The sequence below is a fragment of the Anolis carolinensis genome, chromosome 2, assembly GCF_035594765.1.
Source record: "Anolis carolinensis isolate JA03-04 chromosome 2, rAnoCar3.1.pri, whole genome shotgun sequence".
Classification (NCBI taxonomy): domain Eukaryota; kingdom Metazoa; phylum Chordata; class Lepidosauria; order Squamata; family Dactyloidae; genus Anolis; species Anolis carolinensis.
The window spans coordinates 70,927,351-70,988,298 of record NC_085842.1 but is presented as its reverse complement, the minus strand read 5'-3'; the positions used below and the strand labels follow the sequence as shown (position 1 = coordinate 70,988,298).

The window sequence follows — 60,948 nt, the reverse complement described above, 5'->3', positions numbered from 1 at the left end:
CTTAAGTACAGCTTGAAATAAGCCCACACTTTAGAATCCCCTATTATACGTTGAAAGGTATTTGAGGACATCAGGCCATGAATCAGGGAAGTTTATCACAGCAGAAAATTCTGAGCATTTATCTCTTTTGGGGTAGGGGGCAAACTCTGAAAACACAGGAGAGAATGTTCATTATTGCATTTCAAATAGATCTCCCATTCTTGCGGAAGTAGTTTAAATAGCAGGGTTATACATGCAGAGGACAAGGTACAACACTGTACACTGTGTTCCGTTGTATAGTATAGAGTGCCTTAGAGCATAAACTTGTTTTTCTTAGTGTTTTTGCTTATCTGCTACAATGAAGCCTTTCAAAAACATGCATTTCCATTCTGGCATTCAGAAAATCCTTCTAGCCAGGGTTTAAAGGCACATGAATGAACTGTGGGCTTGTGCATTCCTTTCTCCCACTGAAGACTCCTTCCTCTCCTGAATTCCTCCCTATTACCTATCTAACATTAACCAGGGCCAGTCCTACAAGTAGACAAAGTAAAATGGCATGCTCATTGCATCAGATTCATCAGCAAATTATTAGTTATTTATTTGGTTATTATTTATTATTTATTGTCAAACATAATTAGAAGTGCTTATGGGATTCTGTGTCACATGTACCAAAATAACTTCTGGTTCTACATATTTTGCTGGTGGGTGGACAGGGATGTGCCAATAGCTTATCTTCCTCAGGCAGTGAAGTGCCTTGAGCTAATCCTGTCAGCAATTATATATTTTTTTCCAACTGTATATAAGCAGGCAAGTTATAGCTACTGCTACAATACTTGTCCTTCTAACCAAGAATCTGAACGCCATTTCTGTTTGCGGGTGAAGTGGAGATGTCTGATGGCAGAACAAGACAGAAGGTGACTTTTAAGCTAATCTCCCCCCCCCCCCCGCCCCCATGTTCCAAATGATCAACGGTATTCCAAAAGCTCACACAATCCACTGGAATATGTTTTAGTGATAGAGTCAATTTACATGGCAGGAGTAAGAAGGAATAAATGAATTATCACTTATAACTAGGACAACTTTTAGTAAATTTGATTGTGTTTTCTACTCAATTGTTTCTAACTGGAGCCCAATATAGGGAGCGGTCAAGCCTCCTGTTTAAGGAGCTCCATTGGCTGCCGTTCATTTTCTGGACCCAATTCAAAGTGCAGGTGAATGGTTTGGGACCCTCCTACCTTTGTGATCGTCTCTCCGTTCATCAGGGGAGGCCCTCTTCTCGCTTCAGCCGCCATCACAAGCACGGTTGGTGGGGACGAGAGAGAGGGCCTTCTCTGTAGTGGCCCCCTGGCTCTGGAACTCGCTGCCTAGGGAGATCAGGCAAGCCCCCACCCTGATGGCGTTTCGGAAGAGCCTGAGAATCTGGCTTTTCACCCAGGCCTTTGGTTAAGATTGCCCATCCCCATCATAATCATAACTATATTCCTCGACCTTTCCTGCATTGGTCACACTTCTCCTGGTTTCTTGACATTACCTTAGGGCTCCTCTCATCCCAAATTGACCTCAAACGAATCTGTAGCACTTTTATCTATGTTTTGAGTTTACAACCTATAATGTGCACTTTGCTAATCTACTATTACAACCTCACTGTCTTTAAATTCTATGTTTTTAATAAGTGTGTTTTTATTCTTTTTGGTTAATGTGCAAATATTACAATTGGTGCATGTTATTGTTTATTGATGTATTGTATATTGTTATTGTTTTGTATTTGATATTTCTGTGAGCTGTCCCGAGTCCCCTCCGGGGGAGATGGTGGCAGGATATAAATAAACAACAACAACAACAACTTCTTCTTCTTCTTCTTCTTCTTCTTCTTCTTCTTCTTCTTCTTCTTCTTCTTCTTCTTCTTCTTCTTCTTCTTCTTCTCTCAATGAGGTAGTGGGAAAGGCATTAGTCCACCCATATCTTAAGTGTAAATCTGGTTGCAAACCATTTAAAGGCAAAATAGCTGTGCTTAGAACAAGAGCTATCAGCTCTATTTGGTAACTATGGCCTCATCTACACTGCCATATAATGCAGTTTAACTACATTATATGACAGTATAGAGAGGTCCAGAACTCTGCATATTAAGTGATAAGATGCATTCTTCAAAATGTATATTAATAACAGATATCTCAGCCATAAAAGTGTCCAAACCCCTATGTGAATGCAACCAAATACTTTAGTATCTGAGATTAGGGCTGTTGACGTTTCTTTTTAATTTCCTGCAGCAAAAAGAAACTGCAGTATCATACTAAATAACACTCATCCATATGAGGATAATCAATAGTGCTATTTAATAAATGCAGGATAATGAAAGATCGCTGGTTATCCTATCTGAAAATGTCCCTTCTAAAGGCAAACAATTTTCTTTATGGCTGTTTGATAGCTTGGATAATAGTTTGCATAGAATTATGCACTACCTGTATTACTTCTCCAGCCTGCTGTTATCTTTCTAGGATAGTTCTTTATTAGAAGAGAAAAGCTTATATGCAGACACACACACATACACACACACCCTGCAGCAGGAAAGACAAAAAAAGTCTTGCCAGCAGGAGAAACCATCTGGATGACAAGTCAGACTTGCTTGCCCACTGTGGATATTCAAATGTGTAAGAATGCTTTCTTTTTCATCATTCTTATATTTCAAAGGAAGAGTGATTAAATGCTTCACTATCTGAAATTGGAAGCTTGGAAAAGATCCTGGTTTTGGGCTAACACTCCCATCCATGGCAATACTCAACTAGGGGATTCTGGGAGCTGCAGTTTAGATGAATAACTTTGCTTTTTGTATCCTACCTTTCCTTCAACATGGAACATAAGGAAATATACAACATAAATGAAAACAAAGTATCATTTTAACAACTGGTGAAGCAAAACAAAACAAACTATCCTAAGAAGATACCACTAATTTGAAACATTATAAAAATAAGGCTGGAACCTGCTTACATTTTATTTGATATTAAGGGAAAGGAAGATGATGTCTGCAGATTTTGAACAGTAATTGGCTTTTGATTACATTTGAGAAAGAGATGGAGTATGAGGAAAGTATTTTTTCTTGCTTAAATTGTAAGTGTAAACATTCTAATGTGAGAATGTAAGATATGGCTATTGTGTATATGTATATGTCTATTGTGTATATGTCAAGAGGTTGAGGGGAGCTAAAGGTGATGACAGGCAGTAGTTGCTGATCACGCATTCCTAAGACTTTTTACTTGCATAGGACATTACTGAATCTATTTAAAGTGTTGACCACAGTTTATGGAATAACTTATCAGTTACTTTGAAAAACATTCAAGCATGAACATAATGTTTGGTACATTGTTGTAAAACAATCCTAATGTGTTTATTCCTTATGTTTTTGAATTATAAATAATAATCAGTTTGTAATTATTATTCTAGCCTGTATTACTAGTGAGTCTATAGTAACAGGACAACCTTGTTTTTACACTTAGGCAGTAGTTCTGTAACAGGGCTGGGGTGGGATTAGGTTTATGTTGGTTAGCACTTTTTTCTTTCTACTTATTTACATCTTACTGTGGTGTTATTAGATGTATTCTATATTTTCAGTTATGCATGTGTTTATGTATGTTATATAATAAAAAAAGAAACCGTATAAAAGCATTTTGTATATACATCGTAGAGGCACACAGGATATATACAGGAACTTCCGCTCTTAAGATCAGTAAAATGTTAAAAATCAGTTTAAAACATCAGAAGCTTATGTTTGAGTATTCCATGCAGAATCAATTGGGTTCAGTAATGATTTAGTGGCAAAGAGGAAAACATGGCTTCTTTCTTGGCAGCTGCATGTGTGTGTGCGCGTGTGTGCATATATGCACACACACATTTAGTAAACTGAAGGACCTTAGTTTCTAAAGAATGGCCTAAAGTGTGTCAGAGGCATATGGAAACATCAGGGGCAGCTCTGAAGCACTCATGAAAGGGAGGCCTGGAGTGAACGTGCCCTATTCCTAAGGGGTGAGCCAGCTGGCTAGGCTGAGTGTCTAGGAATTCTACCTTTTGTTATGGTGCCAACCAGGCTGCTCTGCCTTTCTGCACATGAAAGGGAACTGAATTGTATTGTATTATGGGGGGTGGCGGGGAAGTGGGGGAGAGAGGGCTCCTACTGTTGCTGACACAGGGAAACATCAAAGACAGAAGAGCACAGTGTTTTGTTTGTGTGTCCAGAATAAAGAGAAATTGGCACCGAAGCGCTAGGGTAAACATAGCCTCCTACAAGGGCTTCTTTTTTATTCATAGGGCTAGAATTTTTTAAAAACATCTTTCAACTATGTACAGCTGGTAGGAAATTGAAAATGAAGGTGATAGAGAGAAGACCAATTAATTCCTCTTGCCCACGGCTGGTTAAAGCTGAGGGCAATATTCTAAATTTTTCTGTACAGAGGGACAGGCATTAGAAGCAACAAGAGCAATAGACCAAACCTAAACAGGACATGCTGAAATGACAGGACTTTCAGTTTGTTTAAAGTTATTGTTATTATGAATATGTATTTCTTTTGCATACCCTCCACCTGCTTCAATTTGGATGAGACAGTCTTGGTTAATCCTCTGTCGCCCAACATTTCCAGCTACTTTCAAAAATGTTCAAGTTATCTTTCCACTACCCCATTTCCTCCTTTGTCTTTAGCTTATTTTGGTTGCTGTAAACTGAAATTGAATTGCAAAAGTAGTTTATACTCAATTAACTCAGAAATATGTTGATGAGCTTTGGTTAGCTCAGATGTCCAGTTTTGTGCCAAACAAAGATATGGATGTTAGGAAGCAGGATTGAAGGGACAAAGGTGCTGATCTTGGATAATCAATGGCTTGGCTCTCAATAAAAGAGTTAATAAATGCACATACTCTAAGCTTCAATTTCCATGAAGGAGCAGCAGACTCTCAACATCATGTGAATTGTATCAACATTTTGGGCTTGCCTGACTGGCAAACGAAGTCACCTATCTTTGCATACACACTATGAATCTCATGATTATGTGGCTTGGGAAATAGCCGGAGGGATTTGCCCAGCTTTTTCCATTCCCAGAAAATTATCTCAACTGAAGGATGGCTGTTACATTTTGATCCATTTATGAGAAGCAGTTTATATACATTTCATATATAAGGAATATATACAATATACAGTTGAAAGATACAAGTTACACAAAATCATAAAGCAATTTATTAAAGGGTTAAATACAATATAGTTTGTGGAGGTATAGCTGTTGCTGGGTTGATTCTTGATCTTCTTCTGGCCTTGAACTTGCACAACTTTGGATCTCCAGAAAATCATATATTTATTTGTGAGCCCTTATCGAACTATAAATTCTGGAGAGGGGGGTAGCCATGACTCGATAACATTGAGGCAAAAACTGAACCAGAAATCATGCTGATTATTATTTTCTTTTAAAAAATAATAATTAGGGGACAGATGGTGGGCTTAGGTGCAATATGGAGCCCATGATAGCACTGTGCCTACTCTGACTCAGAAGAAATTATTTGTAAGACTGAATCAATGAATATTATTTCAATTTTTAACACAGTACTTAAGTATTTTCATTATTCTCCATGTATTTTGTGTATTATGTATGTCATAACAAAGAGTTTCTGGATAAATGTGCAGCTTGTCAATTTTCTTACACATATATATGAAAAACATGATTATTTCTTGTTTCCACAGCAGGCTTATCCTCCCACAAAGCTGAGGAATCACTGGAGGTTGATTTCATTAATGCATAATACAAGGAGGCTTCTCAGACATTAATGAAGTCCATAAATTAATTACACACTTTGGCAGAGTTTCTCCTTTCATTGGTTTTAAATCTGATGTTCTTCAGTTTCACTAACTGCCCACATCTCTTATGTTGTGAACAAAGAAGTTACAGTATACTTCTTTCCTCATGTTCATCATGATTTTCTTCTCGAGTTTCCCTTCTGTACTAACAAATTTCACACTCAGATACTAGGCCTGTGTTTACTTAAATATACAACTTCAAATGTATGATCTTGTACACCTCACAAAATTCATCTGAATTATTCCTGAGAAAGTTTTGGAACCATTATCATTTTGATCTAGTTTTGGTATGGATTATCTTTTACAGTTTTATCACTGTCTGAATTGTTTCTACAAGCATTTTCTAAAATGTTTCTTACACAATCTTCAATCATCCCCAAGGACAGAACCTTTTCAGAAATATTGTCTTCTTCATTGTCCCACCTATGCAATGCCCTCCCCTTGGAGGTACACATAGCACACACACAACACCAGCACCAACTTGAAATGTTTTTTTGCCAAGGTATTTTAATTGAATAATCCTACTTCTTTGATTACACCTGCTGCTTTCCAATAATAATAATAATAATCATCCTCCTCCTCCTCCTCCTCCTCCTCCTCATCATCATCATCATCATCAGGACGGGTTCCAAACATAAAAGGCAAACATTAAATGCACGAACACAAAAATAATATACTCATAATAAGGTAAATTGACAATGTGTTGTTGATTCGTTCAGTCACTTCGGATTCTTCGTGATCTCATGGACCAGCTCACGCCAGAGCTCCCTGTCAGCTGTCACCACTCCAGCTCCTTCAGGGTCAAGCCAGTCACTTCAAGGATACCATCCATCCATCTTGCCCTTGGTCAGTCCCTCTTCCCTTTTCCTTCCATTTTCCCCAGCATCATTCTCTTCTCCAAGCTTTCCTGTCTTTTCATTATGTGGCCAAAGTACTTCATCTTTGCCTCTAAGATCCTTCCCTCCAGCGAGCAGTCAGGCACTATCTCCTGGAGTATGGACTGGTTGGATCTTCTTGTGGTCCATGGCACTCTCAGAATTTTCCTCCAACACCACATTTCAAAAGTTTTTATCTTCTTTCGCTCACCCTTCCTCATGGTCCAGCTCTTGCATCCATAGATTACTGTCACTGCCTCCACGTTTTCTCCCTCTATTTGCCAGTTATCAATCAGTCTGGCTGCCATAATCTTGGTTTTCTTGATGTTTAACTGCAACCCAGCTTTTGCTCTTTCTTCTTTCACCTTGATTATAAAGCTCCTCAGCTCCTTCTCGCTTTCAGCCATCAGGGTAGTACCATCTACATATCTAAGGTTGTTAATGTTTTTCCAGCAATTTTAACTTCAGGCTTGGATTCATCAAGCCCTGCACGTTTCATGATGTATTCTGCATACAAGTTGAATAGGTAGGTAAAGGCTTCCCCTGACATTAAGTCCAGTCATGTCTGACTCTGGGGGTTGGTGCTCATCTCCATTTCTAAGCCGAAGAGCCGGTGTTGTCCATAGACATCTCCAAGGTCATGTGGCTGGCATGACTGCATGGAGCACCGTTACCTTCCCGCCGGAGCGGTACCTATTGATCTACGCACATTGGCATGTTTTCGAACTGCTAGGTTGGCAGGAGCTGGAGCTAACAGCGGCCGCTCATGCTGCTCCTGGGGTTTGAACCTGGGACCTTTCGGTCTCCAGCTCAGTGCTTTAACGCACTTCGCCACTGGGGCTCACTTTTCAAGTATTTAGGTAATAAGAAATTCTGTTTGTATCTTCCAATGTATTCACATCTTCCCCACCCAGTTTTGTATGATCTGCTAACTTGATAAGGACTCCCTCCATGTCATCATCTAAATAATTAATAAAAATATTGAAGATCATCAGCGCAAGGACAGAACCCCGAGCCACTCCAGTTGAGGCCTCTTTCCCGTGAGAAGTACAGCACTGATGACTCTGGGCACAGTTTTCCACCAATTATGGATCCATCTGACAATGTCTTCACAAGATACTTGCAGAAAAACTCTTGTTCAATCCATTTTAATATTTCTCCTGGTATTGATGTCAGGCTGACGGGCAGTAGTTTCCTCAGTCTTTAATTCTTTTAAATGCTCTTTCACTCTTTTAGTGCTGAGTTTTTGTTGTATTTCCCAGATATAGATACTTCACTATTTTCCTACCTTAGTTATCTCTCACCCAAAATAGTACATGATATTTATTAATTGGTTCTTGTGGGAGAAAAAAGTATTCTGATTCAGAGACGCCTATACACATTCTCCTCCCATCATTCAAATTGCAAACAGGATTATTTGAGCCCATAACCAATGAAAGTTACCTTCTCAACTGGATATTTTCTAGAAATCCAGAAAGAAGTGTGGTATTTCCCTCCAGAGGGTTCATTTTAAAAGAGACAGTTTGAAAAGCTGTAATTTACTTTCCTTTATCTATATTTCTGCAGTTCCTTTTGTTCTGTTTGTGAGGTTAATTAACTAGTTTCTAAAGGGAGTTTATAATTTGAAACATTCTATCATTGATATAAAACATCTCTAGACATTTATTACATTTCTGAGGAATGGGAATCTTTTTCTAGACAAGTGAATTGGACGTATCCAGCAACCTCTATACTGTCCTTTGAAATTAAGTAGTATTTAGTTTTGTTGTGCTTAGAAAACAAATAACATAAATTCAATTTATCTGTGGATTTTATCACATAAAGCTGTTATTGCCATCCATAGCAGATACATTCAATAGTCAATAGCAGATACATACTGAGATGAACTTTTTTGTTATCACTTCTCTCTTCATAGATAAAATTTATCAGAAGCCTCAACCCTCAAATACCAGCAGAACATTCATCAACAGTCTGTGGTCATGACGATAGTCCAGCCAAGAGGCAAAACAGTAGCACAATAACACAACAGAGTGTCTGTTCCAGGGCCTTCAACCGAATACCAGAGAGTTCAGAGTACAAGGTTAAATCAGAATCTGTATGCCTAAATCCAGAGTTTATACCAGATTGCAAGAGTTTGGAGTTGTAACTTCTAGCACTGATGTTGCAGTCAGCAACAATGTTCTCAGGTATTACCTGTTGCTGGCTCATTTCTTAGCTAGTCTCAAGGACTTGCACAGTTGACATCTCTCTCTCCTTGCAGGTCTATGACAGTTGGAACAGTTAACTCTTCCTTAGCATGCTCAGAGGAACTTGCTTGCACTTGTTCTGCAGGCTGAGAAGTAGCAACTCTTTCCATGGCTTCTCCTTCAAAGCTTGATTGAGGGAGCTAATGGGCATTGTTGGCCTCCAGCTCTACCACTGAGCCTTCAACCAATATCTCCTCAGACTTGTTTTCAAAGCTATCCACAACACAATTGTTCCAAATCATCACTCCACGGTCCCAAGATCATACTTCTGCATACCCTCACAACTCCACCCTCCCACTCCTCTGATGCCCCTATTTCATTTTTAAAGCAATTTTGTTGTTCCAGCAACCTACTACTACATAACTTACTTTTTCACAATTTATTGAAATAAACAGCTTCCCTCAAGGACTATCTCCCAACATTCTTCACCATTACCTATGCTGGCTGGTGCAAGGTGCAATCCAAATACTTCAGGATGGCTTCCTAATTCCTGCCTCTGACTCTGTCATACTACAATACATAATTGTAGCACTATGATTTCACTCAAACTGCCCATGGTTCCAGCCTATGGAATTCTGGGGTTTGTAGTTTAGGAAAGGCTTTATTTAGAATACTTATCCAGAAAGCTGCTCTATTGTCTCTCCAAAATACAAACTACAGGATTCCATAGGATGATGATATGGCAGTTCCAGTGGCAATAATAATAATAATAATAATAATAATAATAATAATAAGAATAAGAAGAAGAAGAAGAAGAAGAAGAAGAAGAAGAAGAAGTTTATTTATATCCCACTTTTTTCTCCATATGGAGACTCCAAGTGACTCACAATTAAAAGCATTTCAATACAACATCAAATATACAAATATTAAAACAGTATTAAACAACATTAATATCACAACAATACAGGTTTAAATCATAAAGGTATATAAACTCACATCACAAAATCTCAGCAGCCCTTGATGGTACTATAATTGTACAGTGTAAATAGATTCCTGGCCTTCAGTATTCTACTTCAGTGGTGAAAGCTTTACAAAATTGTCAGGCTGGCTTTCCTATGCTGCATATATAGAAAGGTTTCACCAGTTTTCTTAATTGTCATTTACTTAATCTGCTCTTTTCTCATTAAGTAGTTTTGTAGACATGAAAAAGTATAGAAACAAAAGCACAGAAATAAAATGATGTGGGTGTGGCCCCTTAATGAGTATTTTGATTTGATAAGATTTGAGAAAAATATTGAATAGGTTTAAGCTAAAGATAGTATAGATGCAACTTATTACGGAAGAAACAGAATTTGCTGAGAGCAAGTGAAGCTCAGTATTTTTCAGATGCATATATACAGCCAGCAGCATGTACTCTCCTGTTCACTGAATATGAAAGTAGCTGGCCTATGATGACACTGAGAGCAAAAACCCTTCAAAACCCAATTACAACCCAATGTAAGCAAAACCACCCAGAAATTTCAAGAGAACCAATGTAACGGCAGCACGGATGCTAGTCTTCTTGGATGTGGAAGAGCTAGGCTCAAAGCATGGTTCACAACACCAACTTTGTGTGTGGCCTTGGCTCACCACCAGTTTCACGGACTTTCCAGATTTATTGGGGGAAGGGTAAGAAGAAGGAACATCATGTACACATTGTGGGCTGGAAAGATACACATATGGTAGGTAGATAAAAACCATCCATTGCACATGCATCTAACAGCTGCAGTTAAAAAGATTCTAGTCATGTCATACTCTATCATTGTCCGCATGCCTCTCCTAATTGCTTTTCAAAGTTTTTTTTTTGTAGTTTCCACCTCATTTTTGATAAGCCCATGACACATATGTTTGATTACAACTCCCAGAATTCTGCAGCCTCTCACTATGGTAGTTGCAGTCCCCAAAAGGAACTTTCCCCAAGCTCTGATTGTGGAAATAAATAATGCATTTTTTGAGGGGTATGAAATTAATTTTGTTTGTGTGTTGTTTACATGAAAGTTTTAAAAATTTAGAAGCTAGGTAAGTTGCTGAAAGGGAATTATAAAGGAGACTTATGATGCATAAAAAAAAACTAAAACAACTTTAAAAAATAATGTTGGACTTTTTTGAAGCAGATCCTGATGAGAACACTTCAGAAAACTTTACATATACTCCTGTTTGGACTACAGCCAGCAAAACCAGGTCTAACAATAACATACTACCACATTGAGCATGATGATCAAGCCTTCCATATCCATGGATTCAACATCCATAGGTTGAAAATATTGAAACAAAATACAAAAAGCAAATTTTATTTTGCCATTTTATATAATGGGTACCATTTTTGCAACACCATGATTTATAATGAGAATTGAGCATCTGTGGATTTGAAAAAAAAAATTTAATTCCAAAAAGCAAAATTTTACTGTCTTACATAAGTTCTACCATTTTACTATACATTTGTGGAGTTGATCTAAATTAGTTTCTTTGGCACTGGCTTTATCACATCTTCATTCAGATGCCTGCAACCAGGCCTGTAGCGAGGGGGCGGTTTTAGGGGTTCAACCCCCCCCCCCCCACGAAATTTTTCAGGTTATAAAAAAAAACCTGGTTTACTCATGAATTTTAACTGGTTAACCAAATCCCCATGCTAAGTCTATGAGACGCAAAACATTAAGAGTCCCTCCAGGCACTATTTCAAGCAGATATTGACAGGTTTGTAGCGGGGAGAGGTGTGTGCTAGGGGTTCACCCCCCCCCCCCCGAAATTTTCAAAACCCCTCCCGAAATTTTTTTCTGGCTACGGCCCTGCCTGCAACTATACCACATCTAAGGTAATTTTTATTACCCTTGAGGTCTGTGGTCAGGATCTTACTTTGAGCAAAGAATTATGATAAATTTGATTTAACACTTATGGTACTCACTCATTCAACCATCCACTGCCTCATTGAACAAACAGATGTCATGTCTTCATGATGTGTGATACATTCAGCAGGACATTCAACAGAACTATACCAATGGAGCTTTCCACTCCAATGGCAATCAATTAAATATAGTATACCATATATTCCAGTTCAGGCAGGTTTTCTTAAGATGAAAAGACAAGAATTCAAAGAGGATGTCAGCAGTCTGGCAAGCAGCAGGTCAACATCCTCAGGCTGTACAAGCTGAAAAGAAAACTATATATAAAAGAGGCTCATTGTTGATTTAAAGTTTGGATCATAATCCTTGAATGTAGAAAACCTAAACCAGGTGTGTCCTGCCCAACTGGACTGAACTAGATTTAATTTGAGACAGGCACATTATTTCCCTGACAATTATAATCTTAGAGCTGTCTCTAGGCCTTGTCATGAAGTCCCCACAGAGCTACATGCCACATCACCATTTTAGCTGATGTGGCTCCTATGTCAGTTGGGCAGTGAATCCTATGTCTGTTCACTTTTCAGATTCTTTTTAAAATGTCCAGGTTTCCCTCCGCCATTTATCCTCATCGTATTTCAATGATTACGGATTGAATTAAAAGAGCCAAAGCATTTTGCATCCTATTAACTCAGCTGAGTGGGAAGAAAAAGGAGCAGAATCTTACTTGGGCAAAGGCAAACTGCTGCAGCTTCTTCTAAGTTTTATGTTCTTTCTCATTAATAACTTTAGCTATCTTGAGGACACTTTGATGTTGCCTGATCACATATGTCTCAGGGGGGAGTAACTAAGGAGCTATGCAAGGTGGTGAATCTATTTTCAGGAGATGTTCAGTCTCTTAGTTTGCTCCAGACTAAACTAATAATGGAGCTCCCTATGGTGCAGTGTGTTAAAGCATTGAGCTGCTGAACTTGTAGACGGAAAGGTCCCAGGTTTGAATCCGGGGAGCGGAGTGAGTGTCCGCTGTTAGCTTCAGCTTCTGCCAACCTAGCAGTTTGAAAACATGCAAATGTGAGTAGATCAATAGGTATCGCTCCGACGGGAAGGTAATGGCACTCCATGCAGTCATGCCGGCCGCATGACCTTGGAGGTGTCTATGGACAACACCAGCTCTTCGGCTTAGAAATGGAGAGGAGCACCAACCCCCAGAGTCGGACACAATTGGACTTAACATCAGGGGAAACCTTTACCTTTACCTTAAAATAATAATAATAATAATAATAATAATAATAATAATAATAATAATAATAATAATAATAACTTTATTTCTACACTGCCCTATCTCCCAAAAGGGACTCAGGGCGGTGAACAACAAAAGATCGGCAAGCCGATCAAGATCAATGCCTGAAAAACATAACATAAAAACATTTCAAATAATAAACAATCAAGTAGACAACATCGGGATATACTTATAAAGCAACTCAAAATAACAGGTGAAAAATGTTAAATATACAAAATAAAATAATTGGGACACATTGCTCTAATGACTCTAATAATGGTCAGAAGTAATTATCACAATTAAAATATATCATACAGTTAACAATAGGCCATCCGGACAAAGGTTAGTCTCCATGAACTGGGTCAAAATTTAAACAAAGTGCTAATCTTCCTCCTCCCCATATGCTTGAGTACACAAGTAAGTTTTTAACAGCTTCTTAAAGGAGCTGAGGGAAGGAAACGAGGGTAGTTGTTAGGCAAAGGAATCCAGTGCAGTTTCTGTTCTTCAGCAACAAATACAGATACTCAGCAAACTATTAAACAAGTATCTAGTTAATTATGTGCATTCTTTATATGGGACCTCAGCAGGGGAACCTCAGTAACCCTCCATACTTTCCATAAATAGCAGAACTGAGTAAGAAGAAGAGCAATATAAAAATCTCCCAAACACGTACAGTAGATGTAAGAGATTGGCTGAAAATAATAAATTTGGTAATAATATAACTTTGTAATTGGGAGCCAGCATGTGAAAAAGACTTTACTTGATTTTTCCTTTATTCTTTTTGATGCTGTGGAACTGCTCCGCTTCCTCCTTCCACAACTCTGCCAAGAAATGTGCCATAACGCAATCATTGCTAAAGGTTAACAATCTGAAACCTGATGTCATTTTTCTAAATTACTGCAACAGTTGCTCTATTTGTATGTGATAAGAAGGCTCTATGTATCTGTATGTGTTAAGAAGACTGTTTGAATCAGCAAGGCCAAGTTAGTTAAATAAATTGAAAGATGAATTGTTGATTAGTCGCATTTCATTCCATACTACTTAATGAATGATTAATCTTAATAAGTAAGGATACAAAGGTCTGTTGGCAGCTTTTAAAGGAAGGTTTCATGATTCCGAGAGATCTCTAGTGTGAGAATTAATTCTCACACTGACAAAGGTCTTAAATTCAAATTGTAGCTGTGGTGGGATTGTGATAAGAATGTTTTTTGAACACATGAGTGATTTCCACTCATCAGCTTGGATAATATTTGAAAATGTTCTTTCTTAGACTCCATTTCACAGAACGCTCCAGCCACCGTTTCCACTTAAGAAGGTGTTTCATGGAATGCTATTTCTTGATAGTTAAATTTATTGTTTTAGTCCCATTGAGTCTAATACATTGGCATATTAAGATCCTGTTAAACTATGTCAAGACACCTCTGTCCCAGCAGATGATCTGGGTGCTGAAAATTTTCACAGAATCCTTCCTACTCTTGCCCTCTGTGGCTTACTTTACTAATCACTATTTAGGAAGTTATGGTCTATGGTTGGAAAGCATATTTCTTGAGTTCATATATTTTATTTGCTCTTTTCTTCTCCTTTACAAATGAAAGTTTTTTCAAATACTACTTCCCACGAACATGCTGAGAATAATCTTGAACATAGAATCATTGGGAAGGACAATGTAGTTTAATTTTTGCCGTAAAAGAATACACTACTAATGCACTCCTGGAAGATGGTCATTCAACCTCTGTTTAAAATAGAGACCACCACACTTCAAGGAAGTCTAGTGCATTGTTGAACAGTTCTTACTCTCATGAAATTCTTCCTAATGTTTAAATAAAATCTATTTCCTTCTAATGTGAATACTCTAGTCTCTGAAATGTCTGAAAACAGGCTTGCTCTATCATTCACATAACATCCCTTCTAGTATTTCAAGACAGCTGGCATATAACTTCTCAATCTTAGCTTTTCCAGGCTAAATATTACTAATTCTGAGCTTATTGATATAGTTAATATCGGTTTTTTCAATACATTCTAAAATACTATTATAAATCATAAAAAATTACAATTTACAGCATAAGGAAGGGAAGAAGGAAAAGCCAAAGGAAGAGAGAAGGAGCCCAAGAGGCAATGGGAAGAGAAGAAGGCAATTTATCAACACACGATTGGTTAATAAAGACTTAAAATAGTGTATAACAACTAAAATAATGTATAAATATTAAAATAAATAGAGCATCCCTACTTCGCACATTTTCATTTATTGCGGGTGGTCCTGGAACCTAACCCCTGCGATAAGTGAGGGAACACTGTAATTCCAGAGTGATGTTCTCTCAGGTTAAAAAACAGTATTTTTAATTTGCAGTTTTTCACTTTTGTGGGGTCCTGCACCATTCACCCCAGCAAAGGTGGAGCACTTACTTACTGCACACCAAACAATGTAGCCATTTGAACAGGCATGCTAGTGATAAAAATGCCACACCAAGACCAGTTCAGATCTCATTTTGCCAAGCTTATTGAAGTACTTGGGGCTAGTCACCGAACAAATGAACATGTTAGACTGTCGTGGCATAAAAGGCAAAATGGAATGGTGGGCAGAAGGAATCTTATTGTTATTTTTAATTACCCCCAAGTTAGTCGTCCCCATGAATGACAGGTCTCTAAGTCACCCTATCCTCAACAGCCCTGCTCAGGTTTTGCACACTCAGGGCCATGGCTTCCTTGATTGAGTCTATCCATAATATGATGATGATGATGATGATGATGATGATGATGATGATGACGACGACGACAACAACAACTTTATTTTTCTATCCCGCCACCATCTCCCCATAGGGACTTGGAGCGGCTTACACAAGACCTAGCCCAAAAACAAATAACAGGAAAAATAAAATACATATAAAACAGCAAACTTCACCCAGGTAAAATGCATTAAAAACAAATAACCCAATATAATAACAGTAAAACCAATATAAAAACATAGGATAATAACATAGACGGACCACTACTCAAGAAAACGGTATAAAATTGGAGGAAAGGTGTAAGCAAAAGTGCAAAGTTATGTATTATGGTGCCATTTGGGGCAAGAGTACAAGGTGCTCAACATTCTCAGCGAGAATTGGAGTGAGATCGGGCTTCAAGTTTCTACCAGGAGAGAAAAAATAAAGTGCAAAAGATAATGGAATTCAATCAAGTGGGGTTTTGGTCATGGGGCTAGATTATTCAAAGGCACACTGGAAGAGCAAGGTTTTTAACTTCTTTTAAAAAGATGATAGGGAGCAGAGCTGGCCCTAGGTTTTTTTGCTATGTAAGGGCCGCCTCCCCCCCCCCCCCCCCGAAATTACGTCCCTCCCAACATACTGGCGGCGGCGGCGCTCTCTCCAGCTGTGGAACTACGAAGGCCTCCAGGAAGGCCTCGCTTTCTCACGAGGTTTTGCAAAATCTTGCAGAAATCTTGTGATATTTCACAAAATCTCGCAGAAATCTCACGATATTGCGCGAGATCTTGCAGAAATCTCGTGATATTTCGCAAGATCTCTGTGAGATTTTGCAAAATCTCACGAGAAGAGCGAGGACTTCCTCATTCCGCGGCGAGCGACCCGATGGTTGCTGCCGCCGCCGCCTAGAGAGCGCCTCTCAAGGGCTGCGCCTGATGCGGCGGCTTCAACAGCCTCCATGATGAACTGGCCCTGATAGGGAGAGATGGAAATTGGAAGTATGTGGTTAATTACATAGTTTTAGATTCTTTTGAATCTTTTTAAAAAATCTAGATGTTGTCATTAGAATTAATGAAGTACTGTGCGCCCCGCATATCCATGGAAAATGCATTTCCAGTTTTTGTGTGGATACACAAACCTGCAGATAATAGTAAACCCTATAGGAATGAAATATCTCTTGCTGAACAATATCATAGATATTCATGTGTCAAACCCAAGGCCCATGCCCCAAATTTGACCTGCCATGTCATTTTATTTGGCCCTCCAGATACTGGACTACAACTCCTGTATTCTTCATCATTAGATATTAAGACTAGATCTGATGGGATTTGTGATACAGTAACACCCAGAAGGCTGAACTTTGTTGTATTTATGCAAAAGCCCTCCCGGCCACCGCCAATACCTAAGCATCAAGTGTCAGATGCATCCAAAAGGACCCCCAAACTGCGGACCTGTGTCTTCGGGGGAGTGCGACCCTATCGAGCACAGGTAGCCACCCTATACACTGATCTGACATACGACTGACCCAGAGGACCTCTGTCTTGTCAGAATTGAGCTTCAGTTTGTTCGCCCTCATCCAGGCCATCACAGTGGCCAGGCACTGGCCCAATATCCGAGGGGCTTCCTTGGAATTAGGTGGAAATGAGTAGTAGAGTTGAGTGTCATCTGCGTAGAGATGACACCGAACTCCAAAACTCCAGATGACCTCATCCAGCGGTTTCATGTAGATGTTGAAAAGCATAGGGGCCAGAATAGAACCTTGCGGGACCTCACAGGTCAAGGGCCATTTCCATCTGAAATGCCTTCTTCCTCTTTTCACAAGGCTTTACCAAGCATTCTTGTTTTTTCTAGAGAGTAATGTCTTCTCATTATGTGTCCAAAGTAGGACAGTCTCAGTTTACTCATCATAGCTACTAGGGAAAGTTCAGGTTTGATTTGCTCTAGGATGCATTGGATTTTTTCCCCCAGCAGTCCATAGTTTCCATAAAAGGAATTTAGTAGCATCGCATTTCTGCATGAGCTTTCATGGATACTAATCCACAGTGGAAGTGATGGAGTACAATATTACATCCCGGGTATTAAAGCACATTTATACCGTTGTGGAAGTTAGAACAGAATATAATTACAGAAATAAACACATTGTGACCCTGGCTTCCCAAAGTATAGTAGGAGGATACAGATGGTCTTTCAAGTAAATTGGTCAGTATGTCTCAGCCTAATTTATGTCAGTGAGTACTGAGGAGGATAAGGAGAGGAAAGATCCGTGTGCTCTCAAAAGACAGAGAGATGCAAAGAAGCAGTGGGAATATTGTTCAAAATCATCAGTCAGGGTGCATCTACACTGAAGAATTAATGCAATTTGACACCATTAACTGCCATGGCTCCGTGCTATGAAATCTTGAGAGTTGTAGATTTATGGTTTTTGCCAAGAAGTGCTGGTATCACACCACACTACAAATCCCAAGATTCCATAGCATTAAGCCATGGCAGATAAAGCTATGTCAAACTGCATTAATTCTACAGTGAACAGCCAGTCTCAGTTCAGTACTTACCTTTGCTACACAACTGTGTTTGTTGTCCTCTCTTGCCTACATAACAATCATCTCAGCATAATAAAGTCCATTTCATTATAGTGAAATAGTGAGCAGGGGTGGGTAGAAAAGGGGAGACTTTGCTGACTTAAATTCCAGTCCAGATAACTATATCTGCTAGGGCCCTCTTTGCTTATTCTTCTTCGTTTATTCAGGAAGCAATCATTTCTCAGTGACAAAAATGACATAAGTGCCGAGGGTGCCAACAATTCTCTGCTTGTGAAAGCTGCAGGCTGTGCTTTCTGTGTGACAGCCCTCTCAGGGTTCAGTGCATTAGAATAAAGAGAGAGGCCATCTTATGAACACACGAGGGCTTCATTTAAGCTCTAATGATCCTAACTAAGGATTATCTAGAAGAAAATCCGATTGTGCCGAGCCCTTCAGTGTGGTAGGCATTGAGCCAATTAATCTGGTTTACATGCATCCTCTTATTCCTGGCCTTCACAAAGTGGTTCCTTTTTTTAGAACTTAGTGCGAAAAATGTTGGGTTTTGACATGATAAGAATATTGTTGCAAACACCGCTGTGCTGCTCTGCTGGTGGGTGGAATGAAGTAAAAAAAACAAAACAACAACAACAGTGTATACAAACATGAGCTTCTTCTTTTCTGGCCTAATCAGTTTCTTGGCTAAATAAACAACAACCTCTTTTTGAGTTCTGTGAGGCTTATTATAATTTGAGATTGCAAACACAATAACAAGTCCCAATATATCTATTTTAACAATACAAGAAACTGCATATTAAGTTTGATGCATAGGCACCATCCCAAATGTTCCATGCATACAATGAGGTGCCAGCATGGGATTTCACTGCAGGATTCTTTTGCCTATGTTTGAATGCAAATATTGAAGCCCTAATTTTTTTAAAAAAAAAAAAAAGTAAAAGAAACAAATGAATTGCAAAATTAGACTATTGAGATTTTACTTTTCTGTTCCCTCTGAAAATTACAACTGAAAATCTCAGTTTACACAAATTGGAAGATGTGGCCATGTTCTGATTTGGTTCCTTGAAAAATAACCCACTTTTTTTTTTACATACCCATAGCTAGTTGCCTGCAAGTCAGGTCTCAAACTGGAATGGAGATTCAAAAGTTCAAAGGCAAATGAACATCATAAAAAAACCCAAATTACTATATCATTTTATTTCTCTGTCAGATTGAGCTGAATTTTCAGACACAGTATTTTTTTAAATGGCAAAACTGCAATAAATATGCAGGTTTACGTTGTCTCTTAGCTACTACATTCAAATCAACAGATATAAGTGAAGCCATTCTATTAGCAGAGGATCCAAAAAAGGGTATGGTGGTGGTGGTGGTGGTTGTTGTTGTTATTATTATTATATTTATACTCTGCTTTATCTCCCCAAAGAGGACTCAAGGTGGCTTGATATTAAAGCATTAGTATACAATTCAAAATACATAACTATACAAACTTTAAAGCAGAATTAAACACTAATAAAAAACCACAGCTTAAATATTCAGAGTTAAAGTCACAGCACCCCCTGATTAGATCTTAAACACCTGAATTTTTAAAATCCTATCTGAATAAAAAAGTTTTAGTTTGCCACCGGAAGGACAGCAGGGAGGGGGCTATTTTGGCTTCCATTTTGGGCAGGGAGTTCCAGAGTCGAGGGGCAGCCACCAAGAAGGTAGGCGTACTCTCTTGTTTCCACCAACTGAGCTTGAAATGGAGGTGGGTCTGAGAGAAGGGCCTCTCCTGAAGATCTCAGGGCCTGAAATTTCCAAGGACTCTTCAGAGGCAGCCCCACGTAGAGCATGTTACAACAATCCAGATGGGATGTAACTAAGGTATGTACCACCATGGTCATATCAGGTTTCTCAAGGAACCTGCGCAGTTGGCATACAAATTTTAATTGTGCAAAGGCTCTCCTGGTTATTGTAGATACGTGGGCCTCCAGGTTCCATGCTGGGTCCAGGAGGACCCCTTAACTGCGGACCTGTGTCTTCAGGGGTAGTGTGGCCCCATCCAGCACAGGATGGATCCATATTCCCTGATCTGCCTTGTGAAGAGATATCCTAAATCTTGCTGGGAGGGATGTCTTTCTGCCCATTGTGTGTACATGTTTGACAATTGATATGAAAATGTATATCATGAAAGCTAGAAAATAGATCTACAGGGAGGAGGACTTTTGACGTTTAAAACCCAGTACAAAGATTTGAAAAAAGTAAATTTCTAATCAACAATTCAAAGCAGGCCAGTTGACTCTGAGCTACTTAAATCTAATATCATGTGAAAGTAATGATAGGGTCACCTTAGTACTGCCGTAAATTGAAAACAACTTGAAGCCACACATCATTACTACCACCACCACCACCATCATCATCATCAACAACGACAATAACAACAACGGGAATCCTGTACCTTGACATTATTAGGTATAGTTTAATCCCCCGTCCTGAGTAGGTTGAATGTGGTGAAACATAATATTGCTGAGATGCTGAACAGAAGGGGCATTCCCAAGTGCATTCCTTCCCTCCTTTCATGTCATTCACATCTCAGGTGGAAAAGAGAGTTCATGGGCAGCAGCTGCTGCAGCTTCTCAGATAGCATGCAATGAGGAAAAAAGAGAAAGGAGGGGCAGTGAACACAATTACTATGGCACTGGAGCACCCTTGGTATCTCATCTCTCTCAATTTGTGCAATTGTGCTGATTCACTGATTCATGTTCCCATAGTCATACTTCCGTATACCTTCATAATCCCACATTCTGTACTTCTGCTGGTTGTATTATTATTATTATTATTATTATTATTATTATTATTATTATTATTATTAAATGATTTTGCAGTTCCAACCATGACTAATCTTTTAAAAGCCAAATATTATAGTAAATATAAAATGGTTCAGGAATAGAGAGACAGGAGAGAGTGGGAAAGAAGGAAAATACCACTACCCTACATCACTTTATGGCTGATTATGTCAGCACTGACTGTGAATGGATCTGTTGCACAATACTTTGGATTGGCAGCTATGTTTTTCTCCCATCAATAGCAGGGGATAAACATGAGGAGAAGGCAGGCTGACAATGGGATGCACATGGGGTCGTGTGATAGAGACCGTCACCAAAGGTGAAGGTAGTGCTTCAATGACAGTTTGTTTCCCTTATTAGTGGCAACAAATTGACTTCCCTGTTGGTAAAAAGTAGAATTACTTGAATTAATTTTCAGGCCTAATGTCTGAAAGCCTAGTACTGGAACATTAAGTATCAAGCAGAGCAGCTGCAGTGGCCCTGCCACCATCTTTCTTCTCCATAATGTCCATGGGTCCTGGCTTAATGCACATTATGACAGGACCTGGAAGATTGTGGCAGCTGCTGCTATCAGTCCCTGCACTTTTCTTTACAGCACTGCCCCATTAAATATCTATATGTGTATCTATATCTGTATGTTTATTTTTCAAATATCTTCCATGGTGGACCACAGCATTTGTATAAAGTTGCCAGAGGCCACTGTCTAGCCCTGCAAGGAGCTCTCAGAATTGCTTGGGAGATAGAAAGTGGTCTCTATGTTTCAATTGTTTGCAACACTGCCCTTCAACTAACATTGGATGTGTCTAAAAATAAAATGGCTGAGCAATAAAAAAAGAGAAAGGGAGAGGGCGAGCAAACTGGTTAGGCTGGTTAAAAGCCAGGCAGAAGAGTCTCCAAGACTTCCTTTGGCAGGCTTCCTATAACAATTCTCTTGGCCATTATTCAGGACACATGGGGGGAAACCAGTTTATGATTTGTTTTTTAACTGTTAAAATTTACACCAAGGTTAGTAAATCTCAAAAAGGTGCACTTGCAAAATGGACAATGGGTCACAAGTAACTGATTTGCAAGGAGATATATTTTTGATAGCATCTAACTAGGGTCCCATCTATAGTGTCACATAACGCAGTTTGAATGTGCATTATATGGTCAATGTAGACTCATAATGTAGTTTCTGCATGGCAGTGCAGATGGGGCCAAAGTCAAAGGTAAGACAACATAGAACTAAGTTACTTCATTGATATAATGCGTAATGGTTTCTCTGTTACCTTTACAGAGTATTTTAGAGGCATATTGAAAAATTACTGCACCAGCTATTTCCATTCCTGGAGGTATGTTATCAGATCATAGTGATACCTGGCATAGTTATCTACAGTTTGGATTACTGTTATCTGCTCTTTATTGAGCTGCTTTTGAAGGAGGTTTAGAAACAGTAGCAGGTCCAGATTTCTAGTAAGTAATCAGGACTAGGTTGACCAGGACTAGTAGCAAGGAATATATTACTTCTCTTATACAACAGCTCCATTGATCCATTACTGGCATTATTCAGATTGCCGGGTATGATCTATAAAACTCTATGTACTTTTATGTGAGGTTGTCTGAAAGACCATATCCTCCCATATACATTTACCGGGCATTGAGATCTATGAGAGATGTCTTTCTCTAGCTTCCAAAACTATCCAAAATAACACTGGTGCAAACACAAAATATGATCTTCTCAATGATTGCTCCCAAATGATGAAAAGCTTAGGAAAGCTAACCTAGTACCCTCTCTACTGTGCTTCTACCACCAAACATTTTTCCTACTCAGGCATTCAGCTATTCATTGTTGGGGGTCCTAGGTTTTAGAATGGATGTGCTGTATTTTTTATTATTGTTCTCTAAAATGTTTTTATATTGTGAGTTGTCTTACATTGTAACACTATGAGAAATATGAGAATCTATCTATCTGTCTATCATCAACTGACAAACAAAAACAAGAAGTCAGTCACAGACTGGAAATCATTTTTCGAAGAGACTTCTGCTCATAATAACTTGAATGCAAGTAGAACATTCTTCATACTCAAGTGCCTTGTTTTATTGGGAGGGAGCTGTTGAATCTAAATTATATTCCATGTTTGATGTGGGGGAATCAAGCATTGAGAAAAAACACACCTCCTAGAAAAAAATTATAAACTTTAAAATATGTGTTCAAAATGCTTAATATGCACTATCATCAGGCCTGTAGCGAGGGGCAGGGTTTTAGGGGTTCAAACCCCCCCCCACGAAATTTTTCAAGTTATAAAAAAAAATCTCGTTTACTCATGAATTTTAACTGGTTAACCAAATCCCCATGCTCAGTCTATGAGATGCAAAACATTAAGAGTCCCTCCAGGCACTATCTCAAGCAGATATTGACAGGTTTGTAGCAGGGAGGGGTATGTGCTAGGGGTTCACCCCCCCCCCCCCCCCGAAATTTTCAAAACCCCTCCCGAAATTTTTTTCTGGCTACGGCCTTGACTATCATAATATGCCTTTTGTCAGATATGCCATCATCGTCATCACCACCACCATCATTGTTTTTTTCCATATTTCTGTCAGAAGACTAAGGGCCCACCCAGACAGGCCTTTAAACCGAGACCTGCCTCGGTTTTACTGGAGGCATCCAAATGACGCCTCCTGTAAAACTGAATTAATTAGGATCAAACTACTGTAACATTAGATTCAGGCCTTCCTGAAAGTGGGCTTAACAAGTCTGTCTTGTTTATTAAGCCCACTGTGTGATTTTATTTTCCATCTGGATTTCCTTCAATCTTGATCTACTGCTTGGTCCTGAGTAAAACCTTTGCCCCACACGTCTTGTGCCCTATGTTTCAGTACTTCTGATTGCTATTTATGACTTAATCTGATAGTTGCTCATTTGTCTAATGGGGTACTGGGCCTGTGGGGACTCACTACCAGGTTGTCCTGGGACTCCCTGGTGGAGCCCAAAAATGCAGGATGGCAGCCATCCCCTCCCGCAAGCCCCCAAAACAACTCTTAAAACAAAATAAAAAAATTACCCAGCTACCAGTGAGTCCTCCTAGCATGAAGAAATAATGTGCTAGGAAAGGGGGGGGGGACAGGAGCTCCTGCCCTTTTAATTAGAAATTACATTAAATTAAACTAGACTTAATTAATATTAAAGATATAATCCTTTGTAGAAGGGATCTTAATAGTTGGTTTAATGCCACTACAGCAAATTATAACTATTCATTCTTATTTCTCACTAACCTAAGGCATACACCAAGGATGGAGTAATTTTTATGTTAAAGAGAAGAAATCCAATAGTGTTGTAGATCAGCCATCATGGCCTGTATTCCATCAAGAGATGGAATTTGAGATGAGGCTGAGGATTTTGCAGACAATTCTGCTTCAAGACGAGGCCCCATGACCTTGCAAATGCCTGATACGGTGATTTCAGAAGACCCACTAACTGGCAGACATTCCGAAGTCTCTTCATCATTACCCACACCAGGTGCTGACCTGGGTAAAGATGAGATGTTTAATTGGAAGGAATTTGTTACTAGAGATAGAAGCAAGAAAGAGGGAGTGAGAAGGTCTCAAAGATTAGCTCACAAGTCGGATGGTTAACTTTTCCCAAGGGAAGTTTTTGGGGGTCCTGTACTCCTTAATCTTACAGGTTTGGGATTCCTTAAAAGTGCCCCTCATGGTATTCTTGTTGCGGTGTCAACTTTGCCTTTCCTCGGAAGAGGTTCCAGTTTCCAGCTCCTTGCCTTGTCTTCTGAATCCGTGCCGAGTTTCCACTTTCAAGTGAACTGCGCCAAGGTGCGACTCCCAAGTAGACCTTGCCTTGTTACCGCGACTTCCTTGTTCCTGAATCGAGATTGGTTTCACTTTGTTTACCTTGCTTCTTTGACTTTACTACAGGACTTTTCAAGCGGAGTTGAAGTGCTTTGTTTCTGCTATTGCTTAATGGACAAACTTTGATTTCTAAAGGAAGCTATTGAGCTTCACTTGTGGATTACAAATTGGACATTGATAAACTCTTTCTGAATTGCAATAGACTATATATTATGGACTATTTCTTACTCTGACTTTCCATTTTAAATGTGCATAGATATATATATTCTGCTTCAATAAACGGCTTGTGTGTTATATTGGCTCCGGTCTGGTTTTCGTGTGCCCACGCTGCCTTGGGGTGCAACAAATAGCAAAATACTCTTGCACTCATGTTTTTGTGCTATTTTGCTTTCTCCATCTGTTCAAAGCTATTTTATAATGACATGGCCAAAGTAGTGCTCATATGTCAGCATATGGAGAGGCACATGGCAACATTCAGCCAGTCCAGCATCTCTTTTTAGTTTAGCATTAGAGACTGCTATGCAAAACTCACCAAAATATTTCAATTTCATGATGTCTGTGTGTGTGTGTGTTGGGGGGTGGGGGGGGATCATAACAACTGTTCCAAAAAATGCTGATCTCCACTTGGAAGAGTCATTAATGAATTCGTCAACCCTCACAGATAGTAACTATCTTATTATCACCCCCATTTCATTGTATGCCGGAGGAGGAGAGAAATATGAACATTTTCTATTCACTGTGATAACACTGCCTCCTACACTCAATCTGAATTGGCTTCATTGTGTCATCTTAAAAATTATTCATTGTAAAAATATAAGACTCTGCCCTCATTCAGAATGGGCTTTGTGAGACTACCATTTAACCAGATCAATGCATTGGTATCATGACATAAATTACTTAATTCTCATAGGAGGATGTTTAAACATAAAATCCAACTTGACACAGGCGCTTTTGATGGAGAAGCTAATAACCCTTGATCAGGGATGAAAATATTGGAAGATGCGACAACTTCTGCAACTGTTGTTGCTGTTCTCTTGTCCACTGGATAAGATACCTGAGGGGAAAAAGAGAGAAAGGCAGATGAAAATATGATCTTTTTTCTTGCATGCTTACTTCCTTTGTCTGCCACCTATATGGAAGCATTATGGGCAGATTACATTATCTATTTCAGCCAGGGATAGTCAAATCACTGCCTGCTGTTGTGCCAAAAGAAAAGTAACTTGGGCTGACCCCCCCTCCTTCCCTGTTTTTTTGGCTTTTGCTATATGCTATCTCCCTTCATAGAGGAGGACACATTGGAGTATAAAAAGGTAAAGGTTTTCCTCTGACATTAAGTCTAGTTGTGTCCGGCTCTGGGAGTTGATGCTCATCTCCATTTCTAAGCAGAAGAACCAGCGTTGTCCATAGATGCCTCCAAGGTCATCTGGCTGGTATGACTGCATCGAGTGCCGTTACCCTCCCATCAGAGTGGTACTTATTAATCTACTCACATTTGCATGCTTTCGAACTGCTGGGTTGGCAGAAGCTTTGCATCTAACCTATCAAACAGAAAAAAGTGAGAATGCCAATGCTGAGGACTGGGAACTATTACCCTCTGCCAAAAGTTCTGTAAACCGTCAAATAGTTGCACATAAAACAGTCTTCTTCTCCATAGAGAATGTGCATTCTAATCTTTGAACAGCTGCCCCACCTAATTTCCAAATCAGTTGTTTAGATGCAAATTTAACCACAAAAGACATTCTGATTAATAATAATAATAATAATAATAATAATAATAATAATAATAATAATAATAAAACTTTATTTATACCCCGCCATCATCTCCCCGTGGGGACTTGGGGCGGCTCAAATGTTACAAAAGTAACAGCACAAATACATTAACAATACACACAGTTTAAAACACAAGAAGATGATAAAACAAGTTAAAACAAAGATTTAAACAACAGTAATAATATCAATAGTAATAATATCAAACAACCACCAATGCAATTCAGTCAACTTCAAAGGTGGGGGGACTATAGCAGCAATATAAGATAAAATCATTAGATTAAAATATCCCAGTGAAAGGAACCTAATAACTTTCAGAATAGAATTATAATTATAATGAGGCTGGTCATCCAATGGCTGTCTCTCCAAAGGCCAGCCCAAACATCCAGGTTTTCAATTGTTTCTTAAAGGATGGTAGGGAAGGCGCCAATCTAATCTCCCAGGTAAGGGAGTTCCAGAGCCGGGGGGCCACGGCCGAGAAGGCCCTCTCTCTCGTCCCCACCAAACGTAACTGTGAGGAAGGCGGAAGCGAGAGGAGGGCCTCCCCAAAAGATATCAGATCTCTTAAATATATATAATTGCACTGACTCATATTTATCCATTACCCATGCCTATGCCTTTTTGTTACTTTCTACCCTTCCATCTTTCCATTTAATTTTAGCATCTTGTCTGGAAGATGGCATGTATCCTTCTTTTGTCACCTCCTCTTCTTCTGTTGGTGAATACAAAACCTGCAGCTATTTCTATTCAACACATAAATGGCATGCTCATATATATTTGTAGAGCTGTGATTTTCAGAACTGTTTTTCCTTTGAAGATTACAAAACTGTAATACAGTATACTGTAATATGAAATGGCATTGATTAGTCACAGACAAGAGGCAAAAAGGAAACAAAGATGGAAGAAACAGCACTGAATTGAGCATCTATTCTTTGTAAAGATAGGAAGTGTCCAATGTGAAGAAAATGGAATGAAATTGGGTGGTAAAGGGGACAATGTCTTTGGAAGCTCACAGATAGATGTAAGAAATGCATGCATGTACAAATACGTGAAGGAAAGTCATAGGGAGGAGGGAGCAAGCTTGTTTTCTGCTGCCCTGCAGACTAGGACACGGAACAATGGCTTCAAACTACAGGAAAGGAGATTCCACCTGAACATCAGGAAGAACATCCTCACTGTGAGGGCTGTTCGACAGTGGAACTCTCTCCCCCGGGCCGTGATGGAGGCTCCTTCCTTGGAGGCTTTTAAACAGAGGCTGGATGTCCATCTGTCAGGGGTGCTTTGAATGCGATTTCCTGCTTCTTGGCAGGGGGTTGGACTGGATGGCCCATGAGGTCTCTTCCAACTCTACTATTCTATGATTCTATGATTCTATGCATGTTGTGTAGCAAGGCATCATTCAGTGAAGGAGGGCAAGGACATGAACATCAAAAAGTAAACCTAAAAACCAAGGAACTGCAAAAAACAACAACACTTTGACAGCACTAAAGTTTAAATTGACAACCACATGCTGATCATGAAACAGAAGGCTTAAAGTACATGAGATAAAATAAGTGTCATGTTATAAACATGCCTCATACAGATACCCTCACCAACTGACTTTGCAAACTTCATGGCTATTCGAATGCTAATTCAAGCTAACTAATTTGCACTTGCTTTAAACAGGCAAGGGTTCTTTCTCCCCTCCTGGACATTCCACAGGTATAATATATACACTCCACTTGTCTCACTGTCTACAGAACCTCTGAAGGTACCAGCCATAGATGCTGGCAAAATATTAGGAGAGAATGCTGCTGGAACATGGCCATACAGTCTGAAAAATGCACAGCAACCCAGTCATTCCGGCCACGAAAGCCTTCAACAATACATTCTGTCCTCAATGCCACCTAAGTTTGTTTTAGCATTTTGTTAAAGCTTGGAAACATTCTTGCCTCTTTCAGTTCCCATACTTCCCCAGCCAGCATGGTTCTATCTTTCAGCTCTGAATTTCCTCCAGTATGATGCCAGGTTGACAGATATGTAGAACCACATAACTGCATTGTCTCCCATTTTGATTATAGGAAACAATATTTGCTTACCTCTTCTGACTTCTGACACCTTACCCATGCCAGCAAACTACAGAAAGAACTTCTATATATTGCGGAATAGCTTTGGTATATACATTTACAATTACCAGTCCTGCCATTTGCCCTTTTCTTTGTGAAAAGTGGTAAAATATAGAGGTGCCAATGTGATGAGAGTCTAGCTATCCCTGATTACAAAACCTCAGCTTTGCTAAGTCTCTGGAGGACTATCACACTTTTCTGCCTTGACCCTCATGCTCTGCAACACTAATGGGTTTCCTTGGTGATCTTCATGCCAGAACATGAAGTACAAAAAAGTCCTGTTCTCAAGAGCTTTCCAATTATCTTTGTTTCTACGATAGCTCAAAAAACAGATCATGATTACCAAGTTGATATCTTCATTTCTTTAAACAAATAAATAAGGAAAGAATGCTTAAAAAACCTATTACTTTAGTATTCCTTTCCCTGCTTTTCTATCCCCCGTGAAAGTTATGTTGGGTCTGCTTTGCCAATGACAATATTTGTTCAGTGTTACTTTGAAGGGACCAAGAAAACCAAATAGTTTATCCTCATTGTTGGTTTATCATGCTGCTACATAATCTATCTCTGGCCAAATTCTTGAAATAAATAGCTCCGTTTCCCCAAAGACGTTGGGGAAATGGGGGGCAGCTCTCCAGATTTTTGTTGGACAGTTATCTCCTAGCGTGCCTCATCATTAGCTATATTGACTGGACTGTTAGGAATCAGAGCCCAGCATAGTATGAAGGGCGCCATGATTCCACTCCTAAAGTGCATCTTCCTTGAGCCCTTTCACACAACATAAACTATAGTACTATGATTACACTTTTGACTGCCATGGTTTCCATCCTGTGAGCGTGAGAAGGAGTGTTGAGATCTCGCAACCAAAATGTTTGAATGCTTCTTTAACCTCCAAATTCCAGAACTCCCTAAGATGCAGCCATGTGAGATCATAGTGATATACTTCTGTAATGTAAAAGATGCTATGTGATATTACCACATGAAGCCACTATCATGTGGTGTTTCTGCAACACAGGATCAGGGTTGTCAGGTGTCAGAGATGAAATTAAGGGACACTAATAAATTAAATGACAATCAGAGCATGCATAATTAAATAATTTGCATAATATGTAAATAAGACAGATGCGTTTGAGAGTCTAGAATTTGGCAAGGTGAAGTTCAGGTCTATTGACTAGTTTTGACCCTTAGTTTTCTTCATGACCTGTGATAAGGAAGTCTGAAAGAGCTCTGCAGGCATGTAAGAAATTAAATTTGTAATCAGAGGCTTTTCCCAGTGGGAAGGGAGCCCTCCCTGCCTGTTGCAGTGACTAGGGTGAAGTTTGAGACCTCCAGCACCACAAAGAGGGAGAGCCCATCACCGCATAGTAGAAATAAGGGAGAATTGAGGTCCTGGCCTGAGACACGGGACATTTTATGCAAATAAGGGACTGCCCCTTAAAATCCGGGATACCTGGCAAGGCTGCACAGGATAGTGGCTACTTGTAGCCATGATGACAGGCAAAATCACATAGTTACTAGTGGTGTCATGCAACTATGATGTCTCAGCAGTGCAAAACTGCATTTCCTGATGGGCTCTATAACTCTACTTCCCTGCTATACTGATTCCTCTTCTTCGTTTCCCCCCCCCCTTTTCTTAAAGGTATTTTGCAAATGTGAAGTACATGATGTAAAAATAATCATTGTCATCATCATTATCATCATCATCTGCAGGGAAGAAGAGAGGATGCCATCACAGAAGCCCAGACCCCATGGCACAATCAGCCCTGATTGCTTCATTGCGGAATGGTGGAGGACCAGTGATGGGTACCACACAAATATGTATTATAGGGATTGTCGCCAAATGTGACACTCCTGCTACTGTGCTGGTTTCTACTGTCAAGCAATACAGTCCTCAGAATCTTCACTCAGTACAAAATGCTTTTTCCTGTTTCCATGGTTTTATGGTTATCTGAATCTTATAACAGAAGCCATCATAAACGAATTTAACTTTCTGAAAAAAGACAATAAAGTTACAATAGCAGCTGTAGCCTCAAAATGCTTGGCACGGTTTTTCAGAGGGGATAGCAAAGTGAGAGAATATATTATGGTAATTTGTTGAGAGTGATTTGATTGTGTGTTCCTGCATGACAGGGATTAGACTGGATGGTCCTTGTGGTCTCTTCCAGCTCTGTGAATCTATGATTTTATATAACAGTGGTTCTCAACCTGGAGCCCCAAGGTGTTTTTTGGCCTCCAACTCCCAGAAATCCTAACAGCTGGTAAACTGGCTGAGATTTCTGGGAGCTGTAGGCCAAAAACCTCTGGGGACCCCAGGTTGAGTACCACTGTTAACATAATGATGGATGTGGTATCAAACATAAGGGTTGTCTACACGGGCATGAAAGATTGTACTCACCTCATATCCAGTATTCATTTAATACATGATGTTCCTCAGGATTCAAATCCAGTTCAGTTTTTTTTTAACCCCTGAGGGCTTAAATCTAATGTTTAAAAATGATGCTTTATCCCACACTTTTCTGTAAAAACTAAATTATTTTATCTATGCCCAGTCAGCTGTGTTCAGCTGTGAGGTGGCGTTGTAGGCACTTGTAGAGGGGAGGGGAGGAGACCTGATTCTTCCTTCCATGAAAAGCTACACATTTTGTCAGCACACAATCATCTTTATTTTTTAAATACATTTGTGTGTATATAATCACCATTCTTTTTGAAGGTGCATTTCTGTGGATAATTGCATAGTGATATTAATACACTTCCATCTATCAGCATTTAAATACCATCTGCCTTGTTTTACTTAATAGAATGGCTAATGCCCTGTCAAAGCATATGTATAAAATGCAGATATATGTATATACCTATATTTGCATGCATGAGGGAGGGGTTGAGAATGAAGTGCTCAATCTCATGTGGATAGAAATAATGTAAAGTATATTGCATGTGATCATCACAGGACAATCCTTTAACATTTTAATAGTGATAGTCAACATGGTGCTGTGGTTTGAGCATTAGACTATGATGCTGAAGAACTTTGGAAAATTACACATTTGCAGGTTTAGAAAACCCCATACCTTAAGACTGCAATAGGTTGGAAATTATTAGAAGGCACGGTAAAACAATGTATGTCCGTCCCCAGGTTTTCTGTTCCGTTAGTATTATGTCACCTTCTCCATACAACAACCTTACCATTGTTATTCCTATTGTTATGATCATAACCTAAAAATACCCACATCTTTTTATTATTTTTAATCTTTCTAGTAAGCTTGAATTCATTCTGCTCTTTGGTTTCTCTTACCTTTCCCCTATACTACTGGCTATTTATTTGAATTTCTCTTTGGTGATTTCCCCCCTTTTTCCATTTTTTGTAGATGTCTGTTTTAAATCTGTGTCCAGTAGAAACGTCTTTAGTCATCCACCCTGCTTTTCAAAGATATATCCCATTTTTCCTCCTCATTGGAACAGTTTGAAATTGTGCTTTCAATAGCTCATTTTTAATAAACACCCATCCATCATGAATTCCCCTCTCTTTAGTACTTCTTATCATGGGGTCACACCCAATATTTCCCCAGGTTTGCTGAAACCAACTTTCTAGAATGCATATCTGACTTTCACTTGGCATCTCTTTTCCGCAAAATAACATACCCTATTATAGTCTATCCTTCTCCCATAATTGTATAAATATGCTGAATATGTGAGGTTTTGTACTGTATCTGAAAAAGTGGGCTTATAGCCACTAAAGTAATAATAGGAAACCTACTCTGCTGGCCAGAGCCAGAATGGTATCTTGAGTTGGTTTAAACAACTAATTTTAAAGTAGATATAACTGATTTTAATGTTTGTTCATATTTATAGTTATTTTAAGTCCCGGCATGGAATGCTTGCTGTATCTATGTTGTGCTCGATCTTGAGTCCCCTTCGGAGTGAGAAGGGTGAAATATAAATGTTTTAAATAAATAATAAAATAAAGCTCATGCTAAAAGGAAACCAGTTAGTCTTAAAGGTGCTGCCATATCAATTTTTTTCTCCCCTTCCCTTCTTTCTTGTTATGTTACAAGAAACTAAAGACTTCACGGCACAAGGTCTAGAAGTGCAATGCAAAACCATTCTTATAGAGATCTGAAACATAGCAGGATAGCCACTCTTCATGTTGCACCATCTTGCTGTAAATGCTTTCAAAAGCTGAAGTGTGTTTGAGGCAATGTAGTGTGTTCAGGAGCATTTCCATTCATAGTTATTTCACATGTCTGCAATAGTCTGACATTAGGAAAAGAAGCAAATAGTTCAAGTGTAAATCCACACTGTTGGCCACAAATCACATTCCAGCAAAAGGTCCTGGGATTAGTTACATGGGACATGAATTCATTGACTGTTAAGGAAGGCTAATTGGTAGCCTTGCAGAAATGGTTTATCTTCAATATGAAACACCCATTTTCTTTGCAGTCGCCATCCTGCTCAACATTTACTGAATTACTTCACACATTTCCAAAAATATTCATGCTTTGATAATCCATAATAACTTTTCTGATCTGGTGCAATATTAGACATAGGGTGGGATAAAAATATTGAAATGCATACATACAAATATTTGAACATGGGAATTTGGACCTGCAACAGATAGCTGAAATAAGATCTTGTGTTTCTCAAGTGTTTTATGATTGTGATTTTTTAATGCCTTTTAAATTTATTTGTGTGTTTTTGTATTTGATATTATTGTATGTTGGTTTTATATCTGTAAGCCGCCCCGAGTCCCTCTGGGGAGATGGTGGCGGGGTACAAAAATAAAATTATTATTATGATTATTATTGAGCAACTTATGTTTTTGGAATATAACTCCTAGGGTCTTTCAGCAGCATGTTTTTTTATTGTGTCAGAAGCGAATTGAGAACATACTGCAAGTCACTTCTGGTGTGAGAGGATCGACTGTCTACAAAGACATTACCCAGGGGATGCCCAGATATTTTATCATCCTGCTGGGAGGTTTCTCTAATGCTCCCACATGGGAAGCTAGGGCTGACAGACGGGAGCTCACCCCATCTTGCAGATTTGAACTGCCAACCTTCAGGTTGGCAGTTCAGTTGACACAAGGGTTTAACTCATTGCACCACCATGGCCCATAGCAGCATGGTGATTGACTGGGGGATCCTCTGGAAGCTACATTTTCCTGTAGTTTACAACAGATATTTTATGTCAGGACATTCTTTATTGTCTCCAACAGGGAGACTTTTCAATAAACTTGATTTGTTTGTAGCAATCTTTGTGGGTGGTAAGTTCCAATGCCTTTTTCTGATGTAAATGGTGGTGGTGGTAATAGTGTACATGGAGGCACAGTGACGATGGTAAAATTATCACAGGAGCTGGGGCAGTGGGGATTAAAGCAGCATAGGAAACTGACATTCATTTTGGAGATTTTTGCAATAACGCCATTATGAAGAGAAGGTCCTGTAGCCATGTCTTGAGATGAACATGTCATGGTCAGTTTTAAAACTGGCTGTAGATCCCTGTCTCCTCAAGACTGTCTCCTCAAACACTGACACATGCTGTTAGATCAATTTTAATGGAAGTACATAATTCTGCAGATGGTTAACAGTGAAGAAGCATTCCAGCCCTTTTGCTGAAGGAGTCCACCATCCCCTTGCAGTTGATGATTGGTCCCTCAACAACTAACTCTAACCAGACTATCTTGACTGGCAATCCAATTTCCAATGGGAAGCCATTGGGCCAGAGTGCCAATAGAAAATGGACTTCCAAGGATTATATATTCAGGAAGCAAACAAAGAAAACTAAAGTGTGTATGTGTTATAACAGTTGGAAGCAAGTTAGTACAGGTTGAATATCCCTTATCTTAAATGCTTGGGACCAGAGGTGTTTTGAATTTTGGACTCATTTAGATTCTGGAATGTGTGTATTTGTATATAAGTTCATAATGTAATATCTTGAAGATGAGGCCCAAATCCAAACATTACATTCATTTGTTTAATATATGGCTTATATACATATGAAAACTATACAATATTTTAAATAGTTGTGCATGAAACAAAGTTGTGTACATTGAACCTTTGAAAAACAAAGATGTCACTATTTCAGCCACCCATGTGAATAATTCTGAATTTTGGAGTGTTGTAGATTTGGGGATTCTGGATAAGAAATGCTTAACCTGTAACAGAGGAGAATTCACTCTCCTAGGGCCGTTCTACACTGCCCAAAAACCCGGGAGAAACTGGGTTATTTTGACCCAGTTCTTCTCAAGGTCCGGATATTTCCAAATACGTTATTAAGAGAGAGCAAACTGGGAAATTATGGTTTTTTCTAGATTCATTTTTACCCGAGGCATCAGTCCCGGGGTCTGAGCCTGTCTGGAAGGACCCCTAGTCTATTCCCTCAAACAACAAAGCTAATGTAAAAAGGTATCAAACAAAGCAACTCTTTCTGGACAGCTGTTAATATGTGGCCATGATGCTTACCAGGATTTCAAAACCTAGTGACAGAGGCCAAACTAATTACAATCTGTGTTCATTCATTCTGGAATGACAAAACACACAATGGATACTCAAAATCCTTATGTGAAATGACACTGAGATACCTCCTAAATAATCACTGTAAGATCTAGCAACAAGCTGGTTAATGTATACGGAATACTTTTTATTCAAAGGTTAAACTGACCTGGCTGTTCCGCTTTCTTCTCTTGAAATCACAGCGATTAGCCCGATGTCCAACACTAGGGCTTGGAAAAGAGTCCACATGATCTATTATGGGGGTAGGATAATACTGAAGTATGCTGTAGGGAAACTCATACTCTGTTCTGTGCATGGAATGACCTTTACCCCAGTTCCATCCATTTCAGTCATTTTCTGACACCTCATTTTCTTGATGATGCCTTTGGCAAACCCATGTGCCTTTAGCTGTCTGGGGAGCTGCATGTAAACATGAGAGCGGCATCTGCCGCATACCCAGCTTGATCTGACATGGCAGCCAAGCTCTAAATGAGCTTCAAAATCACAGCTGAAAACCTACCTCTAAATCAAGTAGCCATTCAGTGGAGACAAGGCAAATTTGGCAGGGCCATATCCATTTCTGGAATAGAGCACCAAGAACAGTAATATGGAGCTCAGTTGCAAATACTTGGAGTTTTCTTGGTTTTGAGATGAAGAAAGCACAATCAATAAGACTTTTGCAGCTAGCTATTGTTTCAAGTAACATGGCAGGAGGGGGAGAGCAGAGCCATACCAGCTAGCTCTGTCCTCCCTGTCTTGTCTATTATGAATTATGACTTCACTGTAAAATTAATGCAGTTTGATATCATTTTTATTGCAATGCCTCAATGCTATGGAATCCTAGGAGTTGTAGTTTTGTAAGGCTATTTGTCAGAGAAGACAAAGGATTTTATAAAACTACAACTCCCAGGACTCCATAGATTGAGCAATGGCAGTTAAAGTGATGTCAAACTGCATAAATTCTACAATGTAGATGTACCCCTAGTCCTCAATCATCCCCAGAAGGCAGCCTTCTTTGTTTTCACAGAAGCCTTGATGGTCTGCCTTTCCTTGCTCTCCTCTGAATTCAGTTGATGGCACACTAGAAAACTTTAAAAACTATTTCCTCTTTCCTTTAAAATATGGAGACTTCTAACCCAACAGTCCCCATAGCCACATAGGAAAATTGGAAGACAGAGTTGAAAAGCTGGAAAGAGCTTTACGGATCAATACCAATAAACCAGTTCCAGTTATTTTTCATTTCCACCAAGACCTTTTATATTTTTGAAGAAATAAAAACAATGAAAATCTTACAAAGATAAAAGCACATTGAATATGAGCCAAAGATCATATTCGGTATGTTTTTATCTTTGTAGTATTTTCATTGATTTTTCCTCCTTGGGTGCCATGCACAGGAGGAAATTCAACCATGGGCCTCTCTGGACTTCCCCATAAGGCAAAAAAGTCCTAACTGTATACTCAAAAATTAAAGCAGCCCAAAATGATTTGCATAATAACAGGAATAATAAATAATAAACTTTATTCTTATACCCTGCCACCATATCTCTGAAGGGTCTCGGGGCGGCTTACACAAGGAAGTACTCACAACAGTATTTTGGGAAAGCACATTATTATCTGTGCTAATTTAAAAGTCCCAGTCCTCTAGCCACTAGCCAATGCAATACTGTGCTATACTAATCTCATAAAGAGGACATGCTAGAATGTTAGGGATTATGCTACCAAAATACAGTGTTAAAATCATCAGGGTGTTTGAGGTTTTTAAAGATGAGATCCATATTCTTTTTCATTTTCTAATACCTCCTGTCTTTGATTTAAGATAAAGGCTTTCTTCAGTTCAAAATGTACAGATCTGTGCAGGGAACAGACCAGTAGAGCTCATTTGTGCTTTTGCCTAGCAACCAGCCTTCTTGATGCCTCTGAAGAATGACAGTTTCATTAACAACAAAGATGACAAAATCTGCCCTTCTTCCTTGGGATTCCTTTTTTAAAAGACTGTTTTCTACTGCTGCTGGTAGTGGTGGAAATCAGATGCCATTAGTGTTCATAGGAAAGAACATAGAAAGCCCACAACACATTTTCGTTGGTGCTGTGTTTGCAAAATTGCAGTTTTCATTGCTGCTGTGCTACCTAAATTGCAATAAATGATCTAATCTCTATTAAGTCACCAACCACTTCAAAAAAATCAATGAAGTGCTATTTTATTGCCCTGTGTGAGGTCAAAATAAATGTCATAGGAAACTTACAGAGAAAGTCATACTTGAAATGTCTTGTTTTGTAGTTATTTAAGAGGCGCTGTACTTAAATACAGGTTGAAGTATCCCATGATACTGATCTTAGAGTATTAATCTACTTAGCTCAGTATTGTCTATACTCACTGCAACTCTCCCATGTTAACAAACAGAAAATGCTTTCTATACCAAGATACCTGGAAGTAACCTTGAAACCTTTTGTACACAAAGCATATATGCTGCCACTGAGAGCCAACCCTCTTTCATATATAATATAAACTTCAAGATAGATAGAGGAATATCATGGAAAACAGGCATGTAGCCGGGGGGGGGGGGGGCTTGAGGGGCTTCAGCCCCCCCCCCCCCCCGAAATTATCAGGGTGGTCTGCGAAAAGGCCTTACATTTATAATTTAAACTGTTATGTTTATTCATATCATGATCTGATCACCATGCTCAACATATCCCATATGCATGGGGGTATTGGGATAATGATACAAAAGGTTTGCTAGGGTAGACCCTCAGACTCAGCCCCCCCGAACCAAAATCCCAGCCCCTCCCGAAGCAAAATACTGGCTACGGGCCTGATGGAAAAGAAGACAGCAAGGACAGTACAAACACAGGCAGCAAGGACAAGAAGCAATGGAAGACAATCAAGGAAAGTGTATTTCACATCCATATCAGTCCTAAGTAAAATTTCCATATCAGTCTGCAATTTTTTTAAATGCACAATGTTGCATTTCCTTTCATACAGAATGTCTCCTAACATTCACATTTTGAATCCTTGTCATCATCATCATCATCATCATCATCACCTCTTCATGACTTTATTTTAGAATTGGAAGTCAAGGCAGCTTAAAATTAAAATGCAATACAATTGTTGTTGCTGTTAACTGCCAAAAGTTGACTTCAGCTTCTGATCACATATGTTTTAATTACATGTTTTAAGTTTTATAATGTATTTTAACAGTTTTAACTGATTGTATGTAGTATTCTGACTTATAATTGTATTTGCAGGTAATATTCTGATTATAATTGTATTTTAGGCATAAAGTTGCCAATTGTTGTAAGCCGGCCCGAGTCCCCTCGGGTGAGAAGGGCGGGGTATAAATGCTGGAAATAAATAAATATATAATAAATCATGCTATGAATGAGGAACCTTCAAATCCCAGTCATCAACAGTCTTGCTCAGGTTCTGCGGATTCAGGGCTGTAGCTTCTTTCATTAAATCAAGAATCATCAAGAATTCAGTCTTTTTCTTTTTCTACTGTCTTCTATCTTACTGAGCATTATTTTATTTTCTAATGAGTTATATCTTATGATATGCCTAAAGTACAGTGGTCTAAGTTTACTTATCTTGGCTTTTAAGGAGAGTTCAGGCATGATTTTTCTCTAGAATGCATTTACGGTAGAGTTTCACTTATCCAACATAAACAGGCCAGCAGAACATTGGATAAGCAAAAATGTTGGATAATAAGGAGAGATTAAGGAAAAGCCTATTAAACATCAAATTACATTATGATTTTACAAATTAAGCACCAAAACACCATGTTTTTTACAAGTCTGCCACTTGTTTGGGAGTGTGCCTGCACTTGTGTTGTTGGGCATGCTGGCCCGCTGTGCATTGCTGCCTAGAGAAATAGCTGTGGATCTGGGCGGGAGGCAGATTGCGTTGGATAATACAGAATGTTGGATAAGCAAAGGTTGGATAAGTGAGACTCTACTGTATTTGTTTTTCTAACAGTCTATGGTATCTACAGATTTCTCCTCCAGCACTACATTTCAAATGAATTGATTACCTCCTTATCAGCTTTTCTCACTGCCATTGAACAGCTGCATTTAGGATTCTGACCATAAATCTGTCTTTTACTTTTGCTACTCATTTGTCCATAACTGCTTTTTTATAATTCCCAAATATTGCAATGTTTTTGTACCTCTCGTTTCTTGTTTTACTCCATATAGTTTCTCATGATTCACACTTTCCACATTCTATGTTCCTATAATATGTGTTGTGCAGCATTGGACTTTCCTTTAACCTCTGAGAACATCAACAGCTGAACGTCCTTTCAGTTGTGTCATTAATCACAGCATTGCTTGTACTTATCCTCTGCTCTTCCACAGTAATTCATTGAATGCCTTCCAACCTGAGAATGTCACACTTTGGCACTATTTCTTGTTCCATTTTAGATTTCCTCATCATAGAGTTTCAATATAAAAGCCTTTGGAAGTAGTTTATCATTGCTTCCCTCTGCACAGTCCTGTCAAGTTAGCAATGGTGCCACTGCTATTGTCTCTAAAACAACAGCAGTGGTACCCCTAATTAATTCTGCCCAATAGCTATTTGGCATAGTCTTCCTCTTCAGGAAAATCCTGTTTGATATGAGAGACCTTCCCAGCACCACTGCTGCCATCAATCACCATAGCCCCTTGCCTCAGAGGAGCATGCAACCCCATCATCACCTAAAAACAGTGCTATGGTGAGGCAATACAGTGAAAACCAGACAAAAGCTCAACATTACAATTAATGCAATTGAACAATCAATAGCATGTAAAAACAAATTAAAGAATAGTCAAAATAATAAAAAGCTATTTTAGAAAGAACAGTTAAGCCAGTACAGCAGCCTTGTCAAATCCCTTGCTTTAAAAATGTTCATTTTTCAAAAGCCTCCCTGGGTAAGTGATTACACATTTTCCTGCCAGTTATGCAACTTTTGAGGTGAGATTCATATTGTGGAATTGTGATAGGTGAAAAGTGAATAGTGTGCTGGTTTGCTTAAAAATACATGTTTTGGACATTGGTTTTGCATTGACCTTCCCTTAGAACATTAGAGTGACATACAAATGCATAAATTACCATTTCTAGAGGAGAAAGTGTTGAACATATTTTCACATGTGTTGTTGAAGGCTTTCATGATAGGAATCATTGGGTTCCTATGAGTTTTCTGGGCTGTATGGTCATGTTCCAGAAGCATTCTCTCCTGACGTTTCACTCACATCTATGGCGGGCATCCTCAGAAGTTGTGAGGTCTGTTGGAAACTAGGCAAGTGGAGTTTATATATCTGTGGAATGTTCAGGGTGGGAGAAAGAACTCTTTTTTGCCTGAGTCAAGTGTGAATGTTGCAATTGGCCAGGCTTTAAAGCTGCAAGGCTATTCAATGCTAATCAAGCTGGCCAATTGCAACATTCACACTTGCCTCAGGTAGACAAGAGTTCTTTCTCCCACCCTGAACATTTCACAGATAGAAAAACCTCACTTGCCTAGTTTCCAACCCACAACCTCTGAGGATGCCCACCATAGATGTGGGCAAAATGTCAGGAGAGAATGCTGCTGGAATATAGCCATATAGCCTAGAAAGCTCACAGCAACCCATGTCTTCACAGTTCAGGCATACTCAAAATGGTAGCTCAAGGAGAGATGAATTGGGGATAGTTTGCTTTGGACATCCACAAAGCAAGGGTTCCCTCCTGTAGCTCCTCTATTCCAGCACTATTTACATGTGTGAATACTTTGGGAGGCAAGAAGAGGCGCCCTGACATCTCCCCCAAACTGCAGAAACACTTTGGGCAGGCCTAGTTCATATCCTCCAATTATCCCGATTTAGCACGGACAACATACCCATCTAATAATCTGTTGCTCCACTTTTTCAGCTAGTTTTACAATGCCCTTCTCTCCCACTTTCACACTTTCTTATCTTCTTCTTCATTCAGGCAGTCGTGACCTCATGGACCAGTCCATGCCAGAGCTTCCTGTCGGCTGTCACCGCCCCCAGTTCCTTCAAGGTCAAGCCAGTCACTTCAAGGATACCTTGGTCAGCCTCTCTTCCTTTTTCCTTCCATTTTCCCCAGCATCATGATCTTTTCCAAGCTTTCCTGTCTTCTCATGATGTGGCCAAAATACTTCATCTTTGCCTCTGATATCCTTCCCTCCAGTGAGCAGTCGGGCATTATTTCCTGGAGGATGGACTGGTTGGATCTTCTTGTGGTCCAAGGCACTCTCAGGATTTTCCTTCAGCACCAAAGTTCAAAAGCATCTATCTTCCTTCGCTCAGCCTTTCTTATGGTCCAGCTCTCGCAACCATAGGTTACTACGGGGAATACCATTGCTTTAACTATGCAGACCTTTGTCTCTGCTTTTCACTATTTTATCGAGGTTGGCCATTGCTCTTCTCCCAAGAAGTAGACGTCTTCTGATTTCCTGGCTGCAACCTGCATCTGCAGTGATTTTCTCCATCTCCTTTCTTATCAGCCTACTTCAATTGCTGCAAACTGAGTTCTAAATGTAAGAGAGTTATATTGAGTTAACTTGGTGGGGAGAGCAGGACCTCACCACCTTTCTGTAGGTTCAAGCAGAAGCAAATTGCTGTAGGTTATTCTATCTTGTGTATTCTTCCTTATTAATGACTTTTGCCATCATGATCATGCTGCTGTTGGATGGCCACATATATCTTAGTTTTTAGCTGTAAACTATGAAAAGGAATCCATATAATGCTTGAAATGTAACACATTGTATTCTCTGGAAGACATTTCTTTGCAAAATTTTCAAGCCAATGTTTCGTTAGACTCTGAAAAATGTCAGATGACCACCTTAAGAGCTAATATATTTAAAATTATTTTATTTTACTGCTTTTTGGGACCTGCCTCTGAGGTGGTCATGCATTTTCTGAGGCAATCCAATGACCGAAAGTTTGCTGTGCCATAACATCAAACCATTACATTATTTCTTTCTGTTCCCTGCTGCTCATTGCACACATTTGAATAGAGACAGCATTTTTAAATTTCTTTTTGCAGGATAGGAAGACATTTCAATAGGTGAGCAAAATCTCAGCCAGGTTTAAAGTGCTTGGATATGTTCAAGAATAAATTCAACACAAGCAGCTCATCTTGAAAGCATTTTGTAGAGAAAAGGCAATAAAGTATGATTTTCCATTTCTAACAATATAATTTTAGAATGTCAAACTGAATACTCACATCCACGTTTTAAAGTATTGCTTGCACTAAAGCCATAAAACTACGGATTATTCTTTTCTGAAAAATATGATAATCATAGATCTCAGCAAAATCACTTTCATAACATCTTTTTTGTCAACTAATCCTATTCCAAAATGTAATATAGAGATGCCAGTTTTCTAGCAAAGCAGCAGTTATATTAAATTATGTCCTCCCACTGTCATTTAGCAAGCAATCCCACATGCCCATGATGCCATGCCACCTGCACAAAATCTGCAACATGTGAGATTAGTGCAGCCCTAAACAGTAAGAGAAAACCCCCACTTTTCCAAATAGCAGAAAATGGAATTTCTTTGGCAATCCTCCTAGTGTGTCCAACCATCACGGCTCTGTGTGGCAAAAAGTCAGTATGGAAAGCCACACAGGACTTACATCATGTAGTCACATCAGTACTAGGGAGTGTTTTTAGTGTCTGCATGTTTTCCTTGTATTGTTTATATCTGGTATGCTGGCCACAGTGGCTGCAGAGTTTTCTTTGCTTGTTCTGCCATGATTCACATAATCAAATAGCCACCTAAACTCTCTGGGTAAGTGTCTCAGCCCTTCCATGTGTTGCCTCTGACCCTCCTAATTTGCTCTCAATTTCTAAACATAATCTATTATCTTCCAAATATTTCCACAGCGTTTCCTTTTAAAATAGTGAAGTAGAAGGATAGATGCAATAGGGAATTTTATAGTCACCCTCACATTCATAGACTAGGGTCTCTCCCCCTGCTTCCAATTTTTGTTGTTGTTATTTATATTCTTTCTTTCCTTTGATGGTTTCCTGCCTCACTTGGTAATTGTTGTTATTTTAATGCAATGCATTGTGCTCTGATTTTGCAGAAAATGTTTCAAGAAGGCCAAATTAATATTGACCTGCTTACCCAAGTTTTCTCCCACCTTAACACAGGTCTAGGGTCCTTGTGTGTGTTTGCATGGGTGTGCATGTGTTTATGTTTGAGATTAATGTAAAGAATGTGCACTTGGAAAGCTGATAGATGTGCAGTTGGGAAAAAAGAAAAAATATTCATAGTACTACACAGATGAGAGAGAGGACATTATAACATATATGTTTAATAGCATGGATGTGTTATTAAAAACCAACTAATAATCTAATAATAATAACTATACATTTCTAACATATTTTTAGTGCCAGGCTGGGTCTCGAGCCCCAACCCAACCCCAAACATTCCTGGGAGGATTAATCTGATCATTTACCAAAACCTAAGAAACAAACTAAAAAACTGGCTTGGTAAGTTTTCCTTTCCTAAAGATTGCCTTTCCTTAAGACTTAGCTTCTTCATACTAATCTCCATCTTTCCCCCTCTTCCCTGTTAAGAAAATTATGCACAGCTGTATTAAAATAACTAATTTTTCTAATCTGCCATCGGAGGAAAACCCTCCGGTGGCATTAATATTCTTTATTAATGAGCAATAAGAGGAGAGGACTCACATATATATGTGCAAGCACTAGGCACCAAAAGAAACTTGAACTATGTAAAATGTGATTGGGAAACTGTTGGGGGGTTGAACATCCAGGAAGCCAGCCCAATATCCATCTGAGAAGGAATCCCCGCAGGGAAGCAAGACCTCTTTAGAGATATAATCAAGGCATTTACAAAAGATCTATATGTTGTCTATGGGGTTTGCCCCTATTATAAACCCCATAAATCCATCCTGGACTATTTCATACCATTTCCCAAGTCTTGCCCTTTTTCTCTTGGGAATATCATCTAGATGGCTCCAGCTTCAAATGGACAAATAGCAAGTTCATCATTTTTTCCACCACAAGGGAGACTCTATCATCTATCTCCGACACACAGAAAGGACCCGGTCAATAACAGCTCAGATCCTAATACAACCATTCCTGAAACAATCAGGGGAGACAGCAGGTCTTTGGAATGGCTGCCAAAAGGAATAAAATGCTTTACACTGTATTATATGTTAACTTGGTTATTTGGCGTGATTACACTGTTCTGAAATCCATCTGGCCAGATAAATAAAACTTCTGTTACTGCCTTCAAACAAGGTCATGATTTTCCTGGCTTTCAAGATAGCATGACATGCATAGCGACAGACCTACACTTCCCCCTTGTGGCAGACAGCTGATTTTGTTAACAAATGTACACAAAGCCTTCCAGAAACTTTAAACACATTGCATGATTATTGTAAAAGTGGAGAAGGTGAGGAATTGCCACCTGTATGAGAAATACCAGATTGGGAGTTAGTACCTGGTGGTGCTCTCATAAGTTGTATATTCACCAGAAAGCACCATGATTGGTAAAGTGGGTTTCAGTATTCAACTCTTCTTACTTTTGTCAAAATGACGTCTGTGACTTTTCTCAATGTAGAACTTTTCCTCATAGTATCTGATTCCTGATAGTATCGGATAGTGCTGATTTTTTAAAAAGTAGCATAACTAAGACTAATTTATACTGTCTTTACCAGACCCTGTCAGAATTTACACAATTTGCCTCTTTTTCAAATAACCTTTCATCTGGCTTGATGAAGAGACAGAACCATGAATCACAGAGTTGGAAGGTCCACAAGGGTCAGCTAAAGCACTCCTGAAAGATAGCCATTCAAGCTCTGTTTAAAGACTTTAAAATAAGGAATTTGGAATTCCTACTATTCCGCAAGGCTACCTACCCAGAGATCAGAAAGGTTTGCTACTTTTTTCTACCTTTTTAGTTGGCCTAATGTCCATATTATATTAACAAAGATTTCATTAGTCAAAAAGTAGTATGCCTTTTGCTGCAACCGGCCGGAAACTTTACTCTCTCAGACCAAGAATCATTACAGGATCTTCTCCAAACAGGTGGGCAGTTTGAAGGGTGACATGAATGATGGGGTGGACTGGGGTGGTTGGTTGCAAGGGAGGCAGGTGATCTGGAAGTTCTCACACAGACCTATAAAAAGAACAGAAGGAATAAAAATTGATTTTACCCTCTTAGAAGTTAGGAGAAGAGACTTTAGACCCACTAGGCCAGGGGTCCCCAAACTTTTTAAACAGGGGGCCAGTTCACGGTCCTTCAGACCGTTGGAGGGCCAGACTATAGTTTTTTTTAAAAAAAAACTATGAACAAATTCCTATGCAGACTGCGCATACCTTATTTTGAATTTAAAAAACACAACGGTAACAAATACAGCCTCAATCTTAATAATAATCATAATCATAATAAAAATAATGAGGGTTGGAAGAGACCCCTTGGGCCACTTAGTCCAACCTCCTTCTGCCTTTGTGCACCAAAAGCAGAAGCAAAGCACCCCTGACAGATAGCCACCCAGTCTCAATGTTGTTAATAATAATAATAATAATAATAATAATAATAATAATAATAATAATAATACATCACACAGTCCTAAACACTTGGGAAGTGTTTAACTTGTGATTTTGTGATATGAAATCCAGCATATATATCTCATTTGCTGTGTTATACTGTGTCTTTGTGTCAATAATAATAATAATAATAATAATAATAATAATAATAATAAGGGTTGGAGGAGATCCCTTGGGCCATTTAGTCCAACCCTCTTCTGCCTTTGTGCACCAAAAGCACTAGCAAAGCACCCCTTAATAATTAATTATTAATTAAATAGTAATAATTAAAATACCATTATAAACAAGCAAAGCTTTGGAAGGCGTGCACCAGGCGAGGGAGGAGGTGGGAAAGACACACGCCTTTCCCTCCTCCCTCATGCTGCACATGCCTTCCTCAGTGGAGGAGGAGGGAGCTGCCACCGAGGGGACTGGATAAATGGCTTTGATGGGCCGCATGTAGCCCCGGGCCTTAGTTTGGGGACCCCTGCACTACGCAATGGCATGCGAACATTTCAGTGAGGCAAATAGCTAGTTGGTGGCTACTCCATCCCATTGAGAATGTGATATTGGAAAGAAATCCTTCAACTTTCAAGATAGTGACATGCTATGTGTGTGAGGTGATGTTTATTTTTCTATTCTATATAACATTAGGGAAGTGAGATGTATTCATTCATTCATCACATCCCTCTGTCCTCCAGCATGCTGCAAGTGTTGTCCTGGAGTTTCTTCCCCTCCATTTTATCATCATAACATCCATGTGTAGGAGCAAATCACTCAATCTAACTTTTAAAGAGGAATTTGTGAAGGTCTATCTGGAAATGCAGCGCCTGATTTATACTTTGCACAGGAGGAATGTTTTAAAAATCATTGCATCTCCGATTCAAGAATGTGTGTTTATTTGTTCAGTCGTTTCTGACTCTTCGTGACCTCATGGATTAGCCCATGCCAGAGATTCAAGAATAGTGACTTTTAGTTTACTACCTAGAATAGATATTCCCACAAACTGCCCATGATTGAAATATGGATGGTGGCTAGCAACTCCTCTTCACCTTTATCAAAGGTTCTGTCTGCAAGTTCTCCTTAGTGACAGGGAGAGGAAGAACAGTCTAATTTAAAAGGAAGAAACTGCCCTGCATGTTAATACACTCTGTACATTCAGCAGGGTTTTAAGAGGTGGAACAGAATATGCCACATCAAGTGCTATGTGAGTGAAAAAGAAAGCACACCTACATAAAAGTCTGTTGGAAGTAAAACCTACCACGACTCAGGAAATGCATTCTAGTCAGCCCACTTAGTTTTTTACTAGCAGTCAGAGAGACAGTGTGTGGAGGAGAAAAAAATGTTACCCTTCACAGGCAGTTTGAAGTGATATGGTTTGTGCTATTAACTCAGAACTCTGCCATCTCATTCTTATGATGTACACAGACCCTACACTGAAAATGTTATGTGAATGGCAGGAAGGAGGAAAAAGAAATGACCGAATAGACACCATTCATGTTATAGGAAAGTCTGAACATCTTACCAATGTCTCAGCAATAGAACAGATTGCCTAGAGGTGGATCTCCTTTCTGTATGTCTTTCAAAAGAGACAGACAGTTACTTTCTGGGAATGCTTTAGCTGGAGAACCTGCATTGAGCAGAGGGTAGGACTGAGGACCTCTTCACATGGCCCTTGAGGCTGTGCTGTTTCGCCAGCAGTCACAGGCAAAAGGGAAGATATGTGGGGTGCCTCGTGGAGCCCCGTGTGCCCTCCCTCCTTCTCCATCATCTGGTGGGGATGTTGCCTTTTACCCCATCATATGGGAGAAAGGTGAGGAAAGTGCAGGTAGCTCCGTCAGAAAAACAGTTTTTTAAAATTAGGGTGATTAACTGCAACATTTACACTGGCCTCCAACTGACAAAAGTTCTTCCCTCACCCTGGACTTCCCACAGATATATATAAACCTTCCTTGCTTAGTTTCTCCATACCTCACAATCTCTGAGGATGCCTGCCATAGATGTGGGCGAAACGTCAGGAGAGAATACTTCTAGAACATGGCCATACAGCCCAGAAAACATACAACAAACCCAAAACACTTTATTTTCTGTCATGGAGGAGGAAGTGTCTTGCAACGCTTCCCCTCCACTTGGGCAGGAATGTGAGCTGAGTTTCGTCTGATGATGCTCGGCAGGCCCCATCCAGGCCCCATTGACAACTGCAAAAATGGGGCTGAAAAACCCAGTGTGAAGAGGTCCTAAACAGCCTGTGAGGACCCTTCTAGCTTATTGATTCTATAACTCTGACTAGATATATCTCAGAGAGCAGGTATGTTAGATTGCAACTATCTCAACCCTGATATTTCAGAACCCAAACCAGAGACCTAGGGATGATCCCATTGTGAAGTCACTTCAGCTATTTTATGAAGGGTAGTCTCTGGTAATGTCATTAAACATGATCCACACAGCCACTTCTCAAGGCAATGGCCTCACCCTAAGGATTCACTCATTGGAGTAAGGGGGGGCACATCCACACACAATTCATAATGATGGCTATATTCAAAATTCTTGGGCCCAGAAATCTTCCATATTTTGAATTTTGGAGAATTTTGGATTACTCACACGTACATAATGAGATATTGTGAAGATGGAATCCAAGTCAAAACACAGAATACATTTATGCTTCTTAGACACCTTATACAGGTATCCTGAAGACATTTTATAAACAGTATTTTCAAAAATGTTATTCATGAAACAAAATTTATGTACACCAGGCATGGACAAACCTTTTTTTGCCTTGGGACCACATTGTGGGCCCAGCTGAGAGGGCTGGGCTAGCCCATGCCGGGGGGAGGGGTGTAACGGATCTGACTTACCTGGGAAAAGTTGGCATGTGGCCTACTTCAAAGGATAGGTTTGCGAGCAGCCATTTTGTAAAACCAGGAAGTTAGGCAGACATTTTGTGGCTCCCATTGTGCAGCAGAATCGGGGGAGGAGCCGTCTATTTGCATGATGCGGCCTGATTGGCTAGATGCAAATGAACAGGTGCTGAGGCACGAGAGAGGGCGAAGCTAAAATATCAGTTAGAGTAGTTATCCCTGAACATTCTAAGCAGTTAGCTGAGGACAGCTACCCTGTTTCCCTGAAAATAAGACATCCCCGAAAAATAAGACCTAGTAGAAGTTTTGCTGAATTGCTAAATATAAGGCCTCCTCCGAAAGTAAGACCTAGCAGTTTTTGTTTGGAAGCATGCCCAGCGCCTGCCAAACAGAACACCAGAGCATGCAGGATTGGTAAAGGTACATACCAGTTGTACATGGTATTAATATTAAAATTAATATAAGACACTGTCTTATTTTCGGGGAAACACGGTAGGTAGTTAGCTCTGGCTTTTTGCGTTAGCTGAGACAGCTAATGGAGGTAGCTGAATAGCTAGGAGCTCAGAGAGGACAGTTAGTCCTAGTGAGGGTTTTAAAGTGCAGTTTAGGTTTTAAAGAGCAGTTTAGTCAGGATTCAGAATCCAGTTTAGAAGTGTAGTATTTGGAAGTCTATTTTTAGGATTAAAGTCAGAACAAAGTCACACAGGAACTATTTCAAAGTAACATCTTCACAAAAAGCATTCAAAAGCCTTTTGTAACTATCAAGCATTTGTACTATATTTGTGTTCCTGAACACCATCAAGCTTAGGTACCTCAAAAGAGTCAAATAAACAAATAGTTCTTGTTTCATCATATAAAAAGTTTCACCCTCATCTCTAAGCCTCAACACAAATAAAGCAAGGCTCCTGAACCCAAAAGGTGGGATATAAAATAAAGATACCCCCTGCCTGAAAGATTCCTTTACAGGGGGCATTCACACGCTGGATGGGGTGGGCCCATGAGGAGTAGGGCTCAGGAGAAGGGCAGGGCAGGGTCTGGGTCAGGTTGTCCTCCCAGCATAAGAGCCATGCTGCTTGCCCCATCCTTATGCCGGGAGGAAGGCAGGACACGCAGCAACTGCCTCCTCCCCGATCCTTGGGCTGTTCTCTTGGCATTATGCTAGAAGGAGGGCAATACAGGAGGTGGCTGTGAGTGCTCCAGTGGGCTCGCAGCTCCATATGCCTTCCTTGAGTTGTCATCCCGGCATAAGGATGGAGTTGCTCACACCGTCCTTATGCCGTGAGGAGGGCAAGACATGCGGTGGCTGAGAGTGCTCCAGAGGCCTCTCAGCTGCTTTGTGCCTTCTTACCCCATCTTTTTGGCATAAGGACATGGTAGGCCACTGTGTCCTTATGCCAAGAGGACAGGGAAAATGAGGAGGGCCTGAGTTAAGCACTCAGGGGTCCACATCTGGCACCCGGGCCTTAGTTTGCCTATGCCTGATGTACAACCAACCATCGGAAGTGGACAATTCTGAATTTTGGAGTATTTTGGATAATGATTTATAACACCATATATGGCCTAGTTCCAGATTACTACAAATTACTGCTGTATCCTGTGTCTGATGTATTTTGTTATAATGGTGTTTATATATATATGTCCTGCTCACTTCAAAGGATCAGTCTGAACGCAGATCAGAGATAGCTGCTCTCAAATCCAATCTTTATTGAAGAACACATGACTTTGGAAAAGTCAAGAATGACTTAATGTTTACATACAACTATTTTTATAACTTTTGATGCTACGTAACACCACACGTAAATATCATCATCAAGCCCCACCTCCAATATCACATTACTACCATTTTCACACATTTTCACACACTAAACCAATTATAATTGTTTACACTTTCGGTTCCCAGTTCCCAGGCGTATTCTATCTTCTTCTGCCAGGTGCTTGTTTATGTTATGACTCCCAGTTGCAGGGCTGAATTACCAAAGCCCTGTAACTGGGTTCCATGACATATATATATATATATATATATATATATATATATATAATGTCGATATGTTTTGACTTTTTTGTACCCCTTCTTCTTTTTCATCTTCAATAGACATTGTCTACATACAAATATAGCTATGTTTTGAGATCTCCTTGCGTCTATTCTACTTCCCCTCCAGTACATCTGGTGGGAACACAAAAGAGGGCTTCTCTTCTAAATGGCTTCTCTCAGGTTATAAAACTCCCTTCCCAGACACTGACCTTCTTAGCCTGTAGTGGATACATTTTTGTTGTATCAGCATGGCTTTTTTAAAAAAGGATTTTGAACAAAGTGTTGTGTTGCATTGGCTATATTTGTTATTTTTTTCTTGTTAACAAATATGTTTGAAATTGCTTCCATAATGTATTTTAGTCCTTGCATTTTTAAGGCAGGATCACAAATAACAACTTAAAAAAAGAACTTGTGTGAAGAGGATATCTTCAACTACATAACATAAAATAATAGTGGTAACCAACTAAGTATAAATTTTCATCATGGGTTTGACTGATTTGATCAGATTGTGTGTAGCTTGAAGATGCTTACAGGAATTCTAGTGCTCCCATTTTCGTTTCCCTCTCAGACCTTGCATGATGTCATATCTGACTTCCTGGGATCAATGACAAAGGCAGGGTCAATGCCTAGATTGCAATTCTTATTTCAGAACATGATACTCATCAAGTATCTCTTCTCCCAGTCCTGATTTTCTATGCTGATTCTCTACTCAGATCCCCTTTTCCCACAAGCTGGCTAAACAAAATAGATTTCCCTCTGTTCATATTGAGAGTTATGTAAATCCTGTGCAATGTACATGCCGAGTGAAAAAGATTTAAAAATTCATCACATCATAACAAAGGCTATACTACTAGTTCCAGTGACATTTTATGAGCATCTACCTGTCAAGCTGCAGATATGTTTGTCTTTCATCTGCATGTGAATGACAGATAGCTTCAGTTAGAATCAGATGCCTGAAAATGACATCTGTATAGTGTTCATCTCATATGGCTGAGAGATCTTTTCCCTCTGCTTTCTTGTACAATGAGTTCTTTTTTTTCATGTGTGTACCTTCAAGCTGCCTGTCAACTTATGGCAGCCCCATGAATTTCATGGGTTTTTCTTAGATAAGGATTAGTCAGAGGCAGTTTTGCCGGTTCCTTCCTCTGAAATACGGCCAGTGGCAATTGGTTTTCATCGATAGTCTGCCACCCAAATAATAACCAGGCCTGATCCTGCTCAGCTTACAAGATCAGATAGGAGCTGAAACCTTTAGGGTATTTAGCTTCTCCTTTTTCAGTGTTCATATGATAATACAGCTACTGTGATGGCAGGCTGGAGCATTGCAGGAACTAGCGGTTGAGCTGCCAGCAAGGCTGCACACTGCTCCAATCTAAATTGTGATTGCTGTGGAGCTACTTTGGCCTTGGCCATAGTAAAATCTACATGAGCTTCTTGCTCAGGCTTGACTCTATGATGCTCAACTGCTGCTATGGCTGCTTTAGATGTATAGAGCTCGCAGGTGGCTCTGGGTGCGAGTTCTGCTGGAACATCTTTTAAGTAAACACTTGGCATCCTTTTTCTAGGCTCTTGAGAGTAAGTGCCTTTAAGGGGGAAGGGGGCTATCCAGCTTCCCTCATCCGACTGTACTGTTTGACTATTTAAAACATTCAAGTAATAAATGCTACAAGGTGTGCAAAAGGTGGATATCTTTGCAAATTCTTCTCCTTATAAGCAAAGACTTCTTTTCCCCAAAATTCTTGAAACTTAAAGGGGAATTTCTGCAGGATTTGCCTCTGTGTAATGTCTTGATTAAGGCAAGCCAAACCAGGGAGCTGCGGGTAGGCCATGGCTGATTCTAATTCCACTAGTAGGTCACTCAAATCCCATAATTTCTCACAGCCTTTGAGCTTGAGAATTGGAAAATTATAAAGCCTATTTAGTAAAGAAGCCTCGATTTCAGAAGAGGCTCCGTATCTGTCTTGCAGACGTGACCATGCTGTCTCTAAGGCCCTTTCTGGGTCTGAAACATGTGCAGCATAGACCCTTTGCCCATCATCCCCATAACAAACCTGTATCTGTGACCATTCTTGTACCGGTTTGCACTTTTTACCTTTAGCAACTTGATATAGACACAGGGTCTATTCCCATCCAATTTGCACTTCCAAGAATTTGCAGCACTTTATCAGTCACCTCGTGTTTACAATATTTATATGGTGCACCTTACCCAGTCTACTTTTACAACCTCTCCGTTTTAATCCATGTTTTTATTAGCTCTTGTCATTTGTTTTTATTGGCTAATGTTTAAATTTTTATAATTGTGCATGTCTTTTGTCTATTGTTGTGTTTTATATTGCTATTGTTTTTATTTTGGCTTGTTGACTAATTTGCCGAGCTTTCACTTCGGCTTGTTGTCTGATTTGCTCTGCCTGAATTTTGGCTTTCTGTTTGGCTTGTTCTGCCTGAATTTTAGTTTCCTGCCTAGTTAGTCGAGCTTTCATTTCGGCTTCAATTTGCGAAAATTCCAGCTCTTTGGATGCCACTGCTGCTTCAGATTCCGCCTGGAGAATCTGAGCTTTAAGCCTCATTTTCTCTATTTCTTTGGAATTCTGGGTTGCCACAGAAGCATTGCTATGATAGGAACAAGCACTATCTCTGTCACGATTAGAATGTGAGCAATGGTTACTGGCAGATGATATAGTCGACCGGTGTGTGACAGAACTTTTGGTGCTCTGTGTCTGCTGAGGGTAAAAACCCTGACTGACTTCAGGGCTCTGAGGCAGGGATGAAAAGTAAACCTCACTCAACTGAAATTCTTGAAGCTGAGACCGAGAGGCTTCAAGCACAACATTAAATTCACTTTCTTTACTTTGTGAGTCAAATAATAAAGCTTGAAGTTTTGCTTTGGCCTCATTATTATTAATGTCCTTAAGAACTCATTGTTGTTCATCTATTAGGGCCCTCCATTGAGAAAAGGTATCCAGGAACTCTTCTTTATAAACTGCTATCATTTCAGGGTCTCTAGATGTTGATAAAGAGTGCATGCCATTTTGCAGTTGTTTCCAAGCACTTTCAGCCCTTATAATCAAAAGGCTTTCCCTTGCCAGCAACAGTTGCAGGCCCTTTTCTGTTGAGTGCTTTTCTCTATGGGAATGGGTGCTATGCGAATGTCTTCTTGCGCTTCCCTCAGAACGCCTATCCATTATGATTGATCACTGGAAAACTCTATGTGGGAAGAGGACTGTAAGCGTGACTGACTATGTACACAGCCTGCTATCACCACCTATACTATCAGTGATACAACAAAAAAATGGAATCGGTAATGAGTATTAGCTCCTTTCATCAGGCAAAGGGCAAAACAAACATGAAACAAACTATCCCCCACTGCTTTAAACCAAAACACACATCCCCCAAAGAAATCTATATAGAAAAGGTGGGAACAAAATGGCCTCCAAATCTTCTGAGATGATTTGACAACAGCGTTGAAGAAGACAAAATGGCTGCCAATCCTCTGCTTTACTTCTATGAGGGAAGCTTAAAAAGACCAACACAAAATGGCTGCCATGCAGCAAACCCCCTTTTGGTGCCAAACATCTCTACAAGTCAAATAGTAGTTGAGAGATTTGCTTTTTTACTTTCTCAAATCCCTACACAGGGAGAAAACTATTAGCTATGCTTTTGGTAAGTACATAAAGCTATGATGTGACTATAAGGTAAGTACATAAAGCTATGATGTGACTATAAGGTAAGTGCGTGAAATAGGTTGCCTGTATGATTTGCCAGGCCAGAGAACTCAGCCCAATTCGATGACCTATCTCTAAGAGGTTTTGCTCTGGAATGAAATTGGAGGGGGAAAAGCCTCTAGAGATTAGCTCAGGCAGCAGGGCTGAACCATCTCACCCAAACCTACAGGGGAGTCCCAAGCTCCACCCCCAAAACAAGAGCCAGTGTAACATTCCACCCAAGAGCAGCAAACCAGGAAATAAGCAGGACAGAGAAAACCATGTAAGACCTCACACCTACCGAAGCTTTTTTTAAAAAAAATAAAAATAAAAAACAGGACATGTGATGTACTGTTTGCTTTATGCCAAACAGTTTATCACATGACTGTCTTTCCTTTTTTAAAGCAATGTCAGTAACTATTTTCTGAGTAACGCTTAGTTTCTGAGGTCTTAGGAAAACAAACAATTGTTTTGTATTCATTTTATTCATATACATATTTTAAGTATGAAGCAGTTGTTTTAAAACTGTGTTGACCTCACAGCTTCCAAGTCATTCAGTTTGAAAATAAGCCTTTGAATTTTTTTAATTCATGGATTATTAACTTCCAACAGATAAACATGCCTGTTAGCAACAGAGGACACGAGAACAAACATGCATTGGGACAAAACTTTAGTCTCCAGCAGCATTGTTTCCTTTTCACAGATACAACAACAAGCTACAAAGGCTTACTGACTGGTTCAGCACACTGGAGACAAAATGGATGGAACAAAGGAGCCGCCAAAACAATGCTAAGCACAGCACTAGAATGGATCAAGCCAAAGCATGATCATATTGCCATAGATGGAGAATAATGAACTGCGCAGTTTAGATTGCTTCTCTCTTCCACTCCACCTGTTTCATTTCCTCAAATAAACATCAGTGCCAGTGGGATCTGAATACAGTCCAACTGTGGCAAATTGGCAGGGACATTGTGATTAATCCTCTGTCATCCCACTTTTCTCCTTGCTTTTAAACGGTCCCAGTTTTTCTGTCTCCCTTCAACTTTCTCCTTTTTTTGCTCAGCTTACTTCAGTTGCTGCAGAATGAATTCAAAGTGCAAAAGCAATCTGCACTCAGGCCCCTTCTACACGGCCATATAATCTCAATTATCAAAGCAGGTGATCCACATTATCTGCTTTGAACTGGATTACATGAGTTTACACTGCCATATAATCCAGTTCAAAGCAGATACTCTGGATTTTATATAGCAGTGTAAAAGAGGATTCAGACGGGCCTTATATCCTAGGATCTGATCCCAGGTTTTCTGCTTTAAACTGGATTATATATGTCTTCATTGTCAGATAATCTGGGATAAACAGAAACCTGGGATCATATCCTGGGATATAGGGCCTGTCTTGATGGGCCCATAGACCACTTTCACTCAGCTGCATAAAATTCACATTGTACTGGCTTATATGGCAGTGTGGACTCAGATAACCCAGTTCAAAGCAGATATTGTGGATTATCTGCCTTGATATTCTGGGTTATATGGCTATGTGGAAGGGCTTTCAGTGAGGCAGGGAGATGAAAAACAAAGTCTTGCCATTCTCTATAGCTTGTGGCTTCCTCCTCATTACAACTTTTTCCATGTTGACAACACTTTTGATGTTGTTTGTATTCATGCCATCCCTCCACTAAGAATGACTGCAACACATGAGTTGCTATGGTCATCTCCTCAGTTGGGTTGGCCGTTTGGTGGTATTGTAAACCATTTCGGAACCTACACAAGGAGAAAGGCAGAGTATAAAGCAGGTGATGAATGAATGAATGAATGAATGTAAACCTCGTGACAAGTCTCTATCTAGTTAGTTAGATAGTCAGGTGGCAGACATGCAGTTCATCACTGAGACAATATTTGAAGCCACATGTCCACTCAGCCATGAAAACCCACCGGGTTCACCTTGAGCAAGTCACACATTTTAGTCTCAGGAAACTGTGTGATTGGTTGCCATAAATCAGAAATGGCATGAAGGCACACAGCAAAACCAGTTTGATAGAACCTGCTAGAGTCAACATAAACTTCCAGGATCCACTCCTTGCCACATTTAGGTGATTTTGTGGTGGCTACTCACTTAACTTGGAGACAGCCTTGTCATAAAGTCTTTCTCCTACCCTAACACTGGTCAGGTTGTCTGTGAAGAAATCCTGCAAGGAGTTGTGTCCCAACCACCAGGAATGTTTTGCAATCCACAATTCATTTGCTTGAGTCCCCTTAAAAATCTTTGTTATACACAACTCCATCCTTGTAACGTGTAACTCCACTCGCAGAAAGGGCCCTGGGCTTGGATTGGTTACAGTTCCCATTGCTACCCATCAAGGCTGCCACACCTATGAAATTGATTAAAAGTGTAATATAGAAGAGATTATCGCATGGCTTCAAGAGGCATAATAACCCAGCAAGAAGGAGGCAGAGAAGCATACTAGAGAATATATACCATGTCACTCCTTGGGTCTGTTAGTATTTTTGGTAGGATTGAAAATCAGCTGATAGCAGGGCTTAGTGTGGGCAATTTAATTAGGCGTTTCAAAGGTTTTTGTTTTGTTTTTACAATTTACTTTGTAAGAGCTTTAGGAAAATGAATAACCTGGACCAAACTGGATTAAACAGGTGGATTAAAAACAGGCTTAAGGGGCAGCAGCAGAGGCAAAGGGGTAGAAATTCCACGCAACAGACTCACAAAACAGACATGGGGTTTTGCTAAATGTACAAACAGGGTCAAGATTGTTATGCAATCTTTCCACTTTTCCATGGAAGGAGATTTTAGGAGGGCAAAGCTTCATTTGCCAGGTGGTCCCTGGAGCCTTATTGACATTTAGTTTGTTTACAGGCTGAAACTAGGTGAAAGGAACACTTAAGTAACTCAATGGATGCTAGGACTCCCACATCAAATCTCCAGGGAAACACCCAGCACCCAAAGAGGCTTACAATACCCAGACCTGTCTCTCCTTAGTTTTTTTTTCTTTTTTCAGTTTAACTTGAGCTACGGATTCTTTTTTTTAAAAGTTCTCCACAAATACCTCAATTCTTTCAGCCTTGGGAACAGAGAAGGTTTGCCTTTTGTGGCCCTTCAGGTATTTTCATTGAAGGGAAATGTTTTAATGAGTAGTTTCCATGGAAACACATGGTTGGAGTGTTAACATACTCAAGTTCTAAATTCTTGGTCAGGGCAACCCATAGTGAAACATCTAACCATGAAGATCTGGGACAAAACCTGTAATAATGGGGCCAGAAAAGTACGGGGAATCTCTTTGGAGGTGGTGTACAACAAAAGGCAACCCGCATTTTGTCAAAAGGTCTCATATCTTACACACAAATTTTCACTGATAGAAGTTATCACTGATAGAAATGTAAGGGGGAAGAATAAAATCTAGACCTGCATTCACCTTTTGGTGCTATGTATGCTACTCATCTGTCTAAGGATCTAGAGCAGGCATGGGCAAACTAAGGCCCTGGGGCCGGATGGGGAACCCTGGGTGCTTACCTCAAGCCCTCCTCATTTTCCATGTTCTCTTGTGGCAGCCCACCACATCCTTATGTAGAAAGGGTGAGGGAGGGAGGCATTCAGCAGCTGAGACCCCTCTGGAGTGCTCTCAGCCACGGTGTGTCTCACCCTCCTCCTGGCATAAGAATGGTGTGAATAGCCCTGTCCTTATGCTGGGAGGACAGCTTGGAAGGCATGCTCTCCAGAGCGCTTTCGGAGGTTACCTGTCTCGCCCTCCTCCTGGCATAATGCTGAGAAGACAGCCTGAAGATCGAGGGAGGAGGATTGGGGCAGTCGCCACATGTCTCATTTTCCTCCCAGCGTAAGGATGAGATGAGCTGCCCGCCTTTATGCCAGGACAGCCTGAGAATGACCTGCCCTCTCCCAGGCCCTTCCCCTCCTGGGTCCATCCCACCCAGTGTGTGCCTGGCTACACTTTTTCCCAGCTGGGCCCACAGTGCGGCCCCAAGGGAAAAAGGTTTGCCCATGCCTGACCACTACACTTAGCCTTCCACATGCACTGGAGTAAACACATGGAAACAACTAGGGAATGCTGTGTCCAATTTTGGGCACCGCAATTGAAGGGAGATGTTGACAAGCTGGAAAGTGTCCAGAAGAGGGCGACTAAAATGATCAAGGGTCTGGAGAACAAGCCCTGTGAGGAACAGCTTAAACAGCTGGGCATGTTTAGCCTGCAAAACAGAAGGCTGAGAGGAGACATGATAGCCATGTATCAATATATGAGGGGAAGTCATAGGGAGGAGGGAAAAGCATGTTATCTGCTGCCCTGGAGGCTAGGACGTGGAACAATGGCTTCAAACTACAGAAAAGGAGATTCTACCTGAACAATAGGAATAACTTCCTCAGCAGAGGAACTGTCTGCCCTGGTGTGTGGTTGAGGCTCCTTCTTTGAGGTTTTTAAGCAGAGGCTGGATGGCCATCTGCATGTCATCTTCCTGCTTCTTGGCAGGGGGTTGGACTGGATGGCCCACAAGGTCTCTTTCAACTGTATGATTCTATGATTCTAACACTTAAATTGTGTCAAATTGCATTAATTCTGTTGTGTAGATTCACCCTCAAACTCTGAGGATCAGGTTGGCAATGAAAACACACTGAGTTCCTTTGGGCAAGTCACACTCTCTTGGAAAAGCAAAGGCAAACTCTCACTGAACAAATATTTCCAAGAAACTGCATTGGGTTAGGGATACCATACATCAGAAACATCTTGAAGCCACATAACAACAACTACTATTGCTACAACAATGCTACCTTGTCTTCCATGCTGGGAAAAAGGCATGATATAAATTAAATATATCAAATAAAAGAAAAATAGGCATCATCCTATGGAATTCTGGGGTTTGAAGTTTAGGGATGCGTCCTTATAATTCTCAGTCATAGAGATATACTGACTCACCAAGCCACAATCCCCAGGATTCCATAGGATGGAGCCATGACAGTTAAAGTGATATCAAGCACTAATTCTGTGTAGTGGGCCCTTGGTATCTGTTGGAGTTTTGTTCAATGGGCCTCATGCATCAAACCCATCAAAACCCATCAAACCTGTGAATGGTGAAATCTGTAGATATGGAAGGCCACCTGTAATATCAAGGAGTCCTGGGAGGAAAACCTGCTGGTATACCTCTAAGCAATTACATTCTGCCTGTGGAATTTTAGTTTTAGTTTTATACCATTGGTGTAGCTACTGTTGAATAAATAGATCAGGTTCCCAAACAAAGCACTGATCCCCTGCTTTGAAGGAGCAGGAACAAGGAACCCAAGGAGCAACAAGGAACCACAGAGCTAATCTTACCGCAGGGTCTATTGTGCACTGACTTCAGAAGGGTTGTAGTATCAACAAGCACAAAAGAGAGCTTTGATGTAGGGTTATCTGATACACACTGATACTAATGCTCTGAAGAAGAGACCATGACAACGGTGAAAGCAGACTTCTGTACTTATTTCTCCTGGGAGAAAAGGGGGATGCCAAAAATGAAGACTCTGAATACTGTGAATACTTGAGAGGCAGAGAAAACAAGGGTGGCTGTGTGTCCTATTTTACAGATGCTAATCTTCAATCTGAAGAACAGCCCAAACACCGATCTCTGCTAATTGGACTGTGACTTGGAGGTCCACCTTGAAGTCTGCACTGAGCCATAAAATCTTTGAGGTGAACCTCTCAGCCTGACCTGACTCACAGCATCATTGTGAGGGAAAGATGGATGGCCTCCCACACAACCTCAACCTTACTAGGAGAATAGTATTTGTGTGTCAATAATAATAACTTCCTATTTAAAAATGTATCTAGTCCAAATTGAGTTTCAAGATGAAGTTGCCCATCTACTCTGAGCATGTGGATCATAGATTCAGCAGGCACATAATACATATATGCAAGACACTACAGTTGCACTATAATTGCCATAGCAACATCCTATGGGGTCTTGGGATTTGCAGTTTCAGAAAATGTACCTAGAATTCTTAATCAGAAAGCTCTAATGCTTTACCAAACTGTACAACCCAGGATACCATAAGATGTTGCTGTGGCCGTTAGAGTACAATCATAGTCCTGTAATTGTATAATGCAGTGAATCCCAAAGTGGGTGCTACCGCCCCTGGTGGGTGCTGCAGCGATCCAGGTGGGTGGTGATGGCACCTATTAGGACACGGGGCAGGGCCAGGGGAGGGGCAGGGTCTCTTCCCATGTGCTGGAGACAGGGCTGAGCCCCTGAGGCGCCTGTTAGGACACAGGGGGTGAAGCTAGAGGAGTGGGCATGGCTTCTTCCCAAGAGCCCGAGACAGGGCTGAGAATCTATACCTCTCTTGAGGCGCTTGTTGGGACACAGAGGGTGAAGCTAGGGAAGGAGGCGGGGACTCCTTCCAAGAGCCCAAGACAGGGCTGAGCCTATATACCTCTCCTGAGAGGCCTTTTAGGACTAAAGGGCGGGACTAGGGGCAGGGCCTATTCCCAAGAGCACGAGACAGGGCTGAGCCTCTGTATACCTTCCTTGAGGTGCTTGGTTAGA

At 40.0% G+C, this 60,948-nt stretch overlaps 2 long non-coding RNA genes across 2 annotated transcripts; one reads left to right on the top strand and one right to left on the bottom strand.

Moving 5' to 3' along the window:
• Positions 1–684: 684 nt before the first annotated feature.
• Positions 685–33,591, top strand: LOC134296059 (uncharacterized). Its single transcript, XR_010002628.1, has 2 exons — positions 685–893; positions 30,506–33,591. It is a non-coding gene; the product is annotated as an uncharacterized LOC134296059 (long non-coding RNA).
• An 11,645-nt stretch (positions 33,592–45,236) lies between these two features.
• On the bottom strand, positions 45,237–57,562 carry LOC134296058 (uncharacterized). The gene is made up of 2 exons (XR_010002627.1): positions 57,465–57,562; positions 45,237–45,405 (listed from the first exon to the last, which is right to left on the bottom strand). It is a non-coding gene; the product is annotated as an uncharacterized LOC134296058 (long non-coding RNA).
• Between the last annotated feature and the right edge of the window lie 3,386 nt (positions 57,563–60,948).